Genomic DNA, 64,896 nt, shown 5'->3' with positions numbered 1-64,896 from the left:
CAGCCAAGGCTGTATATTCAGGGACACCCTATTTAATGAGTGGCATGCTAGAAAGAAGCAAATCCCAGGTGCTAAAATTCACCTTTCAGACACCATGGGACCTACACAGCAGCTGTCCCAGTGGGGTCCACCTCTGAGCTTCCCCAAGCAGCACACTTTGCTTTCCCCTGGTGCAGCAGAGAAGGACCTCAGGTAAAAGCCAGGGAAAAAGAAACAAACAAAAAAAAAGCCATTTATCATGTAGCTAAAATGATTGGGGCTAGGGGTCAGAAAAGATATTTACAACATCTCATTCAAACTTTGCTCCATATGCTTCCTTTTTCTGTTGTTTTAATTAAAGTAATGTGCCGGGAAAGCTCCAGCTCGCTTTTGTTCTTTTGCTGAATAACAGCTGGGAGAAGAACAATGGGGTTTATTGGTGCATAAAGAACTACCGGTAAAGCAACCAAGCTATTGGTGAGGACCATTAGTTACAACTGTCAACAGTATTTATTCTGGTTTAGATTCTTACCATGCGTTCAGCAGGAGCTTCCCCAAAACAGGAGGTTCTCCCCAAAAGGCCGAGGCCAGAAGCCACCAGAGAACCAAGAGCAACTTGCTGCAGACCAAGAAGTTGGAGTTGGGCTCTTTGAGCTTTGAACTTTTTTTTCTGGACTGCTAAAACCTGTACAACAATAGAGAGTGGGAATGATCCCATCACCTAAGGATACCTTTTCCTTAGTTCATTCTTTATGTTTTTCCTATTTTGCACTTATCACCATAAAATACAGATGCCCTGCAACCAGGCATAACGCAAAGAAATCCCACATCCTAAAGAAATATCTGTTTTAGCCTCCTTCCCAAGGCAGACACAGATGCCTCTTGCTCCAGGAGAGGTTATTTTTCAATATATGCAGCTCTGAACTACTGTCTGATTCTCATTGCACAGTTGTGGGTTAACTTAAAGGAAAAGTCGGTGTCTGCATGTATGGCCCATATTAAGGTGTTCTTTTGGTTAGCAACATGGATTTGGTTACCCACAGGGATGAAGGTAAAAAGATGCTGAGCCCAGGGCTTCGGCCAACCCCAGGGGCTCAGCAGTGCAGGCAGGGCTGGCAGTCACTGCCTCAGCTTTAGCACTGCAGGATTTTCTTTTTTTATGCATACACTTGGCAGTAGAGCAGGATCTTCCCCCATCTCTGGATAGTTTCTTGAAAATGTTCCCTGCAGCCCAGTATGCCATATGCATATAATAGATGTATACACACAGCACATCTCCTTTGGAAAATAGATGTATTTAATGCCACAGAAATGAATACCAAAGGATTCCTTTAATGGAGCCATTTCATTTCCCTCTCATGTACATGAGTAAAGCACAATATTACACCAGGCTGGAGAGAGGAGGTGCTGGTGGAGCCCCTTGCCAGTGTTGCAGCACCAGTCATTAGATTTAATCAGACCTCACGATGCCTACAAGAGCTTTGCTTTTTCTTCCAGCCCCCAGTTGACTACTCACTTCTTTTTTTTTTTAATAACATTCAAATAATAACAAAATCTGCATCTGCATTGCAATCCCATCAGCCCAACAGATCACCGAGAGGTGGTTTGGGATGCCGGGTTACAGGATCCAATCCATCTCAAAGACAGGCTGGCAAGGTTTAATATGTCCATGGGCTTCGGGGGAGCTCGCTGCCTTCAAGCATATGGGCATAACGGCCTCTGCTGGTAAAATAGTGTTTAGCCAGGAGAAATGTTGCCCTAGCAAAACGCCACGGGAGATGCTGCGTCCCATCAAAGGAGCAGCCTTCCCTGGTGCCCAGGAGTCCATCAACAGGGACATGCTTACAACCTTTGAGCCCTCAAAAGCCTGAAACAGCAGCTCCTGTAGCCATCTCAGAAGCAGGGCTGGAGAAATTGCTTTACACAAGGTCATTTTTTAAAAGCATTGAAAGCAGGAGGGCTATTAACAGAATTTGCATGAAAAAGGAGCCAGTTATTAACCCTCAGAGAGCCAGCTGTTAAACTGAGACATGTACACTAACTCTTTCAAAAACAGGTCGTTAAAGTTGGCGTATTAAATCCACATCAGGACAAGGATTTATGCGACGTCTACAGTGCAGAACGAAGTAGCTGCTATTGCCCAAACAAGCAGATGCCAACCCTGTGTGCACAGACCCCACCAGCATCCCCAGGGTGACATCTCGAGGAGCTCCCCTGCACCCCCCAGGACACAGCCAAGCAGGTGTTAAACATCCCCCGTCCAGCTTCAGCTGACAGATGAGCTGCAGAGCTCAACATCAGCTCAATACCAAAACATTTCCCAGAGGCTTTTAACCCTAATGACATTTCTGATTGAAGTACGGAGGTGCTGGAAGAGTGCAGTGCTCTCACCTACTTCTCCCTGGGGACACAGTTCCTCTGATTTAGGGCATCTGCCAGACCTCTAGGACCTACCCCATATACTTACAGCTGGCAAGTTATGCTTGCAGGAACCCATTAAGGCTTATTGACACACAAAATGTTTTAAAAGCCGCAGAAGAAAGCAGCATCTTAACATTGCTGCACCCTTACAAGAATAAGTGTGTAATGCCAGTGGAAGAGATGTTCTCCTTTATCAATTTAATTCACAGGGCTTGAACTCAGCTAAGAATTAATTAGCAACAATTAAAATAGATTGAAATGTGATTATGGCTTATCATGTGTCCTTAGAAAGTCAAGCTGAGCCCACGCATGCTCAGCAAATACAAGAAGCTCAAAATGTCTCCTTGCAGCTCTTCACATAAACAGAGGGGTCTCAACACTGATAAAACAAAACTGAGTGCTAACGTAGACGTGCAGTGTGGGTTTGGGAAGAATGTAATCCAAGTCTTCTTGTTCAAGAGAGTTTTGCAACATGAGAAAGTGTGAAGGGAGCTGACCGCATTTTCACCAGCTTCCCCGACTGCCTTTTAATGAAGCGATAAGGAAATAAGCCCCACAGAGACCAGGAATTTCAAGTGGACATAGATGCACAAGGGACTAGATTAGCAGCTGGTTTAAACTGCTTACAGGCTTCTCTTTATCCCAGTTATGCAGCCAGCCTTAATTACAGCATTAACTACAATTATTTGTGTTTCCCATGATTTCCTACTGAAGAGGCTTTTCCTTTAAGATTCAGTTCAAGTCCTGCTCTTTCCAGAAGAATGAGAGATTCAGCCCCAAGACCTCATATTCTTGTATACTTTTTGAAGACAGTACACATTAATCTGGCCACAAAAATTGGGAAGAGAGCTTCTGGCCACTTCTGTATGGAGTGCTAAGCACCTCTGTAGATGGCGATGGCTCCTTCATCTTGTGCAGGAGTTATTTTAAAGTTCCTTCCAGAAGGGAATCGAGCTACTTCTTCATATCCTAAAGATTTCTGACCTATCTGTTCTGCCAGGCAGCTATAAGATCCAGTGTTTCTTAAAAACCGTGACTCACATCAGCTTTAACTATTTCAAAGGATGCTATTCTTTCTCCCCGCCAGGGAACACCACCCCAGATCACAGTAAGAGGCAGCAGTGACAGAGACACGTGGAGAAAAGCAGCAATCTGCAGGCACTGCATCAGGGTAAAGAACCAAAACCATTCAATTTTACAAGGTATTGAGGATGGTGAGATTTAAAGCATGAGTAGAAATGCTGAAGTCAATGGGATCAGTGCCTGAAGCCCCTTGGAAGCAGATCCAAGCAAACCCAAGAGCTTTGCTCCCATCCCAGTGGCCCTGAGCAAGTCACTGCTGTCTGCATCCCCATGGCTGCTTCTCCCCATGGAGCCCAAGCACTGCTCTGCCTGCTCGTGCCCAGACCCACCCTCTCCTGCTAATTCCCAAAGGACAAGGCTGCATTTCCACCCATCTTCTACCTGCACCTTGAGGAGCATCTGCAGCACTTCTTTGCCATTTGGCCCTCACCTGCAGAGAGGATTGTCCATTTCATTGGCCTGACTGCTCCAGGGACTACGTCTTCCCTGGAGGAGTACTGCAGAAACAAGTTACAAGCTGAAAGGCATGTTTAGGGAGCCCCGAGGTGGACAACTCTTCCGCAAAAAGACTTCACCTGAAATTGCCTTCTCATTCAAAGGCAGGAAGAGGAATTTGGGACCACACGGTGTAATGGCATTAGACTGAGATGCACAAAAAAAAAGGATTTTCACATTGGCTATGAGAAACTAGGTCAAGAGGGAGAAACATCAACCACCTGCCATCCTTGCTAGGGCAGATGTTACTCATAGAGGACTAGAGATCAGAGAAGAGAGGGAAGAGGAGTCAGGCAGGGCAGACCAAGGAAAGTGATTCTCCTGTGGATTAAGAGTAAAAACACCTTCTTTGGAAAACACAATAATTAATGGCATTCATTAGGGAGCTAGCCAGGAAACTAGGTAATTTAATTTCTCAAGTACACAATGTCAGGAAAGATAATGGGCCAAAAGCCAGTGCTGCTAACAAGGTGAAACCTCTTTCATTTATTATCTGAGAGGTGGGGAAGTCAAGCATGAACATCAGAGTGCAGCTAGAGAAACCAGATACACTGAGCAAGTACTAAATTATCCAAATGAGTCCATTATACCTATTGCTGTCACACACCACCCAAGGGAGATGGGAAGCTCTCCCAGCTCACCAGTGATGCCAGGCAGAGGTTTCACTAGGCCAAATATCACACAGAACAGGTTCTCAATTATAGAGAAGGTGAGGGTAAAGGGGAAAAAAACAGAAAAAAAACCCTACCAACCAGGAATTTGCAGTGGGAAATCAAGAGGAAATAATTAAATTCAAATAACATTCCTCTAAAAGATGTTGATGCCTATGAAATGCTGATTTAACCAAGAGCGACAAAAATCATTTAGAATCTGCAGGCAAGTTTGCATTATTAAATACATAGGGAGGCTGGGTCAGTTGTCCCTGCCAAGGGATACCCCATCTTGACTGTTTTGGGAGAAACATGGTGAAAAAAAGAATTCACTCAGGTCAACTTTTTTGCCCTCACACATAAAAGTGTTGGAGACTATCAGCCTTTGTCATTTCTGGGATGAACCTCTAATTTTCTTCCCAAGATCGGAAAACTTAAGCTGAAATCTATCCTTACAGCAAGCAGTCACACCAGAGAGCTTTGCCACCCTCTGAAAAGGTAGTCCGAGGCCTGGGGAGATAACAGGCTTTTATGCAGCACTTGCCCAGGAGCCAGACCTCACCCTTCTTCCTCAGCAGGAGAGCCTGGAGCTCATGCCTGGGGCTGACCCTGCCTTTCCTTGCCAGCAAGCAGGGAAGAAACCCCAGAGCACCAGGGAGGCACCTGGCCAGAGCTGGGAGGCTTGCTTTGATTTGGCAAGGCAAGGTCTCAGCTCTACATGTGCCCTATAGGCATACATTTATTTATTTTAAATGAGCTTAGAAATGGCAAAAGGCTACCAGCACAATCAGTCTAGGACACCAAGATGCTTTAAAAGGAGTATTGAACCAAAAATAAGGCTCTGGGACAGAACCCCCGCCCCCCCCCAATCTTACAAGGTGCCAGAGCAGTATACGTATTCCCCATATTCTTTACGGAGAAACCCAAGATGGTTTCACTGTGCTTGCAGTGCAGGCTACAGTGATCAGCAGGAATGGAAGTGCCCCAAAGCAAGCAAGTACGAGGTAATTCTGTTCCTTTTCCAGCCCTCGAGAAATGTAAAGATTTTTCTCTTTTAAAAAATTGTCAGCCATGTCAGTACATTATTTTTTGTAATTAACATGATGGCACACCATTAAGCACTCCTAATTCAAAAAAAATTCACCGTAACATTATAGCCAACAGGGAAAATGCTTCCTTTTGTTTCAGACAGATTTGAAATTACTTTTGGATAGATATAATCCCTCTAAAATTGCCTGAATTCAGGCAACCTCACTGAAACCCCGTTTCATTTTTATATTCAGGAACAGAAACCCTATTCAGTGCTTACCTCCAAGGGAAAACATTACTGTTATCCAAAAAGGCATTAAGATTTAATACAAACAACACAGTAATTCAGCCTTTTAAAATTCAATAATGGCTCCTCTGATTTGACATATAGTGAAGCTGATTGCAGAACTACCATTAACTTCAGTGATTTGGCTGTGAGCTTTCTGACAAATTCAAAATTACATCCAAATCACACAACATCATTTATTATGATGTAAGCTATTATACAGTAAATTAAAACCAGAGCTAACAGATGTTTCTACAGCTCAGTTTTACTTAAAAGTTACACAACTAAAACCCACCATTTTTAATTTTTTTATTTAAACCTAGGTACAGACTACTGAATCTAAGTACACTTAATATTTAATACAAACAGTATGATCCCTAGGAGAATTTAGTGCTGCCAATGAAGCCAGTACTGCTGTAGACATTGCTTAGCAGGAGGAAGTGTTTGCAAAGCTCAGGCCCATAACTGATGTACCAACAGCAAACACACGGACCCCTGTGTGTGTCCTCCAACTTCAGAGTTCAATTTCTGAGAATCAAGCTGGGATCACAATATCAGATTCATATACCAGAGACCGGAATAGCAGCAAAGATTATAGCAGCAATGATTAAGGCCCGTAGTACACGGCTTGTTGTTGAATTTGGGGCCACTTACAGCAAATGTGTCAGTTCTGTAAGTGTGCCAATTCCTCCACCTCCTTCGCTAAAAGATAAGGATCTAAGTCAATAAATGCAGAAGGGATCAAACACCCAGCTCCCCAGTTGCTGCCAAATCAGCCCTGGAACAGTCACAGATTTCCTCTCCATCACACCTGCAGCCTCCCCAAAGCCCATAGCAGAGCTGCCAGGATGTTGCTCAGCATCCTGTGTATCCTCTGCTCCTCCTGCCCTGTGCAGAAGTGTTTGCCCAGGCACACCTCTGCTTTATCGCTGCGGAGCACCTAAATGTCTCCTGCAAGTGCTGCTTCACCTTTTCAGATAGTCATTAATGTAATCAGCTTCAGAGAAGCCTCTGCATACTCTTTCCCCGAATAATTGGGGAAAAAATGTGTTTTTTTTTTTTTTTGTTATTTCTTATTAGCTTTGCAGTGGCGTTAGCACTCCCAGCTGAAACAGGTCCCTGCTGTGCTGAACACTGCAATAACCACATCGAGAAGCAAAGTCCTTGCCCCAGAGGGTCTTTACAGACAGAAAGTATGGGATTAATAGGGCAAACCAAAGCCACCAAGCAGGTGACTGCAGCTGAGCTGAGGACACCTCCTGACTCTAATTCCCCACCCCGTTCTGGTAACCACGGGGGTACCAGCAACCCAACATTTGCTGTCTTTATGCCTCTCCCCCACTGCAGACAGCCACCTGTGTGCTGGAAAGCAGGCTCAGAAGAGACAGAGATGCTCCTGACAAACCCCAAGGAGGTAAATGACAACTGATGAACTATTTAAGCAGTGGCAGTTCATGAATAAGTCAGTCATGAACAAGTTAAAGATTCTTACTAGAAGGTTTTAAACCGCCAGAGGCAGGAGGGACCCCAGAAGAAGCCCAACAGCCCCCAGAAGCAATGGTCTGCTCCTGTGGTCACATACACTGGCTTTAATACAGCAGTGCTTGTCCCCACCCTAGGTCTTACCTTACTGCTGTACTGTTGGGCTGTATTTCTTCATTTTTGCGGTGGGGAGTGTAAAATCCCATCACTGATAACAGGGGGCAGCCTACACAAGCAGCTCTGACCACAGCCAGGCTGCTGGCAGGCAGTCTACTGAGTCAAAAGCCCTACAGATACTTCACAGACAGCTGCTAGTGCCCGCTGGAGGACCTAGAATTACACAGCTACTTTCATCTAGAAACCCCAGCTTTCATCCTAAACCCACAATTAGCAGCTCTGTGCAGACAGGACTGACAGAGGGACAGGTTGAACATCTTGCCAAAAATCTGGGCCAGAGCTGGGATCCTTTTTTGTTAGACATCACTGTGTGTGCTGTTAAAAAAAGCAATGCTCTCTCTCTTTGCACAGCACCTTGGAAGTGAGTACACCAAACATTTGGTGTTTTTCTTTCAGATGTGGGTGTTCAGCACAATGCCTCAGGCACTGACCAACCACAGCTGAAAGTCCTGTGCATCAGCTCTGCTGGAGGAGAGGACGGAGAGCTGAGAGCAGCTGCAGGTGTCTCGAGTTCTTAAAAGTATGAAGAAAGAACAAGAGTCAAAGCTGCAGTTTTACAGTCCTGTATAAACATGTACATTCTCTTCATCTTTTCACTCTTTCAAACACTAATCATCCCCAGAAAGCTTGTGACACAGGTGAAGGATGAATTTCCATGACCCTGTGTTAGAAAGCAACCAGAGACAGGATTTTGCAGTGCTTTCACAGGCTGGGAACACCATCAGTCCTACAAAAAAACATCTAAATTATGATATGGGATTTCAAGTGGTACCTGTGAGTCTGCCTACACACGCATGGGCTGAAAAGGTTCGTTTCTCTTCTCTTATTCACACTCAGTCTGAGTCACCCAGGTGGCATTTCCTACCTTCTCGATATCCTCCTCCCAGGGAACTTATCTTGAAGCATTAAGGCTCTGCAGCACACAAACTAGGCAGGCACCAAAAGAAAAATCAACTTCTGGCCAAAGTTTCTTCCCTCAGATTATTTTATTTCTGATGCAAGAATGGAGGGGGAAGAAACTCTTTTAGCATAAAAAACCTTAGTGATATTTCAGAAGATTTCTGCCAAGGAGGATTAGAGACATTGTTACAAGCTGCCAAGAAACAAGAGGGCATGTGTACATATGCTAGTCTGGGAAAGGATAAAAGTAAAATAATTGCAGCTGAACTTGCCCAGATAACACAAAATAAATACAAAACCTTCTATTAAGCTGACATAGAAATAGAAAAGCTCCAGGAGTTACAGGGATCCAGACCTAGCCCAAGAAATATTAATACCCCTTATCTGTCTGTGCCATGGATTTACTCTCAGGCTGTCAGAGTTGATCTAGTTATTTCCTGCAGGAGTTGCCACTTGCTGTACTTTATCTGAATGTGGCTGTAAGCAGCTGTCAACATGCAAATAAACTTCCCCAGCATGCACTACAGCACTTGAATTTCCTCTGCAAGCATCCTCTGCGTTATTTGTCTACAGGTGATTCCATCCTCAGCTGCACAATTGCTCTCCATCCCAAGACAGCAAACAAGCTGCAAACGTCTGCGTGCACCGCTAGTGAACCAGGTAGCCAGCCCACTCTTGGTTTCATTTCTGAGCCTGTCTGGATTTCAGAGGGGATAGGGAATCAATCTCCCTCTTCCATTACAAGCCCAAAGGGCCATTCAGAGATAAAGCCCTGCATCGAGACAAAACAGGCCTGGCTACCTCCTGCTGGCAGAGACACTCGTAATTTACCTTACAGCACCCCAAGGTTAATGCCTATTTGTACTGGCACCTCCACCTCCCATGGCACACAGCTGGATTTTCAGCCTAGTGATTCCGGGCCTTATTGCCTGTACAGCACAGAGGCAGGTCAGATGGGATGGCAACTTTTATACCTGCTGGTAAATGTCTTTAGAAACAAAGCTTCCAGTGTTGGAGAACTCAGCACAGTCACAGTAATCGTTCATCTCCTCCACTGGTGAATCTCACCTTTTCATTTCTTATTGGAGTTCATCAGATTTCAATGCCCCACAGCACCTTTTGCGTGACTTTTTGACGCCTGCTAGACTGAAGCAAGACCAAGCCTGGGTACCCAGGCAGGTACTGCAGTAGTTCATGGTAAGCCTGCTTTCACACCTCTGGACTTCTTTCAAGTCACTGCATGTATTAAAGATGAGCAGAGAGATTTTTCAGCCCATGAAATGTGGATGAAGATCCAGAAGTACCTGAGAGCCTGCCCCAGGTTTTGCTCCAGGCCTGGTGTGCTTTGCCTGTTGAAGTACCGGGGCAGAACCCCCTGCTGCTCTGCACTGTATCATCAGGCACACAGCTCTCAAGAGGAAAACAAGGAGTGATTTTTCACTCTCTAAGCTTTGAAAAGTCCAATTCCTGGAAACGTTATTTAAAGCCCTGCTATGACTGTCTTTGCAATGGGCTGCAGCACACAGAGGACTAACACCAAAGAATGAGGCAGGTGCACGATATCAAAAAGGTGACATAATTCACTACGAAATATTAGAGGGCACCTTTATGAGAAGGACAGGGGGAAGGAAGTGTTATTACCACACACTCCCAGTCTGGGAGTCATAAGTCAGTTGTAATCCATACTGAGATCAGCTCTACCAACTAATTGAACTGAAAAGCAAGCTGAAAGCAATCTAAATCCTACCATTTTCCAGGGAGCACAGGCTCCATTCAGAAAGCTCGTCCACAGCCGATCAGCTCTAAGCATGTAATTAGAGCCACAGGGTAAAGTCCTGGCCTTCACAGCAAGCTCCTGCTGAGTGGGATCCAGGCAGGACTTTGCCTGTCAGATTTCATGAGTGCTTAGAGACTTCCCTGAATCCAGGCAGGAATTTCAGCTCCTCACAGAGAAAGCATTTGTGCAATTTATTTCTATTCCCTTCACAAAGAAGTCACACAAGGCCAAAATCTCCAAATGTTGGTGTCCTACACTGAGGTACGTTTTGAAGTTTTTTTGCTAGAGCTGGACAAACACAGACAAACTTCCCCTCTGACCATCCCTGCCATAAGCCCTGGTTCCCAGGATCAGGATCTCAAGGGTGAATTTGTGACTTGGCTTGAGGCTTAACTTCCCCAAGCCTTCAAAATACTCAAGCATCTCCTTCACTGCAAACCTGTCAGCAGTCTCAGTGGAGCCAGCACTTGCCCAGTTAAGCAGCTCATTAATTGTTATGGTGGATGAAGTTTGCCTCCTTTGCAGGGGGTGTGATGCTTTTTGCAGTACAAATACTGTTGGACAGGCAGTCACTTGGTGCATTCAGCTGTTTAACAAGACAACTAATTTTTCACTCTTTGCTTAAATTCTCCAAGTCGAAAGGTTTTTTGAAAATTTCCCCAGGACAACAACTGGTGGTTTTCCAGACAAAGGCCACCAGAACTTGCTGGTGTGTCACAAGAACAGCGGCCAGCTTATGCCTGAGGGGCTCTGGACCGAGCTGAGGACATGCCTCCTTCCATTTATCCCTTGCAAAAGTGTGGAACAGTCTCCAAGAATTAAAACCCACCAAAAAAAAAAAAAAAAAGCCTTTGAGGTTACAAATAACATATAATATTTTGTTGAATTTATAAAGTCAAGCTATTAAAGAAAAAGTTAGTCTCATGCCTGCATGCTTGAACATTAGTATTTTAACTAAGGGTTAATACAAGCATTAGTATTTTAACCAGAATTAGCCCAGACCATGGTACCCCATGCACGATGGGAGGTCAACAACTAGGACCATGTAACACCATGTAGATCCCATCCTCTGCATGGGATGGAGACTGGCAACACACCTGAGATGTGCTAAATTTTAAGCCTTGGACCCCAAACTCTAAGTTAGGGATTTCAGGTGTAACATTAAAGCTGTTAAGGAACAGGGCATTGCTCCAAAGTTCAACAGCATTTTTATCTCCAACACAAAGACAAATCATGCTGTCATTTGAAAGACATCTTTTCACAAGACACTACAAAGCAGAATAATTCAAATACACAAATGATAAAGGACTTGTGAAAGCATAACTCTTCTTGGTCTTTTGACAGAGATTTTTAAGATTCGTTGGCACATCACTTCGTATGCAAATAAATAAAAAGAAATAGAGCAGGAAAGCACAAAAGACTCCTCACCCCTTACCTGATTTACTGCCAGGACTTCCAGCACAGTTCAACACTCATTGCTAGGGCCAGATCTTCAAGGCTCCATTAGTCCACATTTTTATTTAAAATATCAAATTATAAACCTTTTATTTCACAATGAAGCAGCTTAGCCCACGTTCCCCCAGTCCACATGCGTTTGGGAAAGTTTATTAGAAGCAAAAGTTTTCAAACAATCATCAAAAAGTTTTTAGCTCTCCATTATTAACTGAGGTCAATTCAGCTGCTCTGAGAGTGAAGCTGTGGCAGGGGAGCAAACAGGACTCCCTGCTCCTCCCTGCCCCAATTTCTGCCTGTTCTCAGGGATCTCCTCCACCTGTGCTAACAAGCAGCAATCATTCTCATCCATTTTCTCCCACAGAGGACAATGTGATGAGGCTCTGAAGAGCTAGCAGAGTCCCTCAGCCAACATGCTGCTAGTTTAGGTTTTCCACCTTGCTGTTAAACATTGGCATCAGGCTCAGGATAAACAGGAGCTGTTACGGCATTTCTTTGCACGCATCCAGCCCCAGAACTTTTTATCTGCGTATTCTAACTGCTCTTATTGATTTTATTTTTAGCTTTTTAATTACATCAGGAAGAAAGATTATAAAACTTTTGGATACACCTCAAATTGTTGTTGGGTCTTATTCGCTCACTTTCAGTAGGAAAGAGGAACGGGGCTGTATGCATCTACAGCTTGGAGTATAAATGACAGAAAAGTGAAAATCACCACCCACCAGCAGACTGGAGCTTCTCTCCCCACTGCATAACAACTGTGCCTGCGGTGCTCAGCCTGTTCCCTTCTTCAGCTGCTGATTGCAGATTGCTAAGAGAAGCCACCTGGGAGAGACAGCTTTCTTCCCAAGGCTCAGGTGTCCTCAGCAGAACCGGCTGAGGCAGCCAGGAGGTGAGGCAGGGGCACAGGCACCAGCACGGTGGGTATTTATGTGCCAAGGGCAGTCAGCTGAGAGCCCTTTCACAGTTAATGAGGGCTTTAAAAAAATATGAAGCCAGAAAGGACCTATTGACTTCTGAGAGATGGAGGGGAGATGAAAAGAGGAAAGAAAGAAAAAAAATAAAAAAAGAAGAATAACCAGTTGAACGTTAACCAGTTTTTCTGCTGTCATAGGGCTCATCCATTTTTTGTTTCTCCCATTTAGCTCACCCTGCCTTTCTCTATATAGTAAGGACTAGAGTCATTTTAACTTTTTGTATAAGAGAGGAAGAAAACTCCACTTCTAACATCAGTACAAATCCTAGCAAAAGCCTCTTCTCAAGGCACAGGCCAGGTTTTTTTGATGGAGCCAATCCTATATAACAAAGAACATCCTGAGTCATAAAGTTAAATAAATCTTAATGTATTATTTTGCTTTTCTTTATTCAGACTGGTAGATTTGCTCACTTTTCTCCACTTGAGCACAGATTTTCTCCCCTCTTGCCCAAGCATTTTCTAGATGAGCAAAGGACACCTGGGGAGAGCTGTGCGTGACGGCAAGCCTTGCCTGCACTGGACCATTGATCACTTCACCCCTGCTTTGCAACAGAAGCAGAATTAGGTCAGTGCAGAAGGCTCAGAAAAGTCTGATCAAAAAACTCTGGTTTGAAGACACCATCTGCAGTTCCTCCTCAGGTCACAACTTGCCAGATGCATTGTCTTTCAAAAAAAAAAAAAAAAGATTAAAGATTTCACTGAAATTAAAATACTACATAAAGAAATATGGCTCTGGTTTCATGATGACCTGGTCATCACTGCCTGCCAAAAGCAAACTAACGCAAGTGATGTCTCATGAAGCCTCTTTGGAAGAGCTACCTTTAAGGACTAAAACTGAACTTTGAAGACTGATGTTGCCTCAGTCACCGCTGATCCGATCACCTTTTGTGTTCATGTCCTGCTCAGTTTTCCCTTCAAGCCCTTATCCTGAAGAAATACCCCTAAGAAACCTCTAAGACTTATCTGTGTTATAAATAAAGCAGCAGCATTAATACTTAAAGTACTTAATAACCATCTGTCAGGATATGACAATAAAGTAAATTAATACCCCAAAGTCCTGATTTTGATCTCACTTTCATTGGTTTTAGAGCACTAAAACTATTGGTATCATTTGGGTCATTTACAGTCAAATAACTGAGATTAGTCTGACCTTGCATTGCTCTAATAAATACATTACAGTAACAACAGATCTGGAGTCAAAAGAAGTTTGCCACTGGTTGCAACAGTAGCATGGTGTAAATAATACATGGATATTAGAAAAGCAATTACGTCCCAATATCAGAGCCCTTATCAGGAGCACATACTGCTCTGCAACACAAGCTGGCCTTGTCGGGATGAATGCCCATGCTAAATTACAGTGTTACAGGTCAACCAGATATTCACTTTGTTTCTGTAGTTATGGAGACTGCTCCAAGGTTAAGGTCAGACTGATATGTATACATATGTATGTATACATATTTAATAGATCTCCTTTAGGACATGAGCTCATCCTCCAGAGAACACGGAACCCAACCTTGGCCTTGACAGGTGTGGGATGATGTCTCCATTTAACTCCAGTCCCTTCTGGGTGATGCACAGGATGGAGAGGGAAGGCACAATGAAGCTGTCTCAGAAAAATTGCTGTCAGTCTGATGTCATTTTAGAGGAACAAGGCCAATACCCAGTGTAAGCCCATAAACTGGGATGTGTTTCTACAAACAGAGCCCTGGCAAGGAGTTCATCTGTGTAGACCTACACTGGAGATGCCTAAAATTAGGAGAGGTGAATCTCACACTGAATATTGTTCCTTTGTATGTGTGGGAAGCACAGACTCACCTTTTCTCTGTCCCTGTTTTTGTGCCTCTAAACTGAGGATACAAATACAAGATCCAGCTGAGTTCATTAATGCTGCTCAGGCCGTTGGAGATCTGTGGTCAAAGAGGGAGCCCAAATTCTCACCACTCCATCTGTTGGGGTCTTCCCACTTTGGAGCTGCTTCTCGTAAGGTCAGCGAGCAAAACCTTGACCCCAGCTTTGGTCAAAGCCATTTGTTACTTGGCGGAGATCTCGTTTGCCACTCAGAAAGGATGAAAGATTGCACTATGAGATGAACCACGTTCAGTCTTCCTGCGCAAAGGTTATGATTGGGCTTAAAAAGAGGAGGTCAAGTCTAACAACCCAGATGGACCCATGTTATTGTACATAATTTATGGATGGATTAGAGGGAGCTTTTAACAAATTTCCGTCCTTTGCAGCAAGCAAAGCCTGTAATCTGCCTGTCCCTTTAAATTGCCATAATAATGGTGTAAAATTATGGAACAGAAAACAATAAACACAATTTACAAAGCCCGTCAGTGACAGTTATCATAATAATGCTGGTTTAAATAAGGGAGCAGTGCCAAACTACTTTAATGTTGTCTGAAGCATCCACCATAAGACATATTTATGTTTATAGATGTTAATATTGATAGAAAATTATTTTAGGCGCATATTTCTGTTCAAACAACAACAACAACAACAAAAAGCGGTATGAGCTAAATGAACCAAAAGCAAGAGAGAAAAAAATACTGTTTAAAAAACAATTTCAATATGCTTTCTGGAGGAAAGGAACAGGCACCTTACTTAAAGCCTTGCAATGCAGCAGTGTAGCATTGATGCCTTACGGGTAGTAAAAATATTTAAGCATTATTGCTACTTTTTTATAACAAAAAAATAACAGAATCAATAATTATTAACTATTTGTAATATATTTAAATTATTGTTAATTGATTATATGTTATATGATGCCAGGCAGACAGCCCAGCACCCAACATTCAGGCTGCAGAAAGAAGGTGGAAAAAAACATTTCATAGCAAATATATGGATACATCAACAAGCTATACAAACTCCTCAGTAACGTACAACAAAACCTCTTTTTTCTTAACAGTTCTCATTTTTCCACATCTCAGGCAGTGTTGTGCATGCACAGGGATCAGTATCTGATCTGGTCCAGGGCATGGGAGAGATACAGCCTCATTAGCACAAAGTTCCACTATAGGTAACTCATTGCAGGCTTACTGCTATATTTGCAATTGTTTTTTTCAGCTATTCACATTTCTGTTTCATTTAAAGAAAAGAAAAATTAAGTCTCCTGAAAATTAGTGACTCTTGAAGATGCTCCATGAGCTGACACTCTTTTATCTTTCCTCTGGAAGAAGATGATTTATGCAGCCACCAGTTTTGACTGCTCAGAGAATGCATTTTGTTTGCTTTTCCTGTTAGTTTTTAGTATAAAATTAAAAGTCAAAAGGCTAACAAATGAAAAAGCTGTTAGGGTGTAGGTTAATTACTCCCCAGAAATTGTCTTGCTCATGCAGCTACAAAGTTTGCTAGTCATAAAAGTACATTTTTCAAGCTAAAACTTAGCAATATTCACTTAAAAACTGCAGTAGCGAAGGTCAAAATTGCTGAGCACAGGAGATGGAAACGAGCTGGGCCACGAAGACAGTCTGTGTTGAACACCTTGCAGGGCACGTTCACCTCTGATGAGCTGGCTGAAAACTCACCCAAAAAACTTAACTATAAAGATGCGAACCATCACTACTTTTCCAACTGAAATCACAGAATGCAGAGGTTGCCACAAAGCCCCCAGATTATTTTTGTGGGTGTTTTATCAACCTGCTCTCCATGACAGGCAGATTCGCATCAGCCTGGCACAGTCTGTGAACTCACTGCGATAAAAAGATGTCAGGACAGTGGGGCACATCCTGGGAAGAGAGCACGCAGGGGGCAGAGGTGCTGGTTTCCATCATTTCTTGTGGAAGGCCATGTGTCCCTCTGTCAGTCCATCACTTCTGCTCCCAACGCCCATGCTGAATTTCAACCACTGCTGACAGCAAGTCAGAGCTTTCCAGGAGAGCCTCTCCCTGGAAAAGTTAGGGGATTTTTAGGGAAATACAAAGCTCCTGTGGATAGCACACATATGCTTGTGCCTTCTTTATTCCAGAGAGCTCGGCAAGGGGAGAAATCCCAGCCACAAAGTGGGTTGTCTGGTGTCTAACATGGTAGAAAACCTCATTTAAACTCTTCTACTTATCTGAGCACTTGCAATATCTCTTTGCTGGGTCAGTCCTCCAGGGTGCGAAATAAGAACATGGGTGCAGCCTACTGCTGCTCTTGTATAAAGAAAAATAAATTAAATTAAAAAACCTGTCCACCAAGATCCACAAATCCAGAGGAAGATAATTTTCCTCAGCTCCACTGCTCAGAAAACCATTTTGGATGTGTTGTGAATGTTTCTAGCTTGGTGACACGCACGGTTCTTCCTGCAGTCATGTGTGAACATTTAATTCTGCTAGCAACCTGAATACAGTGATACCAGCGGGTTTATTTTATATAATAAGAGGCCTGTGCTGACATAGAGTCAAGATCTGCTCTCCAATTAGTTTTTACTAATTATTTCTTATGCAAATGAGTGAGGCAATACACTGATTAGATAAAATGATATAAACAAATCCAGATAGTGTGAGTGTAACAGGCAATAAAGAAATACTGAAAGTCCAAAGGCACCAGTGTAAAGTGCTTGTGATTTGAGAGGAAACACCTCCAGGCCTTAAACAATACAAGCAGCTGCTAGATGTGAGATAAATTTTTATATCATTACTGCTGCCCTCTGTAATCCCTAAGAGTTTATGAAAACCAAGAATGACAAATGGCTCTGGGAGAGCTGGGGTTTTGGGGTGAGCTGCTGGGGTGCAGGTGGGTTGTCCCCCGACAGCCTACGTGTCCCTGCAAGTGGACAACCCTCAGGAGAAAAAGAGATGCATTAGAAAAATGCATCTTCATTAGAAAATAAGGCAGCTTGAGCGAGAGCAGGAGCCTCCTGGGGAAGGTGCAGGGTTGCCAGGTGAGATGGGATTTTCAGCTTTGCCAGCTGCAGGCAGCTTGGCAGAAGGACAGAAAGGTCTGGTCTGTGCAGCCTCCTCCTTCCTCCCTTCAGAAAGAACCAGGGAGATCCCCCCGGCCATACATAGCAGCCAAAAGATTGCTATGGAATGAAGTTTTTCTATTAGTATCAGTTTAGAATTAAAAAGATTGTTATCAGTTTAGGAGTTACAGAGTTGCAGGGTCTGGCTGCAGGGATAGTGGCAGTCCTGCATAACTGGTGCTCCATGAGGCTGAAAAATAAATCCCTGATGGTGATCGATTTATTCTCACCATCACTCAAAGGACCTACTCAATCAGTTTTCCAAACAGTGTGATACTGAAATCCATCACTGCAGCACAACCTTTCCAAAATGTTGCCACGTGAAACAAAGCTTCCAAGAGATTTATTAAGGATGTGATTGAAGAGACACTTCTGAAATACAAAAACATTTGCAGTACAGGCTACTTCACGAAACAGCTACGTGGGAACTGAAAAATATGACCTAATCTTTTCAAGTGCACGGGATGCATGTTCCATATTTATCATTGTGAGCTGCACAGCCACAGAAACATCCGAGGAGCACAGCATCAGGGAATCAAGTATTTTGTTTTATCACCTGATTGCTTTTGCAGTGAGCAGCAAAGAAAGCAAATTATTTGCAAAATTATCAGGCTCCGTCAGCGCCTCAGCATTCCTCAAGGGAAATAATGCGCTCAGAAACACGAATGTTCCCAAGATTAACTTCCACTGCCTGAAAGGCTTTTGCCTGCCTGACCTGACTGCAGCCCATGGTTTTATCAAGTGCTGCTGAGCCAGCAGGCAGGGAGATGGAAACACTGCCGAGAAGTGCTCCTGCCTCACCTGGGGAAAGGGTGGCTTCTTTTCCCAAATACTTACCTGGAGCCTGGCAAGGCGGAAAGGTTGCTAAAACTGGCAGTGTGACAGTGCTGGCTGTCAGTACATCTGACAAGACAGAGAACTGATGTTGTGCTCTCTCTTTTTTGCAAAAAATAAATAAAAAAGATGCCCTGTGAATAGTGGATTTGAGTGGGACAATCTCTTCCCTTGACTGGCTAGCAATGCTGTGTCTGATGCACCCCAGGTTGGCCCTCCTGGCTGCCAGGGCGCACTGCTGGCTCGCGTTCAGTTTGCTGTCAACCACAACCCCCAGATCCCTTTCTGCGGGGCTGCTCTCCAGCCTCTAGTCCCCCAATCTGTAAGTACAGCCAGGGTTGCCCCTTCCCAGCTGCAGAATCCGGCACTTGCTCTTTTTAAAATTCATATTGTTGTTCACTGCAGTAGTTATAGGCACTTAAAGATCTTCCCTCTCTGTGACGGACAACAGCTCCTTTGTGGATTTAAATGGTTTACTTCTCTATCCATACCATTGGGAGATGACCAAAACCTAGAGTGCTGCAAGCACCTCACCAGCCAGCAATAGATCCTGGTCATCACAGCTGTAGAGCTGGTGGGCAAAGCCAATCAACCAACCAACCAGCCAAAAAAAGATAAATAAAGATTCATGAAAAGATGTTATTTCAGGAGGTGCTGCCTGTGGTGCAAGAAGGGAGGTTAGGACCTGTGTTGGCTCCTCCCAGCAGGCCCCACAACGTGAAGGCATCTTGCTGGGCACCCTCAGGAGCGAGGAGGCAGCAGCTCCCAAAAGCAACAGGACTCTTTTTTTAAAACTAGCACGGAACTAAAATCTGACACTCAGTACCACACAGCACTGCCGAGGCCAAAAATACAAACTGGCAATTGCAGTTTGAGGGAATAGCCGCAGAAGGGCCGTTTATTGCTTTTCCTTATTTCTTCTGCTCTTTCCTCAAGAATCCACTGCTGGGCACTGTCAGAAACTGGCTGTGGTGAAACATCTCTCTAATTCACTGTGGCCTTTTATTTATCCTCTCTCAGAGGAAAGGCTGCAAATGCCACTATGGAAAATGACGGATGCTGAGATCTTGAGGAAATGAACCATTCCTTGATTGCTTGCTTAGCTGAGCAATTTGCAACGTGATATATGCCAATTATATCATACAGTGTCAATTTGTCTATTCATTTTTCCCTCTCCACATGTTTCCTCTTCTTGATTGAATAATCACTGACAATAATCACAAGCAGCTGTGGGAAGGAAGTGCATCCATTGGGTTTAATGTCAGCAGGAATGAGAACTGATTTCTCCAGTATTCACCACAGCTCTGCATCTTCCAAGGAATGTACGTTTTCCGTAGCAGAGTGCTATTATCACACTCAGCTTATTTCTATCACCCACTTTTATTTCAGTTTATGATCTGAAACAATAAATATCCACAGGAAAATATCCAATTGCAAAAAAATATGGTTGTTCGGTCTACTATTCTGTATTCCCCCAAATATTTTTACAACTGAGTTTTAATTCTCCTGATGCTTAGAGTGTTGATGGAAGTAGAAGCTTGTAAGGCTGTGGCTGCATAAGGTCGCTCAGTGTCAAGGGAGACGGGTTTGCTCGTCACGTGAAGGTGAGGACAGTAAAAGACAGAGCTGTCAGGAAGGTGTTAAGCAGGCAAACCCAATGGGTTGCAGAGGCTTTTCACAGCTTGTCTCCGTACAGATCGCTACTCTTTGTAATAAATCACCTTACTGTGTCCATATGTATTGTATGCTACAATCCAGTATCTAACATCGAATATCAAGTGATCAAAATACCAAATTCTCAATTTATATCATCGTATAACCCTGCATTTACTTTTATGTGTCTGTATACATACATGATGTTATATCACCATATAACTCAGCAGTGGTGTTCCCCAGTTATATGAACCAATTTCTCCCAGCTGAGCTTCCAGCTCTCCCTGTTCAGAGACACAGAACAGCAGAAAATACGAGTCTGAAGGCAAGAAAAGTGACACAAAGATTGTCTTTCCCATAAAACTGTTAAAGTGGTTTATTCAATAGAATTAAATCATCTTTCAAACACAGTGACACAGACCAAAAAAAAAAGATACCCTGATTACTGCTTTAGTTATGGCTTACATCAATTGATAGGCTTTCTATTACAACCATAATACAGCTACAGAAACAGTAAGCAAGAATTACAGGGTCGAGGATGGAAAAAAGAAAGGTGACTCAATGGACACGATGGCATTAACATCAGCATGAAATTACCATGACTCCTCTTGGATTTGTCCGCCCCTGCCGTCAGTGCCTTACCGAAATAACAATCACGGAACAAGCTTTATTTTTGTACTAGCCCAAGCTCTCTTTGCACAAAGACACAGTTTTGCTCCAGCATTTCCAAAGTATTTGTTTTCCACCAGGTGAAAATGGGGGGCATACAGCACAAGCTATAGGGAGCAACAGAGACATTCCAGTGTCTTGGCCCATCCCACTGCAGACAGCTCCAGGTAAAACAGACATTTCAAGAGCTAGCCAACACAGTTTCTGATTTTGCTGGCTTAATTTGTCACCATTTTACATGCTAACACATTTTACAGTGATTAGTACAGTTAAAAACATACATCAACTTACCCGAAGATCAAACACCGAGAACATTTATGGCTTCTAAAGAGAAAGTCAGACACGTCAGTAACATATTTACAGCTTTCAGTCCTTGAAGCGGTGAGGCAGCCCTGTCTTTCTTGAAGCTTCCCACCGCGGCCCAGTCCCACATTTCTGATGTTTCTCATGCTGAGGGCTTTGGGGAGCGCTGCAGGTGCTCAGGCCTGGGACTCAGGCTCCCCCACTTAGCGTACGTTTGGGTTTCCCCTAAGGTTTGTTGAAAAAGCACTTACGTACAATTGCTTGTTGGTTTAGGATCCCATGCAGACAACGCGGCGACGTCCAGAAGCCTCACCCACACTAGACGGGATGACATTAAGACATAAAATGATTATAGTCTGGGAGGGTGGGTTTTCGGAGATGCAGGTTATTGGCTTGCCTTACAAGCTTTGGACCCGATGCTTTCCTAGTGAAGCCAAATGCAAACAGTGATGGCCTCACAGGGAACGGGCTGAATCCCGCCTTCACGGCGTTCACATCACTGACAAATTCCATGCTGGTATTTCCAAGCAAGCTGAAAAAAAACCTCTTCTCTTGAGGCATGTGATTCACACACATACAGCTGGGTACGGGGGGTTCGCTGTGGCCTCACACAGTGACTTACACTACCAAGATGAAATGCTTTGCATAGATGAGTTTGAAAAGATGGAAAGTGCAGAAATCTGGAAGGGAGAGTGATAGTCACAACATTTCTGCTTCCAGATAAGTTTGTTCTTGACACACACCATTAAAAACACAGTATTGCTACTGCACCGTATCTACAATATATTAAAAAATGTATTCTTAAACAAGTAAGAAACTAGAGGCTGCTCTTCCTGCCCACGACCGGGGTCCATTTTGGAGGCTTTCTCTGAAGTACACTGAACTTTCCATAGATTTCACTGGATTTCGGAAAAGGCCCTAAGAATAAATACTGCCTCCTTTATTCCTGAAACCTCATCTCACTCCAGAATTTCCCAGGGAATTTGGCCCCTAGGGATTGCTAAATATTGTCAACATTTCCTTCTCAACGTATGTGTAAAAGCTCCGAAGTTCTCTGCACGCTGAGATACAAACCAGACAGGGGGAAGGATCATTCCCAAGCTTTCCATTTTCACTTCCCAAGCTCGTAAAATTACAGCCTTGCTGACAAGCCACTAGGCCTCAATTTAAAAGGACAGATTCCCTCTCATTTCACATCTTTTATCCTCCTCATCTTGCCTCGCATGCTAACCAGAGCTTGCTCCCTCCTGCCACGTCAAGCCAAGCAGGGGCAGCCTGCCCACGAAACTATGTCACCATGAGTGCCTCAGGCCTCAGGCCTTCTACTGATTCACCAAACCCCACAGAGCCAACTGTTCCTAGAGCTGCTCCCCTCCGTCCACCACATCCAGCCATCTGGAGTGAACACCACCTTCAATTTCTTGCCAATTTCGAGCCTGCACAGCGGTAGTTTTTCTTGGGGACCGGGGTTGCTGCTCCTTGCCATCGCAAGCTGTGAAGCTCCATGTGTCACCTCTGTGGTGTTACTCCACAGCACTAAAGGCTCGGACCAGAGCTGTGGTTGCAATCTCCCAAATTCCCTTTATGTGGTTTTTCCAGGTGATCACGGACCTACTCACCATGGTGGCTCTCCTCCCAGAGGTCCCAGCAGAAGAAGACACCAGGGCATTGCTCCCCTTTTGCAATTCCTGAACTAGCTTTGAAAACTCCATTGCAATCACAGAAAATATACTAAAATATTATAATGGAGCTACCACTATTTAATCTGTTCTGTCCGACAGCAAAGTTGGATTCCATAAATCAAAAGCAAGCAGCTGAACTACTTTGACTAAATACTTCCTTCCCTCTGATGAAAGCACTGGCGGATTCATAAGCCTCCTCCGCCGACCTGACAATCAAGGAGAAGCAGGCCTAGCTATGTTTTTCTGACTGAATTTGCATTGCCAGTGTATGAAGATCTCAGGAGCTTCTTAAGAGATTCTCATAAATACTACCAGGAGTCAGTGATTAAACCATAATATTGTAATTTTTTCTCTCCCTGTCTCAGATCTCATATTCTCAACAGAGCCGGGATTACAGACTGAGCACAGGATGAGGTACCAGGGAGATGACAGCGTTTCTTCTTGGACAGATAAGATTTTTGCATCAGGGGATTGATTCCTATAAGGATCATCGAGTCCAACTCCTGGCTCCACACTGGTCTACCCAAAAACTCAGACCATATGACTAAGAGCACAGGCTTTTGAACAGGTTCTTTGGAAAAAAAGGTTAAGATTGAACATTTGGAGTTTTGACCATATGGGAGGAAGGAAACAAAATAGCCTCAAACTCAGTTAAATTACTGACATCAAAAAACAAAAACAAACAAACAAAAAAAACTACTAATGGCAGAAAATAAGGAGGGTTCTTCCTTCTTTCTGCAACAGCCGTTCTCGTCGTCCATTTCAGCAGGATGGGCAGAAGCTCAGGCTGGTCAGTGCTGGATCAGCCACCCCACGGTGACATTGCACAAGAAGCAACCTCTGCACAGCTGAAACCTCCCGGGTACTATTTCCATCCTCAGCCCTCGCTCCTGCACACAGGACAGCAGGGATCTGAGCTTGCAGTGCCCACTGTGAGGCAAGGAAGCCAAGAAAAACCTGAAAGCTTCCGCATACGGCATTTCTGACAAAAATGCCGTCATTTTTCAACCAGTTTTCGAGCAACACCTGAAAAGCGAATCAGAAAGTAAACACGCCGCAACATGCACTTCATATTTTATAGATATTTCTTTAAGTATCTTTCTGGCTTGCTAATCGCCCCCTACATCTAATTATACACCTATGTACACCGTCACAGGCACGTCTGGGCCTGTTTCTGCAGTCCCTACACAAATAAAATACCCATCCACTTGAATGGGAGCTCTTTTCAGATAAATGTTGCAGGATTGGGCCTTTGGTGCACATGTGCAAGTATCCTGCACAGACATTTTTAACATCATTAAAAAATATAGTAGTTATAGACTTGTAACCCATCAAAATCTAAACACAGTAAAACTGCACTTATTACAGTATCGCCTAGGTGAATTTACATTGCTCATTTATATGAAGCAAGCAAAGGAAAGGAAATGTCTGTGTCCCTGTAATTACAGGATAGCCATAATTACAGTTTTGCTTATCCTTTTGTCTATCCAAAATGTCCAAAAAGATTTTTGCAACTAATCAGGGATTTGCACCGCTATTTTCCAACATACCGATGCTTCTCAAGTGCCTTCCCTTCTTTTTGAAGTGTCTCTTTCAACGGATCAGACTCCTTTCAGATGCTTTTGTTCGCTTCAATCAACATAGCGAAGAAAAACCTTTACCAAAGAACATATCCTTAGCAAAGCAGCAGCAGCAAAGCAATACTGAAGACACTACCAGACCCTTACTCAGGAAGAGTAAGAAGTAAGGGCTCTACGTACCAGCTTCAGCATCATTCCTGTTATCATAAAGCTTAATACACAGCAAAATGGCCAACCTATGGGTCACGTTGCTCTCTACACAGCACTTCTGTTACAGCACTTCATTATCAAAGCCCTTTTCACATTAATTTACAAAACACAGCAAAGACAAAGATCTCTTTTGCATATTAAATCAAGGAAACCATTTCATCTACAAATGCATCCTCAGCGCGCTGCACACCTCACAGCTATCTGATACAAGGTGGTGCTCACCAACACGCAGCACAACAAGACCAAAAGCACAACACAAATACATAAAGCTTAAGCACAGGCCCTTCACCTACTCCTCGCTGGTATTTCCCAAGTGAGCTCTGACTCTTTTACCAAGAACATGGCTTGCTTTTAAAGTAATCAGACCTCTGGAGTCTAGTGTAAAAGAAATACAGACTCTTGCATACCATCCCAGCCACTGCTGGTCAGTAGGGACTTTTGAAATGGTGACCATCATGCTTCACTTCCTTTTAGATCACTTTATCTATAGTGTGAGCAACTTCTAGACCTCTCAGCACAGCGCAGAGGCTTTTAAAAGAAGCTTTGTGCATTCATGCATTACAAAATCAAAATCCAAGTCCTTTTTGGATTCAAACACCCACCCAAAACAGAAAAGCATCCCTCACAGAGGATGAGCACTTTAAATCCCAAATCCTTGTAATTTAAATAAGACAAGACAAGGCACTGGACAACAGCCCAAGTGCTTCAGACTAACAACTTACACGAGGAAACTCTGCTCATTTTAATTATGCCAGCACAGCTGAAACAGCAAACCTCACCATCCTGTGTACGTAGTTATACCGATATCAAAGGGCATATGCCAGCAGCCTACTACACCGTGGTTCAGCAGCCAAAATAAACTCTGACAGCATGTGGCATCTCTTCTGAGTCAGGATTTTGCCAGTTTAACTGTATCAGGTGGAAAATCAAGCTTGACATAACTGAGTTACATTGGTAACCTTTTATAGAATACACCAGCCCTTTTATCATCCTAGTAACATTCTCAACACAAATAAATGCCACATTAAGACACCTGAGGTCTTGAAATGCATAATTTTAAAATAAGCATCATACTCCCAGCCACAAAATATCTTCTCTGCCTTTTAACTTCATGTCCTGCAAGTACTTATCACAGATACCTGAAAATATTTAACTCAACCTGCACAACAGCAGATCAACATCAGATTCTCTCACAAAGTCTTTAATAAAATTGAAGAGGAAATGCTTTTTCTATCCAATGCTGTGATATTTGAACCAAAAATCAACCCAGAACATCTAACCAGCATAATCTCCTTGTCATTTAGCCCAAGAAAAGGTTGCAGAAGTGTGAAGAATCACATTTCTTCAGTAAAGACTTCAAACTGAAGCTGCGATGGTCACTGTAGGAGAAAGTGCACACATTGCACATACGTTAGCGAGAAGGAAAGCATTACAGGCAATGAGAAAGAAAACGTTATCAACAGAGAAGACCAGAAATGTAAGACACAGGAAAGAAGAAGAAAGAAGCTCTAAAACAATTAGACATCATGATCAACACAGTTACCTGTTGCAGAGAATGGGAGCTTAACATTCTCTTCTATCCCAGCTGAATAATTTCATAAAGTGACCTTGTTTGTTCCTATCAAATCTATCTGCTATTTTTCACCAATACTTTGTGACATTACAGAACAAAGACCTCAAGTTATACAATTGCCCTTAAAACTATAATGCTAAAGAATATTTTCAAAAACCCAAATGCCAGAGAACAGTGCTTTCAATAAAATCTGGCAATGCCCCAAGGTACTCGACTCAGAAACCTATATAAAGTCATATAGTATGCTAAAATTCTCCACCACCGATTCTCCTCTAAAGTTTGGTGCTTTTCTTCATAGTGAAATGATAACTATATTTATGTGCTCTGTATATCTCTAAACCTATTGGAAATGTGCTTCTTATCCGACTTGCTTTCCAGGGTAGCGCATACCCTGGGGCAGAGGAGTTCTGCTTCACCCACACAGTTACGGACCCAACTCTGCTAGCAGGAAGGATGCTGGTATCCTAGATCCTATGGGATGCAATGCCTTGAGGAAATTTGTATCAAACAATTATTGCATAATCTCAGGGTGTAATAAAACCTCCTACACCGTACAGGGGTTTTGAGTTCCTGTTGCACTGTTGCATCAGACGAAGAAGTGTCTTTGTCAACAGCAGCTACAGGTCCCTGTATGAACCCGCAGGATCCCCTTGCTATGCATGTGAAGAAAGTTGAAGATTTCTGAAGGCATAGCATGAAAACCAGGGCGAGGTTTCACATTGTCATAGTAGTGGTGAGTTATAAAAATCCCTGAGGGGTTCATGGGGAAGGCCCAAAAGCCAAAGAGGTGGACCTCTTCACAGAGCTCCAGGGCAGCAGTCACCAGGATCAGTCCCGTGCTAATCCGCTTGGCCCGCACCCCTTGGCCAAGCCAGTAGCGTGAGACATTGATGAGATACTGGGGATGAAAGTAGTAAACAGCTTGCTGAGATTCAAAATCATCCAGGACGTATTTGACCCGGATCGAGACGTCCGTGTTGCGGGTGTTGTAGAAAGCCGGCAGCAGCACAGAGGCGTTTTCGTAGACCTGGAGCACATCATAGAAAGGCTTCCTCCATTTCTCCAGCTTATGAAATCTACAGGGAAAAGGATGCAAGCAACAGTCAAACCAGTACAGTCTCAGTTTGGACCAGCAGATAAGAAATCCACAGCGGGCTTTTACTGAAAAATTCCTGATACAGAGATAATTGAAATAATGTTTCAATTAACAAGGAGAATATATTTAGACCTGTAGCTAAAACATCAGTATGAAATGTAGGGCAAAAATGCAGGGGATTAAAAAAATATATATATATTCTCCCCTTTTTTGACAATATACTCATTACAGTGGATGAACTTTGTAGACATTTCTGAGTATGTCTCATTTCTCCTTTTATTATGAGAAGTATGTAATTTTTCCAAAGCTTGGTCAACTGTATAATGCACTATGCAGTGCAGAACAGTTCAAAAAACTGGCAAATACCAAAGCAGAGGAAAAGCATTTCTAAATTAGAATGTCTAACTGTAACATCTAAAAGAAAACTGCAGCGCAAGAAAATGATGAAAAAATTAAATATATTCACCCACCAAGAAAGGTCAAAAGGAATTAGCCCCATGGTCCCAAACCTGTCAGCAAGGTGGTGTGAAGGTATTAACAAATTTAAAATTGAAATCACCTGGTCAATCCTGACTCTAAAGTTTAACTGGCATTTTTGTAAAAACATATGATGATGTGTGTTTATTTAAGCATTTAGGGTGGGATCAAGTCAATTCCAACCTAATGAGTCCAAGACATTTTCCTGGGGCTTGCCAGCACCACACACGAATTCCAGGGGAAGGATGGCTCTGCTGTTATGAGTTTAGTTCATTGGCTTCCCACTTTCTATTATCAATGTGAAGGTTTAAATGTTTAACACATTTTTTTAAGTTGTTACTGATTCCAAATAATTTCACTTCACTATGGAATGTATGATTCCTAGTGTCAGTTCTAAGTAACATTGGGATAAAAATTCTCTTTAACAGTTAGAATTTAATGAAAGGTAGATTTGGAAAAGCAATAGGAGACGAAAACACAAAGAAGTGAAATGACCTCTCTGTAATTATACTGGGATTGACTGTCACAACGTCTGTCTTTACCCCAACGTCTGTGAAGTATTTCTCAGATATAGGAGGCAAATTGCATCTATAAAGGAAAAAAAAAAAATAGTGAGAAAGTTAAACAATTCCTTACACCTTTTCAGCACTAGAAAGTAGGATTGATTTAAGCGTTTCTTTCAGTCAGCAAATCTAGAAACACTTTGAGAATTTAAAATCGTATGAAAACACATTGATGTCTGGACTGTGTATTAAAGTACCAAGTTCTTAGGGGCTGTATAAAGACCTCTGTTCTCCCCAAAGTCTGTCAGAGCTGTCCTCTTTTGGCAGATGTAGCCAATGTCCACTCATTTTGCTCCCTTAGTAGCAATTCAGCTATTTACTTTGGTAATTTAGAGCCAGAATTTGGATGAAGCTTCAAGGACAATCATCCTCTAAAATCAAGGACTTCCTCAGCACCAGCTCAATTGTATTCCATAATTAATACACAAGCTATACTCTAACATTGTGTTTAACACGTTTTGTTTCACACCCAAGAGAATTTAGGGGATATGCTCCACAAGAGAGAAATCAGTCCAGTCCCTAATTAATCCAAAACAACCTGCTTCCCCTCCTCTTCCCTTTGTAAGTATCTCCCAGTGCAGTGTAAGAGCAGCAATTCTGACTGTACAGATTTGACAGTGGATGTCAAAGCTATTAGGAGCAAACGTGAATGTTTGCAAAACCTGACCTCACCCTGGCCTTGACCTAGATTCGTCACCTTACAAAATTTAGGGCATACCTCAAGAGATGCTGAAATTACTGAAAAACACACTTGCACATAAGCTTCACTTCCATAGGAAACTCGATTTAAAAAAAAAAAAAATGCAGCATGCATTGTCAGAGGCAAAATACGTGTTCTTACAGCTGGTCTTACACTCAGTTCAAGCTAATGTTAGCTATCTGCTGACATTTTCAAAATTTTTGAAGTGATCCATGAGCCACAATAAAAGTCATCACTGTTTAGATCCTCACATCTCAAAACTACTGCTGTGCCTAATTCCAAAACACCTCTAAACTACTTTTGAAGATCAGGGCTGAGTAACAGAAAACCATGAAGGCATGTAGGGTAAGCAATGCTCAGTGTTTTCACAGTGTTACAGAGCAGTTACAAGCTCTCAATACATAATTTCTCTGCCCCAGGGAGAGAGCAAGTATAGTGGAGCAAACAAACGCACAAAAATCCTTCAAAGTCCTTCTCAGACTCAGGAGGTTCATATCTACCTCCCAGAGAGTCCTCCTTTATCAGGTCAGACAACTTTTTTTTAAACCACCTTGTCCTCCTCATGGGCATTGTTATTTCCAGCACTTTTCTCTGCTAGGTCATGCAACATCCTTCTGAAGTCCTCTAGCATTCTCAGTTCCACCTAGCACTGGGCACCATATTCATTACATTATATTTGACTAAGGTTTTCAAATATTTTGCTTTAATATTTTTAAACAGTCCACTCACATCAGGATTAAGAAGGGTTAAATTTGTTGAAGGTGATAATTCCTTATAAAAACTATACAATCTGCATAAACTGTACTCTATAACTCTAAAAATTCTTCCCTGCAAAGAAAATAGACACATTCCAGCATGCATCCAACATTTCATCACAGATCTCCACTCTGGCCAGTAGATGGTGATAGACAATAACAACTAGTAAATTCAATTGGTTTCTGTGGATTTTATACATTCTATTGTAGTATAATTAATTGCTATCAGAATTCGTTTCACAAAAAAATATTAGTTGCATGCTGCTGACCAGAAGCTTCCTGACAATACAAAGGCGTCCTGAAGGAATCGTTGAATGTTAGCAGTGCTCCATCGGCAGTGTTTGCTATTTTAAATAATCATTTTGTTGCTGACCAAGACGGCGATTCCCAGCTTTTTGGAGAACTGGTGTCAGACTGGAAAGTGGATCTGTTAAGTGGATTAAGGACACCTGTCTTTAAACATAAGCTCTACGTTAAAATTGATGACAGCAGACTTTAAGCTCTTAAACACTAACACGGCTTTGAGCATAACACTGGTCCCATATGTTTTGGAGACAGTGAACCATTTTTTTTGTTGCACGAGTACTGATGTACTCATTCATATTTCAGTTCTACTTAAGTCTCTAATAAATTCCTGATACCAAAAAATCCAATTTCTATGTTCTGTACCGATCTGATCTGCTTTTTTTTAAGCAGGTGTGGTACTGTCCAAGAAAGAGTAACAGCGGTAAGAAGGGACCTCCACTGAAAGTTCTTATACATAAATGATGACATTTGCTGCCCATATTTCCACTTCCACTCAATAGTTTGTCATCTCCAAGTGTAACATGTGTCTTTCGTTTCAATCATACTAATAGCAGTGATCAAACATAGTAAAAAGGAATCTACCATACTAATTTAATGTATACAATGTAAAGCAGGCTTTTAAACTGAGGCAGATTATATGAAGTCTAGACTGTTTCATGGAATAGAATTAGGACAATAGTTTAATATAAAGGGGGAACAGGAGGCAGAGAAAAGGGGTATGAAATTAGGGAACAGTGAAGGGAGGACCTGTAAAAAATTATTTTTCATTTGATGCCAAATTAAGAATACAATGAGGCAAAATTTGGACTAATTTTTATGGTATGAAATCAGAGAAATTCACTGATTTATGAACAGTTATTTTAAGCTTACAAAAATATACCTAAGGTCAGAAAATGGGCTAAGAGAAATAAAAAGATTTTCTTTTCTACAAAATAGGTCATGAATCTGTGAGCTAGCTGTCATATGCCATGACCCAAGCAAAGAACTTAATAGGATTCAGAGGGGGATTAGACATGCATATGAATAATAAAAAAATCTTTCCTTCATATTAAGGATGATGAAAAGACTGCTAAATTCTGTTATCCAGGGATGCAAGTAACAAGACAACCCTGACTATACAAAACCAGGGTAACTCCAGATACAGTAGGGAGTGCAGTGTAAAGACACCAAAACTTCAAAGTCACTTGGGTGTCTCTGCACAACCTGGAATCTGCGTTACTGATCAGCAAAACTCGCATTATGCAGCACTTGAGCTCTGCATCCAAAGAGACTGCACCATTTCACAAACACACCTCTGAGGCATGTGAGATGTATGGTGTGGAGCTGTTAAGGTCTTGCCAAGCCGCTTCTTATGCAGAAAAGGTCCAGAACTGTTCCAGAAAATCATGGCCATGTTCACAGGACACTACGCCTGGGCTAATGTCCACAAAAGGATAAATCCACAACTTGAGTAACAGGGCAGGCTGAATGAGGACGTTAAGCTTTGTCAATAAATCAATGATTAACTACATGAGGTTAGGGAGAAATAATTCCCGAAAGCCTAAGTTTTCAATAAATGTCATATAGTGAAGTGTTTTCTTTGAAATATCACCACTTTGTGCAAGAAGCAGACTTGACCAGTTTGTAAATCCCAGGTTTGCATGTGGGAAAGAATAGCTTAGCAATCTTTTATTTGTTATTAAAACAGAAAACAGGCAAAACAAACAAACAAAATGGTGCCATGGTGCTTACCGAAACACAAAGTCTGCACTGTCAATCTCTCGGCCACATCTGCTGTTCTTCAGAATTCCTCCATTCCCGACCACTGCACATTTCTTAAACTGGGAGCGGTGGTATGGCATATCCTGCAACATCACAGCAAGGAAAGTTATTCTCCTGAACCATGGAGGGAACAAGTCTTTTATTTTATTTTTTTTGGTGCAGCTGCATCTTGCCGCAGATGCACTAATCATAGGAAGTTGACACTGGTTCTGGCCCGTGGTATTCCCATGGTGTACATAAGCAGACAGGATTGTTTGCCGTGCAATTAGAGATGTAAACTGCTAACTCAAAAAGAAAAATGTAATAACCTCTTTTTGGTCCAGACTAAATAATGGAAGAAGTCATCTAGAAACCTGCTTTCCCTTCTGACTTCCACACGGGGGCATGAGCTATAAAATCAGCACACCCAAGGCATCGCCTTCCTAGCTGCCTGCATACCGCTGGCTGCCCAGGCGCTGATGTCCTGCTTTGGAGAAGTCTGCATGTAGTCCCAGAGCAGCCGGTAAAGCCCAGGAGGTCCCTCTAAATCAGATGGCACATCAGAGCTACTTATCAGAACCTAGGCCAAATTTTAGTGCTTTCCACTACTGCCTGTACTGATAGCATTAATGATTATTAAACAGCATTTGTACCACCAGCAGTGCCTAGAGCCTTTGGTAAGGCATCTTTAAGGACTTGGATATGACTCATCTTTCTGTAATCTTTAGGCAAAATTCTGTCATCATATGCACATATGCAGCTGCTGCAGAAGCCAGAAAGAGTCAAAATCACATCTCGGAGAGCAGAACTGGGCCGTTGGGGTGAGAGGGCCGTGATGCAGCACTGAGCTCCACTACACCTTATAAATATGTAGAGATGCACTTATGTAAGCATGAGAGCGCTCTTTTTTGTACATACATATTTTATCAATAACTTCATACCGCAAACTACAGAGAGACGTGGTAACAGCGTGACATTTCTAGGTGATTATTTCCAGGATCTTCCCATAGGGTTCATAAATCATGAGGCAAAAGGGCACGCATGCAATTATGCCTGTTTGACAAAAGCAGCACCTGTCTAACAGAGAAGCATGACAGAGTTATCTGTGCTTTATCCAGTGATTTCTTAACATGAAATGCCTCAGCAGTTCTGAAAGGGGATCAAAAGCCAGGTATTCATTCTCAGCACAATGCTTTGGTCCTTATGCTCTTCCTCCCTTGCTTTCAGCCTTGCATCTCCTACACTTGCCACGCAGCAGCCCTGCTCCTAGGCAGAGCGTGGCTTTGGCCCCATAGCTGCTGCCCAGTGAACCCCAAAGGCACTTTGGCACATGGTAGACCCTGCAGAGCATCCTCGAGGCAGTCTTGGATAGATACAACAGCAGCTACAGGACACTCCCAGCCAAAGAAAACAGGAATCTATAGTCTTTCATGCATTCATCTGCATAATTAGGCAGGGATTTGAGTACTGTACTCCTGGATGTAGATGTACCCATTCTTTGCACATCTCCAGATGCCAAAGCACTTTCCTGGAGTCCTTCCCCTGCTCTGCCCTAGTTTCCCATGTGCACATTTAGACAACAGCACTGCCCTACCTTTTAGTCATGATCAGAGAGCAAATGGATTAGAAGTTATTAGACCCTCCAGGTCAACATTAATGACAAAATCCCATGTACTCAAACTGAGTATTTTCCTCCCTTTCTGAAAGGGACAAATTGCAGTTATCCCCTCCAAATACAGCATTTTAAATTCATGACATGTGCCTCATGATAAGTCAGTAGTCACATAAGACCATTTCTGCACATCAGTCACAAAGTGCAGTGGGATTTTACCCACCAGTTACAACATTTGCACTTTGGCCCTCAGGTCAAGGATTATCTGCTGAAAAGGTTTTGAATAATCTTTACAATGGATATATTTGAGAATTCTGCAGCCTGTTCACAGATAAGCTGCAAGTAGGAATAAGGATAAAAATAGTCAGTCACTGTGAATATGAATTATAAAATGATCATGCCCTGAAAAAGCAGATCTACCCCAAATGTTGGATTTATTTTATGTGAATATTGTACTTTAAAAAGTTCTGTTCACTAACTGCCTTTTTTATTCAGCTTTACTAAGTTACTTCATTAGCCACTTTGCAGATAGGTCGCCAATATTCTGCAGAAAAATGTATGTACATTGCATACTAGACTAGATGACCATTAGAAAATAGGATAACCAGTTGAAATATTGTATCAAAACTAAACATATTAAAAGTATAACCAATGATGTTTGCAGAAAAGTCAAACTGCTAATTGCTAAATGCTTGGCTATAGGATATAATCTAATGCTGCAAGTAAAGTGAAGTTAAATCTGCCAATGGATAGAGGCATGAGGCACCTTTGGAAACATTTTGAAGATTTCTTGGTTGATATGGAAGATTCCACTAGTATCCACTTCATATTTCAGTTTAGTTCCCAAGGGAGTATTCTTCTGGGTGGTGAACAGAAAGGCAGGGGCATTGCAACACCTTGACAAAGCAGACCTGTAAAATGAAAAAGAGATCAATAAAATCTAGGAGCTGACAGCATGCTTTAGGATTTGCAATTACTATTACTTCTAAAAAGGCATTTTTCAGAAAAAAAAATAATAATAAATTAAAAAAAAACACTTTAGCAATAGGTGTGGCAAAGTGGTGGTTTGCTGGGTTTTCCTTTAGAAAATGTCAGCTTCAGTGAAATTTTCCTTGAGTGATGAATTTATGGTAAAAAAAAGAAAACACTAAACAGAAGAAATGAGACCCCTGTACCTGCCCTCTTCTAGGCTGCAGGAAAACCACGTGAAAACTATGCTCTGCTCTATACCCCAAATCTGAGCTTCTGCCCCCATATCCTGTGGAAACCATCCTCATGAATTAGTCCCTCTCTGCTTTAGAGGTCTTCCATTTTTTGTAAATTATTCACTCATCACTGAGCAGAAAACACAGGGTTTGAAGTCTTCATTTGGGGATGTGGAAGCTTGGTAGAGCAGGGACACAGCAATACCTAAAGTCACTACCACACTAACCAGACTACTGTGGAGCATGGCACATTTCAATGACATGAAAACTTTAAAAGGTCTTAGTTTTGCTTTTGACCTCACATATGCACATCAAGGAGATGGTACAGCCCTGACAAATGGGTGCTGGGCAGTCTGGTCATGGCTACAACTCCAGAATCTCAGACAAATGGCTAAAATTTCTTTGTCCCTGGGACAAAAGTGTGGGAGAAAGAGGGATTTGGCCAGCCTCTTTTCAGTGGTTTGTGGGGACAGGATAAGGGGCAATGGCCACAAAGTGGAGCCCAGGAAGTTCCGCACCAACATGAGAAAGAACTTCTTCACGGTGAGGGTGACGGAGCACTGGAACAGGCTGCCCAGGGAGGTTGTGGAGTCTCCTTCTCTGGAGATATTCAAGGCCCATCTGGACGCCTACCTGGGCAGCCTGCTCTAAGGAACCTGCCTTGGCAGGGGGGTTGGACCCGATGATCTCTTGAGGTCCCTTTCAACAGCTACAATTCTGTGATTCTGTGATTCTGTGAAAGCCAAATGGCTAGATTAAATACCTTGCCTCTGGGGTATGTGGCCTCACTAGGAGTTGGAAAAATAAGTCACTCTTCTCTAGGGGTTTTATTACAAGAATCAGAAAGCAAATACGGAACTATGCAAACATTTCAGTGATGTCCAGTTACTATTACATACTTGACTGAAACAGAATGACATCGTATGATGATCAGATCAAGGCAGCAACTGAGACTGAGTGAGCCAATGAGTAATTTCAAGTAACTAGATCATTAAATAATTAAAAGCAGGTAGTGGGACTGAATTCTGATATTTGAGATAAGAATACCTTCCTCGTTAGTTCTGCATTAAGGAATTGGAAGAGATGTTCTTTAATCTATTGTCCAAATAGTTTTCCTGACTCATATTCCTTAATGTAAATGTCTGACATCTGATGGAGGAAGACCATCCAGGAAATTGTTTTCCTGATTCTACAGATACAAAAGTAAGTGTGATCTTTGCTTATAGTGCAGGTGTTGCTGGCCTGTGAGTGATGTTCCTCCAGATGGTCTCTACATGGTCATTTCTCATCGCTCCCAACTCTCAGCTGGCTTCTGTACTTCTGTGTGCTCCTTGCACTCTGAACACAATCATTAGGACCCAGATCTCTCACTCCAAGGAGTCTTTACAACAGAAGGCTCTAATCCCATATAATTCCATATAGCTCTTTTTTTTTTTTTTTCCACAATGGGCTTCGATAATTGCCCATCAAATATTTTACAGAAAAATACATTAAAAACATATGTGCGGAAGTTCATATTGGAAAAAAATGCAATGAATCTGGGGCTCACAATTAGTTATTTTTAAAGATGTTAGTGACTAACTCAGCACATGCATTCTCACATTTTCTCATTAACTCATGCCAGCTTTTTCCTGCAATTATTAAAGAGAATTTGGGAGAAATCTGTGGAGCCTTATTCTGAATCATTGCAGTGATTTACAGAATTAACCAGTCTATATTGCACTTTGAAATTTTCCATAGACCTACGCAAATATGGCCCCTGAATATGTTAACACACAACATTCAAGTATTGTTTTGGCTTCATTTAACTATTGCCTTCACAAGACCAGTTTCATAAGCCGTATCTTGAAAGAACCATGAAGGACCTTCAGCAAAGATGATGTCACATGAAGGAAGGTAACATACTACAGAAACAAACTGCAGAGGTCTCTGTATACCAGAAGAAACATCTGAAGATGATCAGGCAGTAGTAATGGCTGAGAAGCCATTAAAAAAAGGGAACTAATAAACAAGGTCTGGCAGTACCTAATACACCACAGAAAAAATCCAGTTTGAGTATTTTGTAGGCCAAATTTGCAGTGTCACCACTGATGGTACTATTTTACACCACCAGAGAGTTTGGTTGATGCATTATATATAGCTTTTACCTCTTTGCTCCAGCCTCATTTTTGCCCTTTATTTCTGCCCAAATCAAACCTGGAAAAGTCTTTTCCATACCAAATTCCCTGCCTTTGTTGGGAAGACTGTCCAACTGCCAGAACAGCTCTCTTTCACCCTCCCTGCTGACCTTTCTAAAGTAGAAAAAAGTCAGTATTTATTCAAAAGGATGGTATTCCAACAGTTACAGTGCCTACTCTTGCTATCCATATTGAAGGTTTGGAACAGCTAACAGGAAGCTAAACTCAAACTAAAGCAAATTTTACTCAGTTGCATTAATGTGGACCATCCTTACTTGAATAGGTTAGCTTCTGTGACATTCATCTCCCATTTGCACATCTGTAGGCTCTTCCACCTGTCAAACAATTCAGTTTGTTTCACCCTAAAAGATAAAAAGAAAGAAAAGCAAAATTCTTTATTACATGGCATTCACCTCCTTCAACTACTGTAGCCAGGGTACCACGAAACAGGTGTTTGATAGGACAAACTAGTCCATCTATCTAGTGCAAAACTTAGTTGTTTTTTTGTTTCTTTGTTTTTCCTACTCAGAGATCGCAACTCTAAGCCACGTATATACACCTCCTCAGATGCCTGGAACCGATTTTTCTTCACTGTATAAACTGCAATTGCACACGTGCAGGGATAAGCATGTGTGGGGAGAAGAGAACATGAAAAGCTCTTTATGTAAGGAGCTCTCCCTCCCCCTTGTTAATAAATATACTTTCAGCTACATCAAGCAGTGATGCTCCCAATTCCACTAGGCTAGCAAAGGGTGACACAGTTTTGGTGGTATGTATTTCCACCACTTATACCTTACAGTTCTTACACACTTTTCTGCGTTTGGACAATGGATAAAACAAAGGCCTTACAAAAACCTAGAGCTAGGCAGCAGTGTTATAATATGGCTGGGCAATTTTGAAGTCTGAGAATTATTCATGACTGGTAGGTATTAATGAGTTCTCTTCAACTTTGAGGGCTTTGAATGCTCTAATAAAACAAAGACTTTTAAGGGAAATATATATTTAAAGTGAGTAGAACTAAGGATTTCCCAGGCTGTGGAAGTTAGAGGTAGGAATTAGGTCATATTGTACTTTCTGTAGCCCACCAGAGCATATTAACTTGGAAATTTTCCATTGTAAGGGCTGACTTAGGAAATGTACCACATCAGAAGGAAGCACTTCAGAAGAACCCAGCATAGTAAAAGAGCTTAATGTCAAATGGCATCTATCACAGAAGTAAGGCTAACTATCCAACTGAGCAGGAGTCCACTGCCTTCTATGTAACATTGGAAAAGATGAAGAGAAATGAGTAATTCTTTCTACCATATGATAAATATGCAGAAGAGCAATTCAAAACTCACCATCTTCAGCAGAACATTGGCAGAAGCGTCACATTCTCACCCCTTCTATTTATTTTTAAGCACTGCAAGTCAGCAGGCAGTGCAAAGTTGCTACTTGTGTATCCTTCATCCAGTACCAAATACAGAAGACAAGGACATAACCTACATTTTTTTTGGTGCACAAAGTCAGCAAGGGAGACATGCTGGAAATTCACACAGACCTGGAGCAATAAATTCTATTTGCTGTGGCCTTGATCGCTTAAAGCTGTGCTCTTATACAGCTGCACTTTCAGCTGAGACTGTCAGTGCACTTCACAGACCTTAACAAACCTTATGGATTGTAGGTAACACAACTACACCACTGGTTGTAGATATAGTAAGGAACTACACATAACACGAGCACCTAAATACAATGTGATGCCAAAAATGCAGAAGGACAACACAAAAACATCCTTCTTTGCTTTCCAGTCAGTTCCATGGGCAATCTTTTTGGCCTGACTCCATCTCTCTAGCTTCATGGCTACATCTCAGTCATCTCGTTAGTTTCCTGATGTACATACAGCACCGGAGAAGACAAAATACAGATACTTTATGATTTCTCAGAAATGCATTTTTTAATGAGTGTTATTACTGAAACTCAATGCTGCAGAAAATTAAGGCAGTGGGCTCAAAAGTACAAATGGGCTCAAAAAAGATCTAAACAAATTAACAGAGAGGTTTATTGTACACTCTGACTACTGGAGTCTAGACACCACCTACTGCTCAGAGAGACCCCATGCCAGAATTTGTTATCAGGTAGGGCTAACCATTTTGCCTCATTTCTTAGCCTTCACTACTGTTTATCATCAACAACAGAGCATGAGGCTAGACAGAAACTTGTCATGAGTCAGTCTGTCTCTTCTTACCTTCAGTAGAGTGCCTGGAATATAACATTACACATAATATTGCAAACACTGCATTTACTTCCAAACTGGGAATACTGGGTCTGAACAAAATGTCTCAATGTATTTAAAAGCCTCCATTTTTTTCAAATAGATCTCAGATCAAATTCAAATGTCACTACTCACCTCAGGAATCCCTGATGAGATCCCTATTGAAAGAATCTCTTGCACCTTACTACGTTCATAATTTCATCATAAGTTATCATTTCCATCCTGCCTGAAAAGTAACCTTTTTAGCAAACATGTATTCATACTTACATAGACAAAACCTTCACCTCAATGATGTCCTGTCGTAATTCCAGGCATTTGGTGGAGTTGTATTCCAAAGGCCCTTCATAAAACTCAAAATACCTGAAGAACAAAGACAAAGATTATCAATAATCCTTATACTAGAACACTTGTCTTACACTCCAACAGAAATGTGCTTTAAGTTGTCATTTGTCATTTCTACCAAATCTGAGACTACAACATTTGTCCCAACAGCAAGTTATTACCTCACAGGAAAATTGGGGCCCAGCACAAGAAGGACATGGAAATATTAGAATGAGTCCAGAGGAGGGCCACGAGAATGATCAGTGGGCTGGAGCATCTCTCCTATGGGGACAGGCTGAGAGAGTTGGGGTTGTAGAAGAGAAGGCTCAGGGGAGACTTTACAGTGGCCTGCCAGTACCTAAAGGGGGCTACAGGAAAGCTGGGGAGGGACCTTTAGTTAGGGAGTGTAGTGATAGGACAAGGAGTAATGGTTTTAAACTGAAAGAGGGTAGGTTTAGATTAGATATAAGGAAGAAATCCTTTACTCAGAGAGTGGTGAGGCACTGGAACATGTTGCCCAGAGAAGCTGTGGATGCCCCATCCCTGGAGGTGTTCAAGGCCAGGCTGGATGCGGCTTTGGGCAGCCTGGTCTGGTGGGAGGTGTCCCTGCCCATGGCAGGGGATGGAATTCGATGATCTTTAAGATCCCTTCCAGCCCAACCCATTCTATGATTCTATGATTCTGTGATTCTATGATTCTATGAAAATACAGATGTCATTGCTAATTTTAGAACAGCCACCTACGTCCAGTTTGTCCATCCCTACATAGACTCACATGCTAATTTTGAGATGTTCAAGAGGGAGCACTCAGCAGTTTCCATTTAGCTGATTTAAACTAAGTGGACAGGTTTTCAAACAGCATCTAACACAATTCTCACTTGCTTAGGCATTAATTGGCTATGATTTCAAAAGAGTTCATCTCTCTTGTAGGTATGGTAGCTGCCACTGAAAGTCGGGGAAAAGCACTGATTACATAAGGTATATTGTTCCCATCCTTTGGGTGTCTGAATGTGCTGAGAATTTTAAAAATAGTTCATTAAATTCTTAGCAAAGTGCTGGGGGTTTCATCTTGCCTGTGGAGACTGCTGCATACCTCCGTGAAATTGAGCTTTTCTTCGTGATTCATTTTCTTGGTGTATTTGGAGGGGAGAGGGAGCTGGGATTTTCTTCTCAAAAAAACTGAGATGGCTTTGAGAACAAAAGGATTTGGATGCTCCGACACATCAGATATGACAATGCTATTCTTTATTAAAATCTGACATAAGTATGTGCTTTTTTAGTTGAACTCCTCTTCCTCCACCACAAGACTGGAGTTAAGGAGAAATAAAACACAAGGGTAGCAACCCCACGTTAGGGGCCAGAGAAAGCCCAGCCTGTCCAACGAATTCTACAAGACTGTACTGAAATGACAAAGATGATTTAGGGTATAAACCAAGCTCTGTATCACTTTCATCCCATCACTGTAAGTCTGTATTAAAACCCGATACCTAAGAACAGCACATGCCCATACAGCAGTTATGGGCATAATGGAGAAACACGAGTTGATGACCTGGGGGACTGGGTATTACAACAGAAGCTAGATCAAGTTATTTTTACGGATCCTTTAAATTCGCAGATTCACAACCCTGTAATACAACCTATCTTCTGAATTTTCAATAAGAAAGAAAAGTACAAGATTCCTGTAAGAGTTTTATTCAAACCATCATCTGAAATGTAAAATTTTGATGTTGTGTCATTTGAAAATAACATCAAAAATCCTATCTGACCCGAATTTCTGTTCAGTTTCCAATATAAAATCCTTACGTAGGAAAACCTTGTTATTTTTATCAGTGGTTCATGTTTACAGTTAACAGCAAAATCTGGGGGGACCCAAACTTTGAGCTGTTCTGGAGAAGTTCTCATGCCACCCAAGGGAACTGTATGAAGAGAACGTGCCCTGAAAACAACATCTCCAGGTATCTCCATGAGGGCCTCCTAAAGCCAGAAGCATCTAAAGCTTCTGAATTTTGCCTTTTAAATATATCCAGAAGTCAACTTGATAAAGCTGGGAAGAGAGAAACCCACAGGAGGGAGAAAGGGACTATGGTATGTGACTGGAAAAAGCCCAAGAGCCTCCCAAAGCAATCTGCTACCAACTGGGAACATTTCTAACCTGTCAAAAACTGCTTTGAAGTGTTTCCTTCACCCCTCACTGAGGTTTTCACCACCTCAACTTTGCCAAAACCCAAACCAACCACTGTGATCCAGCAAGGGACAGAAAGCTTGAGACTAAGAGGAAGAAGCCAATGCTGAGAAGATGGCAAGATCAGAACATCAAAAATTCTTAATAAGGAAGTGAACTCATTACTGTCAAGAAATACAGTAACCCAACAATCTTTTAAGAATGTGACTATTTGGAAGTGTGTTTGCATATTTTTCAAGGAAACAAATACATTTTTATGAGTTCTGTAAAAGGAATTTTGTACTGTTTCATAAATAGTGACAAATCTGGAAAAAGATTTCCTTGGCCTCAAGAACAGAGATAAAGGTCACGCAACATAGACCTTTCTCTGGTTTCTCATCAAAAGCCTTGGGCTCTCCTTCTGATTCAATTGTTCACCTGGACATTCAGCCCTTACTAAAGAGCAGATGAAATCCATTGCACTTTTACATTTCCTACGTGCTTGCCTTAGTGGAGCTGGGGCTGAACAACTTGTGTATTTTGAAAGCTGCTCCTGCTGAAATTGGTTTAAGAGTTCATATGGTAGAGCTTCACCAAAGTCCTGTGTGGATGTACTCCAGATAAGTTTCCAAAACCAAACTGACTTCATAGGACTTCTGGCTGGTCAAAGCATTTTACAGGATGCAGGGGTCCCCTCTGGCTATCAGTCCAGATACATAAGCAACTGTACAACTTTTCATCCCCCTTCAGTATTTATTTTTCTTACTGTGTTTGGTTTTATTCATTCTTTACTTTGGTTCACTGAGTGAGATAAGACTGGGACCCTGAATGTTCACGTTTTACACGATGGAATTGATAGAGGCAGGAATACATCCCCATGCAACACCCAGCACTTTGCACACCACTCCCACCTCTTCCACCCTGCTTCAGGGAGAGAGCAATGGTGTATCAGCCTCATGCTGTCTTTCAGCCCAACACTGGATTACAGTACCCTGTGTGTGCTTCAGGACAGCTAAGAATGGTAAAAATCTAGATTAATATGCATTTTTATCTTTCCTGTGCATTTCTGGATGTGCTGCTAAGCTAGAGAGCTGCAGCTCAGATGTCAAACAGCACGTTATCACATGGCAAAGCTGGCCTCAGCCCGTGGCACAGTAGACAAAGTTGTCACTTTATGAAAAGAGATGAAATTTTCTGAGTCCCAAAGACTCCCTTTGATCACTGCCTGTTTACCCAACCCACAAACCAAAAAGAGAGAAGAAAAAGGATGTGCTACCAGAGAGGCAGAAGGGTAAGAAGGAAAGAATCGCATGAAAAATAAGCCACTTCTGGATGTGAAAAGAAATCCACGAGGCAGCAATGCATTTGCAACAGAGTTGTTCCATTACCCTACAGCTTAGAAAAGCACGGGGCTGTCCTGCAAGTCACTAACTCTCACACGTACTTCAAATCCACATGCTTCCAGAGTTTTGTGAGATGGTACCCAGTCAGCAGACTAACTTTTTTTCCCCTCTCCCAGGAATGTTCATGCTCTTCATTTGCCCCGCAGTCTCTCCTCCTCCTGTTTCAGACACTGAGGCAGATTAGCAGAGGCAGCTCCCCGCAGCTCCGGCTGACCTCTTCCCACACAAGGGCTTCGTGCTGTCCTTTCCCCCAACACCAGGCTCTAGTACAAGGAACACGAGCTCCCTCAGCCCCTGTGGATGTCCTCTAAACCCAGCTCCTCTGCTCAGCAGGGCCCGGAGCCTGGTCCTGCCAGGAGGATTTGGAGAGCAGCCCGCTTGTTCTCCCACAGGAGGCATCAGTCTCACCCACTCCCTGGGCTCCAAGTGCTGCTCCTGCCTATTAAACTCCCACTCCAAACCACGGAGCTCCCCATGAACAAAGACACATTCGCCTGCCAGCTTAATTAACACCAATGGAAACTGTCCTCCCCGTCATCTTCCTCAGTATGATATCCAGCTAAAATGTAAGGGTGTAGTGCAGTTTATTTTGATTTATGCTCTTGATTAGTGACAAGTGATACTCCTGACTACGCTACTCCTTTTGCTATGAGAAAAGGTTGCATTTTAGCTTTCCAGGAATGACAGGCCGGTTTCACATCCATAAAACAGTGTGTATATGTCACCCCAGAATCTCTTCTCCCTGTACTTTTTTCCCTTCCTTTGCTGAAATCTATCACCAGTGACATGCCCCTCAGTGTTGGATGTCCAGAAGTGAGATGCCATTTGCTCTGTAATTTTCCCGTTTTAAATAACCATGACTTTCTTCTTTTCTAACCTTCATGTCTACCATTGCAATCTCACTTCCAGCTGAGCAGCTTACTGAGCTTGAGAGAGATATCCAACTTCCCAATACACCAGCTAACGCTTAGGTCTTTGATCATCTGCAGACGGGCTGCTCCTGCTTTGATCAAAAGTAAGCTTTTCTTGGTCATGCAACATGAATTAAAAAGCCTGAGACTTCAATCCTGTCTTCAAGTGACATTTGGATTGAGGCACTGATTTGTCTGATACATTGCACAAAGGTTTGAAAATATAATTGAATGTAATTGTCAGGCGTTTTAAATGAAACCATTTTCTGCTGCACAAACGCCCTCCCGTTTTGCTCGTTCCTGCAGTGCTGGTTCTGCACTGCTCGTGGTGAGGCTGCAGCACTTACGCTGCACGGTAGCAGAGTATCGCAGGAAGAATTCCACCTACCCTGCAGGAAAAACAAAGATCTTTCAAAAAATACACATTATCTAGTGACTAAGAAATGAGAACAAGAGAACTAAGCCCTGCAGGCTTCCATTGAATATTTACTAAGAGAGATGTCCAATTTGCAGTGCTTGCACTCATCAGTATGGGCAGATCCATGGCCAAGTTCAAGTCTAGAGTCACCTTCGTCACTCAGGAACCTTACAAGTGTGCTAGGGCACAATCCCCAAAGCACATGGGGACTCACATTCATCCAGAAGGGCTAGCAGAGGATCCTCAGAACTTTTTAGCAAAAGCATTGCTCAAGTGGAGCGTATAATGATTACAGGGGCTCTGGAAAATTCAGGCAAAACAAAGCCAAGTAGGTACTGACTTCATCAGCCCATTGTGAGTGAGGGACCAAATCCTGCCAGATTTTGCCTCTATTAATAATTCTATGTGACGTTAAGATATGCAAGGTTTGGTCAAAAGGTTTAAGGGCCTGACATCATTACTGTGATATTTTCCCCCCAAAAACAGCAACCTACCACTTCACGTGTCATATCATCCTACGACTGCACACATATGCTTTTGTTAGAAGGCATTTAGGTACAACGCCTGTTGGGCAGAAGAAGGTGATGTAGAGGTAAGTGAATGGCAGGCAGGAACAGGGACCTCAGGTGCCATCCTCACAGACACTGCCTGGACTACAGGATTAGCACGGAGATCAAGAGCAGTCTCTGAAGCTGATGGAAACCATAAGGACCTTTTGTACTATACCTTGTGAAAGAAAATACCTGTAGATGTACTGGTGTTGAATGAGATCCCCCTGCTCCAAGAACGAGTAGGTGAAGCAGAAATGTTTGACGCCCTCAGATTAACTTACACTTCTCTAGAGCCGTGGCACAAAAAATCTCATTGCTGTATGTGTTGTTTCTGCCCTCTGAGAGGCTGTGTTGACTTGTCCACACCAGGCTGTTGCTTGAAAGACTGAAGTGAGAGAAAAGCTGCTGTGTGCACAAAGGCAAGGCTGAAGAAGCAAGAGTCTTCTGTACGGAAACTACCTCCACCTTGGGGACAACAAATATGAAGAAAGATTTTTCACATCCCTCCTGTCTATCTCCTGCTGATGCCAATGGCACTAGCATTAACTGGTTTAAATCTCTTACAATCTTCATCTCTAATGTTAATATATATGTGTGTCTAATTGATCACTAACTTTCAGTAAGTGGCTGTAGCTAGAAACAAAATGTGTCATTATGAAGTGTCATGTAAAAATGAAAATATAAGCATTCACAGAATAATTCACAAAATGGTTAAGGTTGGAAATGACCTCCGGAGGCCATCCGGCCCAACCCTCTGCTCAAGCAGGGACACCTAGAGCGGGCTGCCCAGGAATTACTGCATCCAGTTCTGCTGCTTCAGCTTTGAGGGTCCAAGACACTGAGGATTTATGAAAGGACCTATAAGAATGATTTGGGTTCCAAAAAGTATGAGAGACATATGATACTTAATCTAAACATATGGTGACTAAGTAGGGAGGACCAGTGCTGCACCAGGAAGCAATTCCTAGCAGCAGAAAGCTTTTCAGTACAGAATACCACGGAAAAATAATATCCAGTGCTTTGGAAGATGAGGATAGAAATAGCATCTTTAGCTCACATACGCTTTTCTTTCTAAAAGAACTGGAATAATCAAACAAAAATAAAGAGATGAAATTCTTGAATAAGGACTCACACTTTCCAGACACTGTGTACCTGAGTTTAACAGCTGTTATCTTATGAACCCCCTGAGTAACCACCTAGGATATTTTGAAATGTTTGGCTAGATATCTCTTTATAGTGTCACAAGTTTGTCTGTGTTTTTGGTAATAGATAGCACCAGAAGTGTCCAGAAATGTCTCAGAATCCCCTGCTTATCTTCCAGATTTTTATGTTAAAACAAAACAAAACAAAAGTGCTTCCACAAACCAGATCTAAATTCAATAGTTTGATCTTTTACAGAGGAGGAGTAGCTTTTGTATTTCCGTCCCTTAAAAGCACTTCATTGATAGCTCTACCTCCCTATTAACCTTAGAAAAGTCCATGCATCAGTCTGGCATATCTCAGAAGTGTCCTGTTTCTGGAGTCCTTATCTGATCCAGTCGAGTGACTTCACAGGCACTTTACACATCTGTACAGATGAGATGACAGTTGTGATACCCTGCGAATGTGTTTTTCACCACTACTATGAGAGTTTCTGGCAAACTAGCACTTGCTGCTCCCTGCCATTCTGCTTTTGATAACCTGTCCTCATGCCCCAGTACAAAAATCATTTGGGATCATTTGGGATTGCCTGGCTCTGCTGCCCTAAGCCACGTTTAGGAGCATGAACTGACCACGCATCCACTCCTGCCAGTGCCACGTTGTTCCCTTCTCATCTGTCCACTTATTCAAGACCAAGGTTTCCCCAGAATTTCCATCTAACATACTGGTCAGTAGAGCAGAGATGGGGGTGAAATACCAGGACCTAAAGCAGAAACAGCCTTAATTGACATAGCAAAGTCCCAGCAACCTCCCACAGTTTGTTCACTCACTGGGGATAAGCCCATCTCACAGACATACTCCCAAACCAACACCACAGCTGCCTGTGCCACCTGGGCCTCCTTCCCCAGAGACTGCCATGCATCTCCATTTAGAGGCTTTTCCACCTCACAGCGTCACCCTCAGAACGATTTAATGGAGAGCATACTGAATGGGCATTTTGAAGGAGACTTTGTTGTTTCTTTTCTTTCCTGATCACCATATCAAAACACCGGCTGCTGACAAGCAGCAGCAGGGTATCCTGCAGGGACTACTGTTTTACCAGATTCATTTCAGAGTTCTCCAATTTTAATAAAACTGCTGTTCAGCTGTTTTAATCAAGCCCATCCCTATCACTCTGATTGAAATAAGCCGCTGATGTTGTTATCCATATGACCACCTGGGAGGCATAACAAAACATATGACAACACTTATACATCAATAACATTTCAAAAACACAGTTTATTGTTGCAAGCAATTGTTGTCGGTTTTTTTTCCCCTTGTGTTTCTCAAGATTTTAGTATCTTTGTATGAGGAGTTCAGCTCTGTGACTTAAGGAACATCCTCAACTACCATCCTAGTCAATGAGGTCTGATGGTTCAAGCCCTGACTTTCATTCTTGTAAAATGTGTATTTGATGAAATCAGTGGATTACACTTTCTATTTTGTAGCCACTGGGACAAAGTTCCCTACGTGCTATACTGGAGAATTCAGTGTAGGAACCAGCAGGCCTGAAAGTATACAGCTCACTTCTTTCACCTGTCAAAGGCTTCTGTGGTCTTACTACCTATGTCCTATATTGAACCCCATCTTCAGCTCAGATGGACTGAAGGTGACAGAGAACACCATAACCCAACCAATAGGCCAGATGTATCATCACACCATTAAGGCAGTTTAATCTTGGCAACAACAAATGCTTTAGGAATGAAGGTTCACAATCCCAGTAAGTTGCAAAACATATTAAAGGAGAACAGAGCACTATGAGCTCTAGAAAAGAGCCCAAATGCACAGAAGAATCTATAGGAAAGTCCACCTTCTTTTGAATGTACACACCTACAGTCGGCCTCACCACCCCCCTGGCTTTGGAGGCTTACATGTTTTACTAAGTAACCTTTTCTTAAGAATAAAGTATTCACAACTTTATTGCTTCCTAAAAGATGTGCAGCAATGCACTATGCATGGAAATGAAGCTTTTGGTGCTCAAGAAGTCCCAGCAAATACAGACCTCTGTGGGAAAACTACTCACAACAATAATAGCTGCCACAAACCTGATCCACACTCTCCGTTGCACCACATAGTGAGCCAAGTTCATGATACCACTTTTTATCTCCATGGAACAGCTCTGTGCAATCTAAAAAAGTGTCTCATGCCCTGGGATGAAAAGCCTTGGTTAGCTTGATTACTCTGGGACAGTGGAGCTGCCTGCAACTCGAGTAGGGCTCATCTTCTGAAACTGTAGTGAACTCCCTTGGACAATAAAAAACATGCCAGCTGCAAGCCACACTTTACTTTGTACATTAGTCAATGCCTGAATCAGTTCCTATGGAAATCAGACAACATGATGTTCTTTACTTCTGAGCTATTTGATCCTTTTTGCCATGTTTGATCTTCACGGTTCATTGGTTTTGATACGGCCGCTACTCTTGTGAAGTCTGGCTGCCTTGCAATTGTAATGAAATTATTTTCTCAGTATGCCTTTTGCTTTGGAAGTCCTTTGTTTGCATCTAATAAATCACTCTTACAGAATGAGTAATGAGTTGTTAACGTCTCAGCACCACAGTTAAAAGATAAAGAGTAGTTATAGAATATACTTGGAACAATACCAGGCATGTATGAATAAAAATATACCAATGTACATGTAAATATATGAATTCGAGAACCTAATGAAAAGAATATTAGTACATATTTCAATTACTACCTCTAAAAACAAAACCTTCTACAAGGAGGTGATGACACACAATAAACTGCAGAGCCATGCAGTGAAAGGTATTTACTGTGCATATGCTGATGTATAGTTAGTTTTGTGCTCTTTAGACATCTCTCTGGAGATGTCTAAATGTATACAAGTAAAATGAGGCCAGCAAAATTTAGTCTGCAAGTTTTCTTTTTGGCAGAAAGAACTATTCACTAGAGGAAGGCTTGCTTTCAAATGATATCAACAGTTTGATGTTGGGTGTTATATTAAGATTCTCAGGAGAAGTCTAGTGGTAAAAAAGTAAGAAAGGTGATCAAAGGTAAACAGCAAACAGATTATGACATAGCTCTGCAGTTACTCACCACAGTCTCACCTCTACGCGTATACAGTTCTTTTTTATTTTGCTGTATACTTAGCTTTCAAGCAGTAGACAAATGGGTAAATAACATCTGTAACACGTTTATGTGCAATGCATGTCACAGCTAGATTTATCCCTAACTCGAAAACCCCATCTTTCAGCTCCACAGTCATTAACCTGACACTGACTTTGACATTTACGTATTTATATTGTTATTATAACCTTTGGAATGTATACGTAACTCATGCAATTAGATCCTGCTTGTATAAAAAACACTTGCATCCTGAACCTCTTCCTTGTTAAAGAGGCTAAACAGATTGAGAGGAGAACTGCTATTCAGTGTTGTTCAGTATTAGCATGTATTTTTCACTCAAGCATTTTGGTTCTCCATCCTGCACTCCATGATGGTTCAATTGTGTGGCCAAGGGTGCCTAGAGGGGGAAATCTGTACATATTAAACCTACCCTATCTTCAAGAAGATATCTGTCTTTGTGCCACATTTGGTCTTCTTATATGCCAAGTGCCTAGGCTGAAGATTTTGAGTATACAGACTGTAGATGCACACACTAAAAATGCAACAAAATAGACAGACGGATAGATACATGCATACATAAATACAGACTTAGAAAGAATGAACCATCCATCTCTTGTTCTGAGCTAAAACCTGCAGCTAATCTGGTTGTTTTCATAATGCTCCCTTAACAAGTTAAACAAGCCGAGTGTTGAGCAGCACTGATAGGGATCACATTCCAGCTAAGAGTCCAACAGGAACTGCAGCATTGCTGTGGTTCAGTGAGACTGGGTGGTTTTTGGCAGGTCAGACTGTACTTCCACTTGCCTTTGAAATGCTCTCAGCTCCACAGCTGTAGTGGCATATGGTTACTGAAATATAGTGTGATGGTATTTCCCACAAAATACGTAATTTATCCAGGGAGAGTTTTATTTATACATACTTATTATATGTAAGCTTCTTTTAGTTACTTTATTTTTTTCTTTAACTTAAAGTGTTTCTAAGGTTTTCCTGCTGTTTTTTGAACTTGATACTACACGTGATTCAGGATTTTTTATTTCCTTCATGTCAATAGAGACGGGGAGTAAGTACTATGCACCGAAAGGTCCTTTTTTAACTATCCACAAGAATATTTCACCTTGTATCTCTGTGCACTGAACTCACAAAACTTTGATCCTCAAGGTAAAGGTCCTGGAGTTTGCCCTGTACAAAAGCTGAGAACTAGACAGTCTTCCCAGCAGGGCTTTTTTCTATAACCGAGGTTCCAGAAGACACCCCAAATGTCCCCCACACCTGACACTGATTTATACAGTTAGCATGTGATAGTCACGGAGCTCTTTGGGGACAACTGCAGACAGTTTCTTGCCTATGCACATGGCCTTTCATGACCCTTCATATATATATGTCAGTCTAAAGGATCCTACTACAAATTAATAAGTACCAAAAGTGCAACAGCACATTAGCACTTCTTAAATCATCTCAGAATAGTAAATAAAGGGAATACTCTGCTCTTGTCTTGACAGAACACTTCTCCCCTGGAAGTGTTTCAAATGGGAAGGATTAGAAGGATTTCAAATTAAATTACATTTTCTTAAAATATATATTCTGTTATAAAGAAAGCCTTGGGTCAGATTTTCCAGTGTGCTCTGCTTGCATCAACACTAGCATGCTGGGACATTACCCACTGCCCACCCAAGGCCCACTCTCCCACAGTGCCATATACTGACATATGGCCTTGGTGGGGGAAATGAAAATAGGAGAGGCCAGGACACAAGTCACCCTCCTGCATGGATGCTTACGGCATGTTCCAAAACAGCCCTGGGACCTCAAAGGGGGAAAACAGCACAGTGCTTGGGCATCCACAGCATCTTATGTGACATGGGGAGCTGTACTGAGCAGCCAAAGCAAACTGTAAATCTGTTTGTTCATACAGCCTGTGCCCACACTTGTGGTTCATACAAAGAGCACGAGATCTCTGTAGTCATTCCCTCTGGTGTTGGTACCTGGTGCCTGTGTCACTGCCACTCTTCACTGCTCCGTCATCCGTGAAATTAAAGGTGCCGGTCCAATTTGCCAACTCCTCTCCATTCTGCCAGCTAAACTGCAGCCCTCTAGCAAGAAAATGAGGCAGTTGATATTTGATAACATTCATTAGTTCACTATCAGCACGAGTTCTCGTGTCCTTTTTCTTAACACAGAAAGGTGACTATGACACAAACATCAACAAAAACAACAAAAAGATACCAAGAACCACAATTCATTATCTTACTCGTACAAACACTTAATTTTCACTTCCCATAGACTCTTCAAGTCCTTGTCTGAACACACCAGCAGTTGCCCCAACTAAACTGGAAGGCCAGCAACCATCTGTGCTCAAGAACATACAGATGCATTAAGCAAGTCACAAGTACAAAAAGTTGGAGACTGATGTGAAAAACTCCAGGGCCAAAGAAGTAAACATTCCAAACTTCCAGTTTACATCTCCCATAGTTGTTAAATGTGGTGGGCACTGGATCTTTCCTCTGATTTGTTGGCCATGCTGGCAAAGGATTTATCATTTATCATATTTGATGACTTCACTAAATCACTCCATATTGCTGCTTCTCCCTACTTGGGAAGACGGTATTTTTTAAGCAAATGCAAATCACAACCATCACAACTCCCTGTCTTCTAAACTTTCACAAAGTCATTGCAAGTCTCATGATGCCTGCAGTCTTCTGGAAACTCCACCTATAGTTGGTTAGAAATTTCACATGTATTTAAAAAAGCTGTGTCTGAAGAAACACTTGACAATACAAGCCAAATCCCTCCTATGGCTCAGAAGTCAACGAAAAGGAATCTTGCTGATTGTTATTTTTAAGCTTCTCCATTTTAACCCAATTTCGTGATTTCAGAAGCCTGGCAGCTGAGTTGTGAACATTTGGTGCTTCCAATACTGAAAGTTAACTTCCTGGCTGGGCTGTGTGGGAACAGCCAGGAAGCAATCTGCCCGCCTGCTCTGCCCAAAAGAAAGGGCATCCAGGACCCCACTAGGCTTCTTGGTCAGCAGGCTGATTGCAAGGACTGGAGCATCTCTCAGACCACCTCCATCCCCTAGTCCAACTGGCAGCAGTTATCAGCACAGGCAGTTTAGAAGGATGGATATGGGGCATTAAAAAAGGCCTCTCTGCTTCCTGCAGCAGAAAAGTGGAGTAGCTCTACAGGGCTCCCAAAACATGCAGGAAGTATTTCTTTGCTCTGTACTGTGGAAACACGTGCACATAACTTCCTTGTTGTCATAGTTCTTTTAAGACAACATTGTCCAAATATCTTCAGTGCAGGCATTTCCACCTGAGCTGTCTTGGTCCTTAAAAATCAGTAGAGACTGGCTCAGTACAGTTAGGTTTGGGAAAGATTCACCTGATCAAAGACTGTCCTTCCCCTAGGGGAGGCTGATCACTGCTGCAAAGCCTCCCTCTGCCAGCAGCACAGGGAGCCCAGGGTTGCTTGTAGTGTGGGCACATGTGACAGAAGCATCCTACCACCCAAATCGTGCAATGCATGTCACCACAAATTTTTTTTTGACCTGTAAATGACAAATTTTGAAAGGATCTATGATGGTTATTCTTGTATGCTTTGTGCCTTTTAATCTTTTTGGTTTTGTTTTGTTTTTTTTTTTATATTGAAAACCAACTTTCTGGTAAAGGCACTTTTTGTGAAAGGAAATTCTGAGGGAGGTAGGGAGTAGTTTAAACACTGTGAAAAAATAAAGGGCTAGCATCCTAAACTGCCCCCTCAACTTGGAAAATGACATCAAAGGGTGTGTAGTTTATACTGTAATGCCTGCAAGCTAATGCAGTGCTGTGGCTTACCAGGGAGTCACGTACCTTCAACACTGCTCTGACAGCTTTTAATCAGCTGAGGTTGCCCGAGGTGATGACTTCTAAGTAGAAGTTGGGTGTGAAGAAAATATGAGAAAATTCTCACTTTGACTAAGACACCTTCTCTTTCAGGCTTGTTAAACACCCATGATTCTCTCCCATGCATCATAGTCTAACACTTTTTTTGCTGCAGTTTATGACTCTGGCAGAATAGTGTAAATGTCCTTGTAAAAGACATCTAACTGTATGGCCTTATAAATATGTTTTAACTGCTAAGGGCAGCAGTGTATGATGCATGGGGAGAGGGAGAAGAAGTGTGGGAAAACCAAGTTGGAATTGAAATTTTTAATTGGATTTAAATTGGCTATTTTGAGCTTAGACACTAACTTGCAAACTGAAATAGCATCAGTCTGGATAAGTAGCAGGTATCGATGTGTCCCTCAGAGGTCAACTCTCCTAAAGTGTAGCCAAAATTCAGGGAGATGAAATGAAGAATTAAAACAATTGGTAAAGCCTTTTCCCTTTGTACATCTTCACTCTGCACGTAACAGCTGGAAGGAAAGCGAAGTAAATGCTTAAAGGTAGCGTGGGGATCTGTCCCTAAAGCAACGGAAATGATAAAACCACCTTCTAATGCTCCCACCTCATCAGGCCTTTTTGGGAACACCGCGTACTCTCACTGAGGCATCAAGTTTACAGGAGGACACACAAATGTTGGGTAAGATCCAAGAGGAGATCGGGAAGACTAATGGTGAGGACTGGTAGGTATGTCTCATGAGGAACAGCTTAAAATACTCAGCTTTGAAATGGTAGACCGGGGGAATTGAGGTACAGAAATACCTGATGAGGGCAAGCAGGGAGCAGGGTATGTTGCTTCTTCCTCTACATGGTAAGGAGAAAACACAAGGTGGTGAGCTGAGCTTAGGGTTAGGAGCAAGCCAAGTGTCGGATCTTGAATGAGACAGGAAAAAGGGACCATCCAGTGCTCTTCTTCCAATGAGCAGGTGCTACAGAGTTTAGCAACATACAGGCTTATATATACACAAAACATACCATAGAAGACATTACACAGCTCATAGGACTGTGTCTCACTGCAAGTCCACAAGATTGACACAAGCGTAACGTACAGCATTTTCTGGACTGAATATTCAATAGGCCTATTCCTCCTAGTAAGAAAAATTCCCACAAATAATGGTTTTCAGTATTAAGACTGAGTAAAAAAAATCAAGGATGAGACATTTGCAAACACTGACCTGAATTAATTCTGTTCCTAACAAGATTACTCTAAGTATCACCATTGATTTCAGTCAATCAGCCCTGAGTTAGGAGATTTTAGTTGTAAAAACGTAAAATTTTCTAATGCTTTCAATTGTGAGTTTTAAATGTTCATAAATACTATCTGTCCAAATCTGCAAACAAACTGAGAAAATAGATCAGAGTCACGAACTGCTCCATCAGCAGGTTTCTTTGGCATATTATGGTAGTTAAATACTAGCACATTCACTCTCAGCACTAACTACACTTCAACCGGTAGAAAATTAGGTAAATTAAGCTTCCGTGAATCAGAATTGCAATAGGGATGCATATACAGGATGTGAACAGAAAAGGCAGATAAAAAGAAGCAAGACAAAACAGAAGGTTAAGAGAGATTAAAAGAAGAGAAGGGAAGGGAAGGGAATGAAAGGCAAGGAAATGACGTAGATGTAGAGGTCTTCTATGTAAGTTGGACAGTTCATGTCACAGAGTTAAAAAAAAAAAAAAAAAAAGCAACATCAAAGCCTTGGATCATTACCAACAATTACCAATGGTGGAACTTTGCCATTTGCTCAATTTGCCCTACCGTTATTTCCATTTTCTATTTCTAACCCTTCTAAAATTAGCACATTTCCCCAACATCTGATGCTGGTGATGACAAGGGAAAACTTTATAAAAGATGTAATAACCAGAAACGCTATCAGCGCTCTGTGCATTCACTGTAAGCAAATTTCTCATGAAGGAAGTTTTGCTGTGGGCAAACCGACTGCCAGTTTACAGACATCACAAGCTTACGGACAGCATTAATCACCGGACTTACCCCTAACGTATAGGAGAACGAGCAACCTGGCACCTCGTGTTCAACAAACACCTTAAGTTGGATGTCTTAGCAAGAAAGACCTTGAATTTCAGGTAAATGTCAAGGCAATATTTTGAACCTAATTGGTACCTGTAAATGCAGAAACAGTATGTGGTCAGATAAACACTGCCATAAGGCAAGAATAGAGGGAGGGGGCGAAAAAGAGGAAGAAAATTAACAAAGCAGCAGTAATTCTGAAGGGCTTGTCAAGACCGGCTGTCGAAGCAGCAGGAAGCAAAGCAAAAAGCTCATTGCCATAATCCAAACAAGAAACAACCCCTGCACAAGCAGAGGTTTTAATAGCAGAGCACATCAATTATGCGGGTTTTGAACAATTATGAGGTTTTTGAACTAGTAGGCAAGAATGAACAAGAGTGGATGGATTGCAGCAAGGAGTTTTGTGTCTGCGCTGCCTTCTCCCCAAGATCCCACCTCAGGGGGGTCTTGCTGCCTTTCTGAAGCATGAAGGCAAGGTGAAAATTCAGCTCAGACAAGAAGGCTTTTTAAAGGGAGCTGTTCTACAGCAAATAAATGGAGAGACAAAAGACTTTATGCACTACTGGGCATGTTAGAGCCTGTCTAGAGCATCACACGAGCAGTGCGAGGAGAGGGCACGGAGCAGCACCTTGCATTCCAGAGCCAACTCACTCCCCAAAACCACCAGCTCATCTCATTTTATCCCAGCCAGCAAGCAATTTCCACTCATCTTCCAAGGTGACAGCTACCACTACCCTCATCCTGTATCTACCAGAGGCAGACTAAACCCAGAGGCAAGCAAAAATGGACAGAAACCAATGTCATTTTACACCAGTGAAGCAAAGCCAAAATCTGACTCAGCTTGCTGGTCTACCACAGATGGGCAGGCAATGGGAAGCAGAGGGTGCCTTCTCTGAAGGGGTGAAAGGAAGGCACAAATGTCCTCACAAGCAAGGCACATTACTGCATTTTCTTTTGGAACTCCCTCTCTTACTCGCCTTTACTTTCCCTGTTCTTTCTTTCTAGCAATTCTCACGTTCCTTCCTTGTGCGCATTTTCTTTAGCAAAGACAGTATTGGGACATGACAGGAAGCCCAGCTTTTTTGACTTGGCTCCTCTTTCAGTTACAAGTTAATAATATATACATTAATTTCATACAATAGTTTTCATTTAATTCCATTAATAATTTTAATTTGATCCCATTAAGTTTAATTCCATTAATAATTTTACAATCCTATTTCTTCAGGTTTGGTAATGGTGCTGCCCTACACTGTTCCATGCCACCCAAACACGATGCCATATGCAGGCCCTGCCCTGACAAACTGACAGTCCAGGCCATGTACTGGCTTCCCAAAGTCAGTGGAAAATCACTTACTTTCACTCTACCTCAGTTTCCCCACTTCATAATCCTTGTGCCCTTGAGAAGAGGAACTGAAGACTTCAGTGTTAAATGATCTTGCTACTCTCCTGGCAACTGGAAAGTGATCCCCCTAGACTATTAACACAGATGTCACAGAGATAGGAAAGTCAGATGATTAATCATGCTGAAGATCCAGTTCCTTCTTTCCTGCAAAATATGGAAAATATGACTCACTGTGTCCCCAGGGTGGATGGAAAATAAAACAAAACCAGTGGTATGCATGAATGACCTGTAGATTAGAGTGATTGAAAACAGTCACTAAGATGGATCAGAAAGCAGAGGAGGTTGGAAAAAAGGGGGAATATCAGGATGTAGCAATGTGACAGACTGCTGCAGTCATGAAGCCAATGGAGACAGTAAGTGGAGTCTGGGAGGAAAATCAATGATCTTAATCTGCCTTCTGCACAGGCCAGAAACAGCAAGTTTATTTACCCAGCACTTGAGAAGACATCAGAGGCGCTCAAAAATCCCTAGATATCAAGGGGTAAATAAGGCATCCACTAGGAAGCAATGAGACCCTGAGATCAAACCCAAACCAGAGGAGTTGAGCTGCACTAGCCTCTGAGTCCAAAAACTCTGCTTTGCTGACAAGGGATCAAGACTTGGTCACTGAAGACAATGAAATTGGCTGACAAGTGAAAGGCAAACACTTACTTGAACTGTTTATTAAAACTCACATTTGCACTCAGTGGAAGCAGATTTGAATCTGACTTATCAAGCTCCAAAAAATACTTACTTCTTCAGTGAAATGAGCAAAATGTTCATATTTCTACTCCCTGCAATAATAGAGAGCAATACGATATAATATAGGTCCCATGAAGAGGAAAACATGGATGGAGGATGCTGGAAATGGGCACGTGTGGTTACATCACACATTGGCCCATACTGCACTACCCTGGGGACGAGCCTGGCTCTACATGTTAGAGGGAAATGCTAGTAATAAAGTGGTGGAGGAGTATATTTTGACTAGCACAAAGAGCAAAATTGGAAACATAGGTGGGAAGCTTCTGGATTATAACCGCTATTATAGAGAAATAAAAAAGGTTTTGTTTCATACAGCACATCTCACATTTGGGATAAATTTTGTATCAGATATTCACATGCAACTTCTGAAAAACCCGATCTAAAATGACTTCCCAAGAAAGATAAAACAATATGAACATTCCTTTTCTGATCTGTAGCTGGAAGATAAACATCCAAGGAGCAATAGAAAATCAGCATTTTGTAATAATTATTCGTAATTAAAAGCTTATTATTTGTAATAATTAGGGGAAGCATAAAAGCAACAACAGTTGACAGTGAAGCGGGTTGTGAACTTATCAAGAAAAAGGACCGATCAAGTCCCAGACGCAGAGTCTCACAGGAAATCCCAAGTATTTTAAGATGCCAGCAAATTCTGACATTTGAAACTGCAGCTCAGTGCAAAGACACCTGACACAGCATGGGTACCACAAGCAGCCTCACCAGGGCACTAAAGACCTGACTGAGCTAATTGCTTTGCAACTCATGTTTCCAAAGCTGATATATTTACTACAAGGTCAAGTGTCCCTAAACTGTGCTGTATTCTTCAGTGTAAACATAACCACCAAGCCCCAGTTGTGCTAAGGGTTTGGGTGGAAGATTACAAGCAAAATGCTTGATAAAGGCACTGTGCTCATACTCCGTGTCAGCCACATGAGTAGGCAAGATTCCCTCTCTCCATGTGTGCAAGCCTTCCATGCTGTTGAACAGTCAAGATTTTCATCTGGGACTGTGAAAAGCTTGGCTGTATTTGTTCTTATGGTAAGTGCCATGAAACTACAGCGATAGACATTGCTTTTAAGGTTTTCATCACAAGAGCTAACGCATAAAACTAACTACATAAAGAGGGCACAGAAGGACAGTGGCTATCGGCAGGGCTGATGAAAATGCAAAACGGATGCAAGCAATGGAGGGCAAGGACACCTCAAAGAAATGGGAGGTTAAGTCTGTAATTTGCCTGAGGGAGGCATGGACTGCTGAGCAATGAGTACACTTGAATTAAGAAACAAGAAATGAAATGAAAAAGCAATCAAGGGTAAGAATGAGGCACAGTGAAAGTATGAAAATACAGAGCTTTGCATGGCAATTTGGTCTGAACAGCATTCAGCAAGAGTAAGAACAATCAAGAAACTCCTATCAGTTCAAAAATTAAAGACCAAATCAACAGGACATCTTCAACAGTGGCCACCGAGGTGAGCAGTGGCCCTGACGTGATCACTCACAGCCAGAGCTGTGCGGGAACACGGTGTAGCACAACTCCAAGCAGAAATTTTGGGTTTAGCAGAAATTTTGTTCTACAAACACAGGGAAGTCTGAGCTTGGTACCTGCCCACACATGTAGAAGGAAGCACCCATTTTTTTCAAAATGAGATAAAGCAAGTTGATGGCAGGTTATAACAGAGATGCTTTTGAAAGATATGGAATGGGTTTCAAACTCCTTTGGATGAATAGTTTAGTTCACAGGTGTTGAATGCTGAGCATTGGGAAAACTCGACCACGACTCTGTCATACAAAGGCAACAGATGTGTGTAAAGTACAGAAAGCAGAGCCAGCCTAGGTATTAAGCCAAATATCCAAAAGAGCAGCCTAGATATTAAGCCAAATATCTAAAAAGAGCTGTTTGAATGGACAAAAACAGGCCTAGATCCCTGACTGATACAAGCTGCTGCTGGGTGTCCTGTGGATCAGTGAGGGTGACGGTCACCTCTTGGCCGGTAAATGGGACACCTATGATCCACCCCTGCAGGGCACGAAGCTCTGCAGAGCTTCTACAGCCCAACATGACCCCAACCCTACACAAGCCAACCACTGCTGTGCGGGGTGGGCTCGTGGGGAACTGGACCAGGGACTAAATGTCTGCAGGGCACCCTGTGGCGACTCACAGCACCCACGGCTTGAGCTCAGGAAGGATCAGTGTGACGCAGCGCAGAATGTCACGCTCAGGATAATGCAATTTGCACATGTAAAATACTGGAATAACTGACTTGCATTACCTTAAATTACTGTCATCCGGGGAATGGACAAGGACTGGCAATTCAGGGACTAGCTCTTCTGCGTTTTACCATCTTAACAGCGGAGGTGCTAGAAATAAAGCAAGTCTACAGGGAGCAGGGTTTCTGCATTAAGGAGATCTGTCAGGGAGTTTGCTAGAAGAAGTAACATGCCTCCATGCTCTGGTACTAAAACTTTAGCCACTTGCTGCTTTTCTTTCAAAGCAAATGGAAATTATGAGTCAGAAAAAACCTTTAAAAAACACTTAAAGCTACCTTCAGGTAGCTGAGGGTAGGATTTTGGCTTCGGGACACTTATCACGACAAAAGCCTCTGTTGCAGCCTTCAACAGAGCTGTAAGTGTCTGCAGACTTTTGCAGAGCTTTAATTCACATGCCAGGTACTTGTGAGCTCTCTAATTTTAACTGATGTGGGGAGACAGGAGCATGATGTAGAGCAACCACCAGCAACAACAAATAAGGGAATGGGACAACCAGCAATAATGGCTGTGGCAGCAGCTGAGTTAATCTATCAGCTCCCTGCTTCATCCCATTGCCACCTCCAGCCTCCCAGGGAGCTGGTTCGGCTCCCTGTCCTTGCAAGGTTAGTTAGGCAAGGTGGGGATGCCACCTCCTTACTCTCCATAAGACCTTGAAACACTCTCAGGAATACCCTGCAACAAGAAGAGCATTAACCTGGGATACACAGTCTCAGGATGGTCTCAAATAATGCAGTCTGCCTGCAAGGGAAGATTTGCTGTTTCTTGCTGAGTTAGTCTTTGAGGTTTTGTACATGCCCCCTCTGACAGACTCTAGGGTAATTTCTGTTTAAGTCTTCAATAGCTTTGAAAATGTGTTCCTCTTGGCTCAAAAGTGTTTTTAAATTCACCTCTTCAGCTGACTCTCACTCTGGGAGGAAGTCGGGCTGTTAGAAAAACAACATTTAGTGAACTCTGCCAGCATAAAATAGGCATATAACAAAGCATTAGTCTGGTATTTTTCCCTTGCCAAAGCAAGCAAGGACAGTCCTATTGATTTCTTCCACGCAACAGGTTGAAAGATGAGGACAGGGACGATTTCAACAGTTTTTACACTAGTGGCAGTTTCCTGATGTAATCCAGGATTATTCCCTGCTGGCCAAACAAGAGCTCACAAAAAAAAAAAAAAAAAAAAAAAAAAGAAAGGCCAACCCTCAGCTGAGCATCTGATTCAAAGGCAAATTCATCTGAAAGCTGCGCACTGGAAAGATGAGTCAATACAAAAGCAAGGAGCAGCTCTGGATTTAAGCAGAAGTCCATGGCATTTAACCTACTTTAACAGATCAATGCAGTGGATTTTTAATCATCATATTAATCCTAAAATAAAAATAATTACCCCAGAGATTCGTATTAAAGTCCCTTAATTATATCTCATTTCATCATCCTTTTTACTCGGGATCAGGAGCTACAGAGACCAGAGCTCCTGAAGTTATTCTCCAGCATGGAGTTTAAGTCTCTGGTTAAGACGTTAGCTGTTATGGGGATGAGAGACTGGCCTTGCTGAGAGCACTGACATTCATTTTGCTAAAGGATGGGAAAGAGGAAGAAAAGCCAAAAGGAAAAAGGGGGGAAAAAGGGGCAGGATTCAGCTTTCCAGTAGCACATTATAAAACAGCAGGCAAAGGAGCAGAGAACATTATACAGTGGGTGAAAAATGTGTGAATACCTAGAAATCCGATCTCTGTGTTCTCCCCTTTGCCCGGTGACACCAGGAGCTCATTAATAGCTCATTAAAGGGAAGGAGAGGACCTGACCAGAGGGTGGACCCCTTCTCAAATTCCTCTGACCAGAGTTTCTTTCCTGGAGCATCCTCTCCTACCTGCAGGCCTGCTGTCCCTGCAGCCAGGCCACAGGTGGAGGCAGGACCACCAGCCTCCACGGCACCCCCACAGGGAGCTTCGGAGGGTTTATGGCAATAAAACCGGCTCATTTCCTGCTTCTTTCCATCTGTCTTCCATGAAGATGTCCATGTCACTTACTGGGACCAGCCCCTTCTCTGCATTCCCCTGCGCTGTGCCCGAGCTGCTGGTTTCAGCTGTTTGCTTTAGGCCTCGCTGGCCTTCGGCCACTTCCCCCACCTTCTTGCAGAGAAACGAGCCAGCCCTGTGCTCTATTTAGGCTTAAAAGCACCGTACATTTACTGGAATATTATTTCAGGGCAATTTTCAGGTTTCTCTAAATATACTACTGAATTCCTTCCCGCTGCCTTGGGAAGAGGCCCGGAGGCCTGTTATTGATGTTGAACCCTAGCGAGTGAATGGCTTTAGGTTTAGGCAGCGTCCCCAAGCTCCAGCTTGGCAAGTGGCACTGAAACTATAAATATCCCACTTCCCCTCTGCAAGGAGGCTCTCCAAAACCACCAGCTCCACCATGGTCCCTGGGGGTGCACGCTACAACGCGTCCAAGGAGCCTCGCAGCCGGCATCAGCTTCTAGCAGGGCACTGGATGCGGGAGGTTTGTGGAAGGAGAGACCCAGCAAAGGTTACAGCCAGCCCTGTGTGGAGCAGCCGGCAGAAAACCAACCTGGGAACAGTCACTGCAGTGTTCTTCAGGGAAAGAAAAAGTGAAGAAGTGCCTTCATGATGATATTAAGGTAACGATGTAGGCTGGCAGGTAAATGACTTTTATATCGCTAATAACTGGCTGCCTGACACTGCCACATCCTGCATTTTTATTTCCGTGATGGACAGGAACTACCACTTCGCAGCAGAAAGGAGGATCAGTGCTTTCTCCCTGCACTGAGTGAGGGGCAAACCCTCTTTGAGACTTTTCCATGCAATAAAAAAGAAGGAAAAATGACAAATCGTTACAAGCCGGAATGAAAAAAATTAAATAAACAGTGGTTTGCAGTCAAAGAGACAAAATGTAGGCACACCTCCCTCCTTGAGCCCCGGGATGGCAGTGCTAGAAACCAAACTTTTTCCTAGCACATCTGGGAATTGTACATCACCCTTTTTTCCATTCCCTGCTAGCCTCTGGCAACAGGAGAGGCTCCCAGGGTATGAGGCAGGACAGAGACTGGCCACAGAGATCACTCAGTGTAAGGGTTATAGTTGTATCTTCTCACCATTTCCATTTTACTCGGCTATTTTTCATTTCAACCTATAGTTCGGATTTATTTTTCACTGCTCTTATCCTGTTGCAATTCATTTACACATAGGAAAGAAAGTACTGGCTGCAAGGTCTCTAGGACAAATGGGAAAAACTAAGAAAGGAAGGTTAGATGAGACCTCAGTTGGCCATCGAGTCATCCTCTCGACAAGGCAGCTCAGTACTACCCTAGTCTACCTAATGGGTCCCAGAAGACCCCAAAGATGGAGATTTTATGCTTTTTTAGCTAGCTTTATCCTTTAAATCTTTAAAAGCTTTCCCTCATGGTTAAACACAAATCTTTCTTGTTGTAACTTAAGCTCATCACTTCTTGTCATCTCAGGAGTCGTCAGAGAGATGTGTTCATTACCTTCATCTTCGCAGAAACTGGGTATTTCAAGACAGTTACCATGTCTCCCCTCGATTTTCCCCAAGGCAAACAAGCCCAGCTATTTTCCATGTTTTCTACACCTGCTGCTATCCTTTGGTTCCTTCCAACTGAGCCACATCTTTCTGGCAGTGAAGTGCCCAAAACACCAGAGTCCCTCAGTCAAGACTTCGCAGAGCACACAAATTGCTCCTGGCTAATCTACAACACTCCTGTCTATACATATTAATATCATGCTTGCTATCCCCCCTGTCAGTGAGAAACATTTGCTGATTTGTCAGCATTTTGCTTGCTCTTGGCACAAGACAAACAACTACATGAGCTGCAAACCTGGCAAGAACCAAACCATTGATCTCTTTTGGCAAATTTCAGCTAAATTCCACTAAAAAATTCCACAGCAGCTGCCTACACTACTGAAATCCACTTACCTCCAAGCCTGTAAGAGAAACAGACTTTAAATAAAATCATACAAGCCACAACTCTTCAAAATAGATTTCAGTAAAATAAACTCTGCGTGGGTCAAGGTTAAATACTCGTAGATCCCCACTGGTGCTTGCTGTAATAAGAGCAGGACCACTTGCTGATCAAAGGCTGATGTGCTCTACAACAAAGCAGTCTCAGCAGTAAACTCATGAGAATACAGCAGTGCAAAAATAAAGTGCTCTCTCTGATATTTGGAACACTAGGATTGCTACTATTGATTTTGGGAACTGCATCATGTTTGTTTCTAATGACACTAAAGTTTAGCCAATGACCACGCTGCCTTAATTCAACCTCTCAAGGCATTCCAGCTTGAATTTACGTAGGGTGAAAAGACTATATGGCAGGGTCTGATTGGGGCAGATACTCAGGTGATACAAGTCAGTCTAGCTTAAGTAAAGTAAGACCTAGATTTTAATAATGGCTGAGGATTAAACCACAATCTAAGAAACACACAAGTCATTATATGCCTACCCGCCCACCGTTCCCGGTTATTAATAATCTATCAGACATTACAGACACCAGATGTGCTCTCCCAGACTGACAACCTATTAATATTGTCAGTGCAACACCGGGAAGTGGTTTGAACCAGTGTAATGGTGAGGCTCGATCTCTGCCTTCCTCCAGTCCCATCAGACAACTTTTCCAGTTCCTTCCCACCCCCCTTTACCTTTTGAGATAGTTTCTCCCGTAGAGGATCTGCTGCAGCAAGGTGACCACGGCAAAGGCGCAGATGAATATGAAGAACAAAGTTCTGTTTCCCAGCAAATCCCTGCTTGACGAAGGGTCAGTGTATCCCATCCTTCTGAAAGGCCACTGAAGCTCCGCCGGGAAAAATTCAGTTCATTGTCCCCTTCACGCCCTTTTTGCTGGGAAGCCGAGGGGAACGTTTGCTGGCTTTTCTCTGAGCAATCCAAGTACAACGTATCCCATTGTTCGGCCCTGCTGCCCCTTCCTTGCCCCTTTTGGATGTGAGCTCCAGGATTGTGCGCAATGGCTCGCTTCCACGGTAAAGTTTCCAGGAGATTCAGACGTGGGGAACATCTAAAATCATCTCTCAGAGCTCTTCCAGCGCAGGCAGGCTGTGCTGTGCGAAAGGCATTCTGCTCCCTCTAAGCCTCTCTCGAAAACCCGCTGCTAGCAATTATCTACTTCAATCCCATTTTCATATTCCAGATGGGGGAAGCTGCAAATAAACCAGAAAACTGCAGCCAATGGCAAACACAGGGCGCCGGCAACCCGCGTTGGAAACACATAGTCGTCAGCTCCTCTTTGCTTCTGCTCAGCGATTCCAACGAAATGTGCTTGCGAGGAGACGTGACTGGGGTGTGCTATTATTGAACAAGCATGTAATGATCGTGAGGATTTCATTCAATCTCCTGCAAAAAAACAACAGCAGCAATCTGGTCAGGCTAGCAGGAAAGCTGCATTTTGAGAAGCAGCATGCTGTCCGAACCCTGCCTTCGGTACCAGAGCATT

At 42.6% G+C, this 64,896-nt stretch overlaps 1 protein-coding gene across 3 annotated transcripts; it reads right to left on the bottom strand.

The window, feature by feature from the left end:
- Positions 1 to 26,763: 26,763 nt before the first annotated feature.
- ST8SIA5 (ST8 alpha-N-acetyl-neuraminide alpha-2,8-sialyltransferase 5) lies at positions 26,764 to 64,218 on the bottom strand. 3 transcript variants are annotated; one of them, XM_035559955.1, is made up of 8 exons: positions 64,088 to 64,218; positions 51,046 to 51,153; positions 39,306 to 39,398; positions 37,063 to 37,149; positions 34,172 to 34,316; positions 31,785 to 31,897; positions 28,225 to 28,317; positions 26,764 to 27,232 (listed from the first exon to the last, which is right to left on the bottom strand). In XM_035559955.1, exons 1-8 carry the CDS (start codon positions 64,216 to 64,218, stop codon positions 26,764 to 26,766), a joined length of 1,239 nt encoding a protein of 412 aa, XP_035415848.1. The 3 variants fall into 3 exon arrangements, with proteins under 3 accessions (XP_035415848.1, XP_035415849.1, XP_035415850.1); XM_035559956.1 differs by lacking the exon at positions 51,046 to 51,153; XM_035559957.1 differs by lacking the exons at positions 39,306 to 39,398; positions 51,046 to 51,153.
- Between the last annotated feature and the right edge of the window lie 678 nt (positions 64,219 to 64,896).

Source organism: Cygnus atratus, chromosome Z, assembly GCF_013377495.2.
Source record: "Cygnus atratus isolate AKBS03 ecotype Queensland, Australia chromosome Z, CAtr_DNAZoo_HiC_assembly, whole genome shotgun sequence".
Classification (NCBI taxonomy): Eukaryota; Metazoa; Chordata; class Aves; order Anseriformes; family Anatidae; genus Cygnus; species Cygnus atratus.
Note: the sequence above shows the minus strand (reverse complement) of the source record. Positions and strands in the feature narration are given on the sequence as shown.

Excerpts from the sequence above, each read along its gene's own strand:
- ST8SIA5 (XM_035559955.1), bottom strand. The coding sequence starts at position 64,218 with ATGGGATACACTGACCCTTCGTCAAGCAGGGATTTGCTGGGAAACAGA. Across the intron at positions 28,318-31,784 it reads AGTGCAGACTTTGTGTTTCG|ATGCAATTTGCCTCCTATAT; the intron begins GTAAGCACCATG and ends TTTCCTTTATAG. Across the intron at positions 27,233-28,224 it reads CCCAGTATAATTACAGAGAG|ATTTCATAAGCTGGAGAAAT; the intron begins GTCATTTCACTT and ends TTTTCCCTGTAG.